Consider the following 72,089-nt stretch of genomic DNA (forward strand, 5'->3'; position numbering starts at 1 on the left):
AAAGAAGAAGCAGAAAGCTGCCAAAAAGAAGCAAGTCGTGGCCGTTCATGCTGCGATAGCACCTGCCGCTGCTGCTTCGGTAAAGCAGTACGCTGGAAGTTTGCCCAAGTGCAACAAATGCAACTTCCACCACACAGGAGCCTGCCGGGAAATGCAGTGTGCTAACTGCAACAGGAAGAGGCACACTGCCCGTTTCTGCAAAGCTCCGGCGAGGCCAATCAACCAATTCCCCGATGCTGGTTTGGGCCAAGCTTGCTACGGTTGTGGCGAGGTGGGCAACTACAAAAGGAACTGCCCGAAGGCAGGGAATGCCAGTGGCGTAGGAAGAGTTTTGGCTATTGGCCACGAGGATGCAGTTGCCGACCCCATAGTGGTCACTGGTACGTTTCTCCTCGATAACTCTTATGCATGCATTCTATTTGATAGTGGAGCGGAGAGGCGTTTCATGAACCAAAAATTTGCTCAATTAATTAAGCAAAAATCACGAACACTTAAAGAGTCGTTCACTGTAGAAAATGGCTAATGGAAAGACTGAGAGCACTAGCAGTATATACATAGGATGTACTCTAACTCTAGATAGCCAATCATTTACAATCGACCTCATGTCGGTCTCAATTAAAAGTTTCGATGTCATTATCGGCATGGATTGGTTAAGCCTGCATCGTGCCAACATCATGTGTTATGAAAAGGGTGTTCGCCTTAATCTGCCATCTGGCCAAACTCTAGTAGTCTATGGCGACAAACCCGACTTGAACCTCTGTATCATCTCGAGTATTCAAGCCCAAAAATACTTGAGAAAGGAATGTCACGCATTCCTTGCTCATGTTGTCTATGTGAGCGAAGAGATGAAGGATATTAAGAACATTCTGGTAGTACGCGATTTTCCCGATATCTTTCCAGAAAAACTCCTAGGATTACCTCCACAACGTCAAGTCGAGTTTAGAATCGACTTAATTCCAGGGGCTACCCCCATAGCCAAATCACCCTATCGTCTAGCACCTACAGAGATGCAAGAACTGTCCGGTCAACTTAACGAACTGCTCAGAAAGGGCTTTGTTAGACCAAGTTTCTCACCCCAGGGAGCACCGGTCTTGTTCGTCAAGAAGAAAGACGGATCGTTTCGTATGTGCATCGACTACAAGGAACTCAACAAGCTTACTATTAAAAATCGTTACCCTCTGCCTCGTATAGATGATTTGTTCGACCAACTTCAAGGGGAAAATTACATCTCAAAGATAGATCTGAGATCCGGGTATCACCAGTTACGAGTGCTAGAGAAAGATATCCCGAGGACAGCCTTCCGAACTCGTTACGGACACTAAGAGTTTGTAGTGATGCCATTCGGGTTGACAAATGCGCCCGCATTATTCATGGACTTAATGAATAGGGTATGCCGTCCTTACTTGGATCAGTTTGTCATTGTATTCATAGATGACGTACTTATCTACTCTCGTAGTAAGGAAGAGCATAGTAAGCATCTACGTCAGATCTTGGAAATGTTACGATCAGAGAAGTTCTACGCAAAGTTCTCTAAATGCGAGTCTTGGATTCGAAGAGTCGAATTCCTGGGTCACGTTGTTAGTAAAGAGGGAATTCATATGGACCCTTCCAAAATCAAAGCCATTGAGGACTGGTCAACACCGAAGACCCTTACAGAAATTCACCAATTTCCAGGTCTTGCTGGCTACTATTGTAGGTTCATTCGGAATTTCTATCGAATTGCGAAACCTCTCACGACTTTGACCCAGAAGGGCATTGCCGTTGACTGGGAAGAGAAGCAAGAGAAAGCGTTCCAAACACTGAAACGAGCCTTATGAACTGCACCGATACTATTCCTCCCAGAAGGAATAGTAGACTTCGTGGTCTACTGCGATGCATCGAATCAAGGGCTCGGTTGTGTTCTAATGCAACGAGGTAAGGTCATTGCCTATGCCTCGAGGCAGCTGAAGACACACGAGGTCAACTACACCATAGATGATCTTGAGTTAGGAGCAGTTGTGTTTGCTTTGAAGATCTGGAGACACTATCTATACGGTACGAAAAGCACTATCTTTACCGACCACAAAAACTTACAACATATATTCGACCAGAAGGAGCTCAACATGAGAAAACGAAGGTGGGTCGAGCTACTCAGTGTAGGGTCAAATCAATGACTATGACTATCCATTCAAACTTGTCCACACAAATTAAGGAGGCTCAGCTCGACGCTTTGAAACCTGAAAATGTGGTGGGTGAATCCCTGAGAGGGATGGATAAGAACTTGGAAGTCAATGGTGGCAGAGCTTTATTTTTCATGGATCGGATCTGGACACTAAAACACGGTGGCTTCAGAGACTTGATCATGACCGAGGCGCACAACACTCGATATTCCGTCCACCCAGGTTCAGATAAGATGTATCGGGATCATAAAAAGTTATATTGGTGGCCTAACACGAAAGCAGAGATTGCTACCTTCGTGAGTAAATGCCTTACTTGCGCCAAGGTTAAGGTCGAATACCACAAACCATCAGGTTTACTTCAGCAACCGGAGATACCTGAATGGAAGTGGGAGTGGATCACGATGGACTTCATAACTAAGTTGCCCAAGACAACGGGTGGACTTGATACCATTTGGGTCTTCGTCGATAGATTGACCAAATCCGTGCACTTCCTGCTTATGAAAGAGACTTACAAGATGGAGAAACTAACAAGAACATACATTAGGGATATAGTATGACTGCACGGCATTCCCATATCCATTATCTCGGATAGAGATAGTAGATTCACTTTGAGGTTCTGGCAGTCGCTACAAAGTTCCCTAGGAACTAGGCTGGACATGAGTACAACCTACCATCCGCAAACCGATGGGAAAAGTGAGAGAACGATACAAACCTTGGAAGATATGTTGCGAGCCTGCGTGATCGACTTTGGGAAGGCATGGGATACTCATTTACCCCTTGTCGAATTTTCCTACAACAATAGTTATCATACGAGCATAAAAGGCCGCTCCATTTGAAGCCCTCTATGGTAGAAAGTGCAGATCCCTTCTGTGTTGAGCTAAGGTGCGTGACACCCAGTTAGCTAAATGACGAGTACTTGACAACACTCTCACAGGTCCGGAGATCATTTGGGGAACGACAGAGAAGATCGTTCAGATTCGTGAACGACTGAAAGCCTCTAAAGACTGACAGAAAAGCTACGCAGACAAAAGAAGGAAACCTTTGGAATTCCAGGTGGGAGACCGTGTTCTTTTGAAAGTCTCACCCTAGAAGGGCTTGATACGCTTCGGAAAGCTAAATCCAAGATAAGTAGGGCCTTTCGAAATTCTCGCTAGAATCGGCTCTGTAGCTTACAAACTCAATCTACCCTGCAAACTCAGTAACGTACATTCTACTTTCCACGTCTCAAACTTGAAAAACTGCCTATCCGATGAGACTCTAGTTATCCCACTCGACGAGATCGAGATCAACGAGAGCCTCAACTTCGTGGAAGAACCTGTAGAGATCATGGACAGAGAGGTCAAGCAAACGAAACAAAGCTGTATCTAGATAGTGAAGGTTCGCTGGAACTCCAAGCGAGGACCTGAATTCACTTGGGAGCGCGAGGATCAAATGAAATTAAAATATCCTCATCATTTCGCTTAGTTATTTGTAACTGGATTGCTTAAACTCTAATTTCGGGGCAAAATTTTCTATAACGGGGGGATGATGTGACAACCCAAAATTTCTATCTTGTACAGTAAATCAATTCAATCGAAGTCAGACTAGTTTCTGCTAACTTTTAGCACTGTTTAGAGTCTGTTTGAGTGTTCTAAGCCTAGTATATTCAAGAAACGGGTGTTAGGAAGTATCTTCTAGGGTTAATGTGCAACAATCAAACCTAAAACCCCATTAAAAAGGTGTTTACAGCCAAACTTCATGAGTTTGGGCAGTAAACTTAACCTTGGTAGTGAACTCATGCTATATACATGAGTTTACATCATTTTTGATCATTTCCTTCATTTCAAGTCAAAGAAACCCCATTTCTCTCTCAAGTATCATAAGATCTTCATCCCGATCTTCTAAAAATGTAAGAATTTCTTCCTTTGATTTGTTGTTACATATCCTTATCTAGTGATTGTACATGATTTCATCCATGAAATCTATTTATTTTGATAGATCTTCAAGTGTTCTTCATTTCACCAAGAACACCAAGAACACACACTAGTGTTCCTGGACCTTAAGCACCCTATCAAGCTTCTATCTTGTAAGTACTCTTGCATTAGCTTGTTATATGCTTGAATCACTTAGTTTACACCTTGAAAACATCAAGAAATCAAGATCAAAAGAGAGTTTACGGCCAAGGCAATCTCCTTGGGCCGTAAACCCTAATATGTGGTGCAATGTTGCCACAACTCCTTGGGCCGTAAACTCATGGGGGACTTGCCATTGGGCCGCAAAATCAATAGTGAGGCCCTACAACCCTTAGATGCAACCCTATGATCTTCTAACACTTGAATCAAAGTGTTTTCCATGTTCTAGAATGTCTTTACTTGCTTAATTAGTGGTATGATCACTAATTAGATACATATATGTGTCTTTATATGTTAAATAGGATCAGTGTGTGTGTTCAAGTCTTCACTTGACACCTAGCACCTTATCCAGCACCTTCATCGAAACCACTCACTACACGTGAGTTCATACCCATTAATCTACCTTTTAAATGATTTTAAATACTTTTATGGGGGGATACAAGTTGAAACATTATAGTTATTATATCAATCATATGTGATTAATAACTACCAAACAAATGGATTTACTATAATTTTAGTTATTTTATCAATGAAACCACATCAAAATGTTTATGAAACTCTTTTACATGTTAAACTATTTATCAAACTTGTTCTTACATGACACACCTTTTCCTTTAACTCTTTTACACTTATATATTGTCCAAACCCTTTCTAATGCATATATAGTTATATAAGTAAGGTTTGAAGGACTTAGGACTGATGACACACTTTATTTCCTGTTCCTTTTTTGGTTGTGGACTTAGAGTACCCTGTTGTTTGTCCGAGTGTTGTTTGATCCTTAGTTATATATTATGTATACATGTATAGACATAAAAGCTTTTATCTTAGTTCAATACACTCAGTTATACAAACAACTTTACTAGTAAATTATAATAGGTGTAGTTTAGGAAAACACTACTCATTACTTCTAGTACAATGAAACATACAAAGAGTCAGTTCATATATGAGTCAATATATACTATTATGAGAAACTGAGAGAACATACTATTATGAGAAACTAAGAGAGCATACTATAATGAGAAACAATAAATACTATACACTATACACTATACAAGAGAACATACTATGATGAGAAACAAAGAAAACACACTACATACTAGACAAAGAGAACATACAATACTCTAGTACATACATTACATATACAAGTATACAATAACATAAATGTGAACCATTGTTTGGGGCATGGCATCACTGCCATGGCCTGATTTGTATCTAAAGTCTCCTGGAGGGAGATCGTGAATTTGTGTATAGATCTTTACTGGATTGGCTATCCTACACCTTGATGTTCGCTATAGTGGGACTTGTAACTCTACGGGTGCCAAATGTCATTTCTTCCGACGCCTTTCATCATCGTGTTATAAGTCGATAGTATGGTGCAATCATTTCACATTACACCTTAATTAACGACCGAATTAAGGTAGCTAGTACAACAGTAGTTACTATAATACAACACTACAATATTTTATTATTTCCCCATTGCATTCACATTGTGATCTTATTACATAAATGGTAATGTAAAAACTATATTTTTGGTTAATGATAGTCACACTTGGGAAAATACACACTCTTACAAGAAATAAACATATATAACATTTGTTGCCTTGGTATAAGGCTACGTTTAGTAGAAAATATAGGATTTTCTAGGAGATACAAACATTTATAAACTTATATATCAAACACTTCCAAACCTTTTCATACAAACAATGACACTAAAATGCTTATGAACTCACCAGCTTTAAAGCTGATCAACTCTTTAAAATTAAATTCTATTCTCAGGTCATCAGTAGACAGGTACCAATGCCATGTTTTTTTTGAGAAGATGGAGCTCCTTCAAGACTCTTCTTTTATTTTGATTTACATTTTTGGTGTCTTATAAACTTCACCGAACACACTTGTATTAAATTATATTATTAATGCAATGAATGATGTTGTTGCTTGTTTACTACTATGCTTTGTTGTGATACTGAACATGACGTCCTCCACCCCTAAACGTTTCATCCGTTCCGGTTTTAAGGTGTGACACACGATTTTGGTTTAACGTCTACTACGACTTTTGTTTAGATCATAAAGGCTAAAAAGTAGTTTATCAAAAATTCACTTTTTACGATATGCGGAGCCGTGCCGGTTTTGTCGCAAAACTACGACAGGTCATAACTTCTTCGTTATAAGTCGGATTTTAGCGTTATTTCTATGCACCGAATCCTTGTGACATATACTATAACTTGGTTAAGATTATTTACTCTAAATAATCTTAAAACAAAAAGTTATTTTTTGATGCTTACTGTCTTTAAATTGACATGTCCGAATCTGCGGGCGTTACACCACAATACTGGAAAGAGGTTAGTAAGGACACTAGGGAATGAGTGAAGCTGAGTCATACCTTGGAGATGGTTAGGTTTGAGTTGCACAGTCGATTCTTCATTTGAAACCCTAGTTAAACTCTCACCCTTCTCTCTCGGCATAAGAAAAACAAAAACGACAATAACGGTTTCTTATAATCGGGATTAAGGATATAAAAGGTTGGAGATCGAAATCCTTTCAAAAAAAATTAATTTTGCAGGTTCTAAATTAGAAAAAATGGATGCTCACAACGTGTGTGGGGTTGGAGGCGGACGAAGACATAAAAATCTCATATAGCAATTTTAGCCCCTCGGGTTTGGCAAGATTCCAATAATACTACATGCACAAATTATCAAATGTTTGGAATATGTATTGATTAAATATCAAATGTTTGGCATGTGAGTGCGAGTAATTTATATTCATTGTTTAGTTTGTTACGTGTGACTAAAAATAAATAGTAATCATGAGATACAAAACCAACATCTGCCCCACTAACCGACCATACCATTGTCATATTCGTCCCCTCTACAACCACCACCTTCTCCAACAACCGCTATAATCATATATGATTAATTATTTTGTGAATAGACATATATATATATATATATATATATATATATATATATATATATATATATATATATATATATATATATATAATCATTTATCATTAGACATATATGTACAAACATGTATATACATTTCCTCTATATAATCATTTATGATTATGTATTATCCAATCATGTCGATACGCTTGAGCATTAAAACGACAAATGATAAATATGTGGCTGATGTTAAATCTCAAGATCTATAATTTTTCAGAATCTTAAAGTAATTGTCCTCTCTCTCTCTCTCTCTATATATATATATATATATATATATATATATATATATATATATATATATATATATAATCAAAAATCTGGTTTCATAAGTTTAAATATTGATAATACACAGAAAAAAAAAGCATAGATCAATCTAAATACATTAAAGCAAACAAACATATAAAAATAAGTTAATCCAAATATATTATAAAGAAAAAATAAAATATAATAAAAACAAAATATAGTTTTAGATGAATATAAATGTATAAAGATCAAACTAAGTTGAGGATTTTGAGATATTGGAGTGTTAAATGTATCAATATTAGGATCACTTAGTAAATAACATTGAGTATCAACTTGGTACTTAAAAAAATATTATCATTTTATCATCTAAATCAGTTACGGTTTTTAAAAGTCCAATATAATATGTTTAACCGGATTTTTGTAAAAGCAACATGAATTGGAGTCCATAAATGGGTGTAAAGTGACTCCTAGTTGAACCTTTCTTTTCTCCAAGTGTAGGCCCTTAGACCCGTTTTTTAAAACAATTGAGATACATATATATTATTTATTTAAAACAATTGAGATACATATATTATTTATTTATTTTTGTATGAGTTCCTTTCTACTAACAAACAAAGTTTTGGTTTATGAAGATATCCGAGAATATTCCTTTGATCCCCAAACGTAGCGACAGGTTCCATTACACTTGTGTGATATCCAATGGCAAGTACTTTACCGAATCTTACTTACATTTTGCTCCAACAAAGTCATACATTGACTATTAATTGTTTAACGTGTTCAATTAGTTTAAAACGTATTTCATTAATTATGATAATTATAGAAGTAAACAGAAGTTAGGAAAGAGAACGTGCCAACACGTTTTGTACTTTGAATATCCTTTCGAATTTAGGATATTCCTTGGAATGTAATGTGCTTTCTAGAATTTTTGGGCAATTTTATGAGGATATAACATGAATAGGACTTGTAGGTGAGGTAACCTATTTTGTACGTAGGGGTTGTTTATTAAATAACTCTAAATATCACATTCAATACTTAATTGAATGGTTCTAACATATTAATGAATAACAGATGATAATGTCTTAACCGTTAGCAGCAGTTCAAAGGTAAATAAATCAGTATTTGAAACTTGAGAGTATCAAAAAGTTGATGCATCGCTTGATTCTCTATATTTGGCATGTCAATTTGCAGTCAATGTCGTTTCTAGGAATGTATATTGGCATTACGTTGGTCTTTAGTTGGATAAAATATAGGGGCCTGGGGGTGACTTTGGAGATGAACCGGTGCTGTTTGTAACCTTGTGAACGAGTCTTGTTGCCATCTTAATGTATTTGCAGTCTTGTTTTTGCCTTTTTTTTTTTTTTTTTTTTTTTTTTTTTTTTTTTTTTTTTTTTTGAAATAGCAAATATATTGATTTCAAAAACTAAAGCATAGCAAGTTGCTAGCTTAGGGAAAAGACAAAGTACAAGAGATACAAAATAATGCTTACGTATTAGGAATAAAGACATAAGTAAAAGGAGAACAACTTCTTTCTACCAAACCGCCACCCACCTTTTCTCCAAATTTCCACCGTTCCTAGGTTTGAATGATTATGATGTCTGTAGTTCTAGTCGGATTAGGACCAATCTTTTGGAATGTTTTTTTTTCGTTTCGGCACCCCAAATATTTCATAATGTGGCGTAAAATATCATGACTCTAATTTCACTTTTCGTTGGGCAGTTCCCTACTTGGCAGCATAATCTATATATTCTCGAATCGATCCAAATTGGAGTTGTTGTAAATCACACCAACGAAGTATCCAAAACCATACTGCTTTTGAAAAGTTGTATTCTATTAAGAGATGATTTGTTATTTTGGTGTTAATGTTACATAGATGTCAATTTTTTGATTGGACCAAGATACCCCTCCGACAGAGGGCATAGCAACTGTAATCTTCCTTAATACAGCTCGCTAAATGAAACATTTCACCTTGAGGGGAATGAGTTCAGACCAAACTATATGATATCCACGTGTAAGCTTCAGTTTTGTGTCCACCAATCTTCACATAGTCGTTACAATATAAACTCCATGAATGATGAGGTTGAACTTAAAACCAATTGAGGAAGGATTATTGAGATCATTAGAAGCAAATAACAGATAGAATTCGTTCAGTTCTGATACACATCCATCATTCGTTGGGTTGTTTTTCCACTGCCACAAGAACCCAGTGCTACATAATCGATCCATGAGAGTACACCTTTTGATCAATTCTAATTGATACAAATGTGGAAATCGTAATTGAAAGCAAGTAATTCCACACCAAATGTCTTCCAAAAAATTATTTTGCAAGTGGAGTTGGGGATGAGGGAAATGAGGTTCTTGGGGCTTATGTTTAATTGATTAAGATTTTGGTTGCCTTCAATATATTACTCCATACTATAGATGTGTTTCTTTTGGATAGATAATTTGAAGGTTGCCTCCTTAGATTTCGGATGCCTTCAACAACTTCTGCCCATATAGTGTCTGACTCGTTTTTAATCTCCACCACCATTTTAGTAGCAGAGCCATATTTTGAGCACTTAGAGTTCTAACTCCCAGACCCCTTTCTTTCATGTGTGCAACCACAGTGGGCCAATCTACCCAGTGGGTTTTATTTTTGTTGCCAAAGCCACCCTATATGAATCTTAGTCTCTTTTTCTTTAAACATTCTAGTATTCCATGTGGTGCCTTAAACAGTGATAGGTAATAAGTGGGTAGGCTACTAAGAATAGATTTTGTGAGTGTCATCCTTCCTCCAAAAGATACTATGTGTGCATTCTAATTTGAGAGCTTGCTTAAAATTTCTCTATTTGCGGTTTCCAAATTATTTTTGAGAAGCATATTGGCATCGAAGGGGACTCCAAGATACTTAAAAGGGAAGGAGCTATTTGAACAACCAAGTATATGAGCATTGTTTTGTATTTCCGCTTCTGAGGTACGTATGCCAAACAATCCAGATTTTTGAAACTTTACTTTCAGCCCTGAAGCTGTTTTAAAACACTTTAGGATGTGTGACATATTTTTTGATGCTTCTACGAACCTATGTTCTCACAAAAATGGCATCATTAGCGTATAATAAGTGAGAGACTGTATGAAGCATTTGAGCAATCACACTTGGGGTGCTAGGCTCACAAGGTTTCAAGGATCATAATCAACAACAAGGTAAGTTATTGTATCTTTCATTCAAGTTAAAAATGTTCCTCATGTATGCTAGATAGGAATATAACCTTGGAGTTCAACTTTGCATGATAATTATACAAAATAGATCCAAGGTTATTAGGGTTGCATGTACACTTAGGAAGTGTTAGAATGATCAAAACCCATCAGTGGTATCAGAGCCTAGGCTTGTTTGTTGATTTTTTGTGCAAACTGCTTGAAAAAATCGATTTTCTGTTTTCTACTCGTATGAACCCGTCGAGTCCATGGGGGGACTAGACGAGTCCATGAACAAATGCAAGCTACTCGTCGAGTTTGTTCTTGCACTCGACGAGTAGAGGCTGCAGTTTTCAGAATTTCGACATTTGTTGCCGGAAATGGACTAGAAACATTACCCTAAACTTTTTTGGTGTTTTAAAACTTGTTTTAGATGGTGTAATGTTTATGCTAATCCATTTGCAATGGAAATTATCAAAATTACAAGTTTTTAATTGTAATTTTTTATTCTTGAAATGTCCATATTCATGTTCTTGAACTTATGAAGATTAGATGATCATAGGAATTGCTTGTAACTTTCATGGTAGTTTAATTCATGATCATAATGTGTTTTAATGGAGTCCATAACTTGTCCTCAAGTTATGGAAAACCAAAAGTCACACATTTATTAAAGCCATTAAAAGAACACAAGAGTTATAAAACTGAAGAGTCTTCATTTTTATTACTCAATTAATTCATAAGTATTTAAGTGTCATTGTCTTGCTTTGAAAAGCTGTTTTAAAATTCATGTAAACCTTTAAATGAAAATGTTGTTGTAAGTATGAAAAGCCTTAGAAAGTCCCTTATTTTCTATTAGTTTGAGATGTAGTCTTCTACCAAGACCCGAATGTTTTGTTATGACAATGTAGTCTTCTACCAAGAACCGTATGTTTTGTTATGACAATGTAGTCTTCTACCAAGAACCGAATGGTTTGTAAATAAAATGATAGTTTTTCCTTCTTTTTGACTACTACAAACAGTAATTAGTCTAACTCATCGTTTATGTGAATATATCACAAAATAAAGTAAACAGGAAAATGTTCTCGTGTAAGTGTTGTCACTGGGTACTAGGACTAACGCAACATCGCAATAAGCGAAAAGTATAACCTAATGAACATTCCGAAGATTGTCCACTTGTCCTCTGTAGCAGCAGCAGGTGGGTGGAGGGGTTAGCCCCTGCTATCGATCTACCTAATATAAATAGTAACCATAGACCTCCGTAGATGGTCATCGACCACTGGTGCTAATCAGCGGGGTTCGGAATGGTTAGTCCCGCCGAGATATCCCATTGAACCGGGATAGGAAAGATAATTTACACAGAAAGTACTAATAAATCATCCTCGTAGTTCTAAGTACAAATATCTAGGTAAGTGAATACAGGATAATGCACCTATGGAACCGTGTTCATGTATGGTATTTATGTAAGTGTGTTCATGTAACAGATAAGTATATGTAAACATATTCATGTATCAGGTAAGCATATGTATATGTACTCATGTATCAGGTAATGTACTGGTACAGACTCATGAATGAACTGACTCTTGTGTGATTCCTTGTAATAGGAATAATGTTTGATATCTTCAAATTATCCCTATGATAATTTACTGAAATGTAATTGGTTGATCAAGTAGGTTTATACACTCTTACTACTCAAGGGTGTGGGAAACTAAATGAAAGATGTAAACTATAACATCAATACACATATAATAATATAAGTGTATATGCATAGTTTAGTTGAAGAATGTAAAATGGTTTTGTAAGATATCTAAGGGTTTTGAAAAAATATAAAAGTGACTTGATGTCATTTTGATAAACATTTCAAAAGTAATACATTTGATAACAAAGTATTTTAAAGATAGAAAACCATTTCATGCATCACATTTTGTAGTATGTGAAATCTGTTGAATGAAAACACAGTTATAAAATACATATAGATGATTTAATAACATGTTGTTTTCTACTTGTATCCCCCCATTAAAGCATTTAAAATTATTTAAAACATTGATTAGGGGTATGAACTCACCTGTAGATGTGGTTTGGATGAACTGGGTGGTGTAGGATTGTTAGGTGTCAAGTGAGGACTTGTACACACACTACGATCCTAATGAACATATAATCACACATATATGCACTCAATTAGTCTTAAATTACTAATTGATAATGTTAAGACATCCTAGACACAATAAACACTTTATATAAGTGTTTTAAGCCCTAAGGATTGCATCTAAGCTATTGTGGGACAAGGTACTTGGGTTTAGGGTTCCAAAGGACCTCATATATGAGTTTACTCTCCATATAACATCACACATGGAGTTTACGGTTGTAAAATCTTGAGTTTACGGCCGTAAACTCCCAAGATTGGTGGTATTTTGTGTTTTGAAGTTCTAAATTATCCCTAGAATTATTCCAACTTGGTGGTTCAATTCTTGGAAGGGTTTAAGGCATAGAAACACCCCTTTGAGGAGTTTATGGCCTTAAGGCCATTTCCTTTAGAGTTTGCAGCCGTAAACTCTTAAGGATGGGTGTTTTTGATGCTTTCAAGTCTCTTGCACAAGTGGTATAGGTGTTAGATTTTTATCCTAAGCATATGAAGGCCTTAGGCACACTTTGGTGCCTTTGTTTGACGTTCACGGCCCAAGAACCTTATTACGGCCGTGAACTCACTTTGAGGGGTGTTTTTGATGTGTTTTGGTCCTTCATTTAAGTGGAAACAATTCCTAGCAATTGTCTAAGGCTTTAGGTGCCTTAAAAGCACCCTTTTGTGCATGATTTTGGAGTTCACGGTCCAAGATCATCTTGGGCTGTGAACTCCCAAACTTAGGTGATTCTTTGATGTTTTCTTGTCCCTAATACACTCCTATACAAGTCCAAGGTAGTATCATATCACAAGGGAAGGTCTAGGCTTTGTTTCGGGAGTTTACTGCCCAAGAACACCTTGGGGAGTAAACTCCTAAATCTAGTGATTTAGCTAAGTAAATCATGTTATAAACACATATTAAGCTTTCTAACACTACTAGAAAGAGGTACTCATGATTTGGGATAAAAACCCGAAGATCCGTGAGAGAGAAAATGGCTTTTCTCTAGTTGGAAATGCGAATAATGATTGAATTTGGTTCAGAATTTTATTTATAGTCCTGAGATATTTTTGGCAGAAAATATTTTTATTCCCGAAATGATCTCTAATATAATAGAGTGTTGGAATAAAAGTGTTGCACAAAACCCTAGTGCACCCACTCTCCTGATATTTCCTGAAGTGTAAATCCTGAATTACTCAGACTTACACGAAAAAGTCTGAAAATTAACTGTGACTGCTATAACTTCTATTGAAGTGATATAGTTTGTATAGAATTGAAATTTCGGGTTGTCACACTAGTATGCCTTATTCACGAAGCCAGTCTATAAGGGGGGTATAAGGTTGTTGCCTATAAAATGGCAACTTAATGGGTGTCCACTCTCACCCACCGCTTCCTTGATTGGTGGAGGGTCGTTAGCCGAACGGGTAGGACAAAGACTTATAAATTCTCATTAAAAGTATGATGAGTATTATAAAGTAACTAAAATGTTTTATTAAATTCCCAATCTTAGTTACAGTAGGAAAAATGTGAATAAGGTGCTAATCCATGAAATTACACTTTACACTTTGTTTAAGTCGTTAGTCGAGCGTGTGTGGTTAACTGGCACACTAACTTGGACTTAACAAGGTAGGTAAACGGTGACTTAAGGTTTCACATAGTATCGGTGGAGCGTGTGTGGTTTACCGGCACATCGATTGAGTGATAAACTTTAAGGGTTCCAAGTGATTTGCATGGTTACTTCACACCTCGTTTTGTGATCCTCGATATCCCAGTCACAAAACTTGGAGGGCACACTCGAGATTGAAACATGCCTTTGAAAAGTTCATTGAATCTCAAAATAATCTAGGAATTTCTAAGAACCAATTAAAAACCTAATGTTTATATTTCGTTTTTCATGGTGGAAATTGGTGAATCTTCATTCACCTACCTTTCAAATATGTTATAGCTTGGATTACGGCATACCTCTTCTAAGTTATAATATATTGTGATTGGATCCTAGCCTTAATATTACATTTGGGTGTTTTATTAAGGACTCTCTTAATATCTAAACTAATATTGTCCTTTTCTTTCAAATGTCTTCCAACAATGCTGCTTCTGGCTCTAACCCTAATGGCTCCTTTACCCTTATGAACTTATGTGGGAAAGTCACTTTTTATGGATCCAACTTCAATGAATGGATCAGAAACATCAGGATGATTACCGGCTACGAGGACAAAGAATATTTCCTCGATAAGGAGCTTAAGGATATAGATGAGACCACTGCAACTCCCTAGGAGATCGCTGACTTCCAGGCACATGAAAGGGATGCTACCAAAGTGGCATGCATCATGTTGGCCACGATGACAGCAGAACTCCAAAAGTCCTATGAAGACTACTACCCTTTTGAAATTCACCAAGATCTGATGGAAAGATACCATCAAAGTGCATGACAAGAAAGGTATGAAATCATCTGCTCCATGATAACAACCATGATGAAGGATGGAGAGTCTGTCACGAGCCACATGCAGAAAATGCAAAGGTATGTGGATCGTTTCTTGAAGCTTAATGTGAACTTCCCTGAGGAGCTTGCAATAGATATCATTTTGCACTCCTAACCATCGTGCTATGATCAATTCCGCATGACATATCACATGAATAAGGAAGAGGTCACACTCAACAAACTTCAGGGACTCCTCAAGACCGCATAAATAGGTCTTAAGGGTAAGTCGGTTGTTAACACTCCTACTCCAAACTCTGCCCCTATCTTGGCAATCGGGAAAGGTAGAGGGAAGAAAAGGAAGAGCTCTTCGAAGGGTACCAAGGCTAGGACCCTTGATGGCTCTTCTTCAAGTGGAACCAAGAAAGGTTTCGTTACTCGTTCTTCTGACCAAAAAGAGGCTGAATGCTTCTATAGTAATGAAAAGTCACATTGGAAGCGGAACTGCCCAAAGTACCAGCAAGATGTGAAGGATGGGAAAGTGAAACCCAACCATGCAGGTATTTACACTGTCTTATCTAATAACTCACCCCATTCTAACTCTTGGGTCCTTGATACCGGTTATGATATTCATATCTGTTCTGATTTGTAGGGACTAAGAAGAAGTGAGAATGTGGAGCATGGAAGAATAAACTTAATCATGGGGAATAGGAAAGCTTTACCTGTCACCAAGATTGGAGTTTATACTTTATCGCTAAGTAGTGGGTTTAGTTTAGATTTGAATAAATGTTGTTATTCGCCAGAAATGGTAAGAAATATTATTTCCTTTCATGCATTGTATAAACAAGGTTTTACCTTTTCATTTGATAATGAAGTTGGTTTGATTAATGCTTTCTTTAATAATGTTATTTATTTTAAAGCATTACCTTGTGATGGTGTGTATGAAACTGTATCTGTGGTTGGTAACTTAGGAAATAATGTTTTGTGTATTGATTCTGTTAATGATAATAACTTGGATAAAGCATCATTATGGCATTGTTGTCTTGGACATATAAGCAAGAAACGCATAGGCCAACTCCAAAAGGATGGAGTCTTGGAGTCATTTGACCTAAGGTCAGATGATAGTTGCGAATCATGCTTACTTGGAAAAATGATAGAGTGACCCTTCACAGGTTCTTGTGAGAGGGGTGAAGGTTTGTTGGATCTTGTACACACGGATGTGTGTGGACCCTTCTAACATGCCACAAGGGTTGCTAATCGTTATTATTTGACTTTTACTGATGATTACAGTAGATATGGATATGTCTACTTAATCAAGCATAAGTCAGAGACTTTCGAAAGGTTTAAAGAGTTTAAACAGGAAGTCGAGAATCAATTGGGCAGGAACATTAAGATGCTTCGATCCGATCGAGGTGGTGAGTATCTTAGTTCAGAGTTTCTCGACTATCTTAGGGAATGTGGGATTGCCTCACAATTGACACCTCCCAGGACACCGCAATTGAATGGTGTGGCTAAGAGGCGTAATCGAACCTTGTTGGACATGGTTCATTCCATGAAGAGTTGAGCTTCGCTACCAATCTCATTTCTGGGGTATGCGTTAGAGACTGCCTCCCATATCCTTAATCTGGTCCCTACAAAGAAAGTTGCCAAAACTCCTCATGAGATGTGGATTGGTAAAGTACCCAAACTAGACCACATCAAGATTTGGGGTTGCTAGGCTTTCGTGAGACGCGAGACTCATGATAAGCTCGAACCTCGAAGCGAGAGGTGTATTTTCATTGGCTACCCACAGCAATCCTTTGGGTACCTCTTCTACAGACCTAGTGAAAATGTGGTCTTTGTAGCAAGGAGGGCTGTCTTTTGAGAAAGAGAGTTTATAAGCCAAGGAGACAGTGGGAGGCAAGTTGACCTTGAAGAAATTCAAGAGTCAAGTGGTGAAGGAACTTCAAACCCTAACACTCAACTTGAGGAGGAAACTCTTGTTGAGCCAATTGACAAGTCTGTACCTCTGAGGCGTTCCACAAGGGTTAGGAATGCACCTGAGCATTACTATGGATTCCATATTACTGCGGAAGGTGATACACTTATCAGTGATGAGACAATGATAGGTATGGGTGAACCTAACAGTTACGTGGAAGCCATGGCAGACCCTGAGTCGGCCAAGTGGAAAGAGGCAATGGACAGCGAGATACAGTCCATTTATGAAAATCAAGTTTGGAACTTGGTTGAGAATGTACCAGGTCGTAAGATTATATGGTGCAAATGGATCTTCAAGAAGAAGACCGACATGGATGGTAATGTACACACTTATAAGGCACGACTGGTTGCAAAGGGTTTCTCACAAACTCCGGGACTTGATTATGATGAGACTTTTTCTCCATTGACCAAGATTAAGTCTATTAGGGTTTTGTTAGCCATACTGCATTTCATGACTATGAAATTTGTCAAATGGATGTCAAAACTGCTTTCCTTAATGGAAAGTTGGCTGAGGATGTTTACATGAGTTAGCCAGAGGGTTTTGTCAATACAGAGTACCCTAATAGAGTGTGTAAGCTTGAGAAATCCATTTATGGATTAAAGCAAGCACCTCGCAAATGGAATCTTTGCTTTGATGGGAAAGTCAAAGAATTTGGCTTTTCTAGGAGTGAAGATGAATCTTGTGTATATGTCAAGGCTAGTGGGAGTATAGTTAGCTTTTTGGTGTTGTATGTGGATGACATACTACTCATTGGAAATGACATCCCAACTCTATAGGAAGTTAAGTCCTAGATTGGGAAGTGTTTCTCTATTAAGGACCTAGGAGAAGCTGCCTATATTCTAGGGATAAGGATCTTGAGAGACCGGAGTAAAAGACGAATTGGACTTAGTCAGAGTACCTACTTGGATAAAGTGCTGAAGAGATTCGACATGCAAGACTCCAAGAAAAGAGAGTTACCCATCCAGAGTAACACCAGATTGAGTAAGACACAAAGCCCTAGTACTGAGGCTGAGATAGCAGAAATGAGTCGAATACCTTATGCTTCGGCTGTAGGATCGATCATGTATGCTATGATGTGTACTCGACCTGATGTAGCCTTTGCCTTGAGTATGGTTAGCAGGTATCAGGGGAACCCTGGCAAGGCACCAACGGAGGACTACGGACTAGGTTCTTACCCTCGGTGGGAGTGATGACTGTAGAGTTGTAGGGTATAGTGATGCTAGCTTTCAGACTGATAGGGATAATTTCCGCTCTCAGTCAGGCTGGGTCTTTACCTTAAACGGAGGAGCAATTTCTTGGAAGAGTTCCAAGCAAGAGACAGTGGCTGATTCAACTTGCGATTTAGAGTATATAGCAGCGAACGAGGCAACAAACGAGGCGATATGGCTGAAGAACTTCATTGGAGACCTTGGAGTTGTACCATCTATTAAGGAGCCAATGGAAATTTTCTATGATAGTGAAAGTGCTGTTGCCTTAGCTAAGGAACCAAGGGATCACGGGAGATCCAGACACATCGACAGAAAATACCATTTCATCAGACATCGAATAGAAGAAGGACTCCTCGTGGCAAAGAGAGTATCATCGGATGAGAATCCAGCAGTTCCCCTCATGAAGGGACTGACTCGGGTTAAGCATCTCCAGCATGCTCAGAGAATAGGGCTGAAGGATGATATTAGATTTAGTAGTTAGATAACCTTGAAATTTGTAAAGTGTAATTGACATTAGATGATGAATAAAAGTTCTTTTATTTATGATTAAAGTGTTGCTATCTCTTGTCGATCGTTTACTATATTTCTTTTGCATGTTTTAACTTCCAGAATAATTATGTTTGGTATATCATATTATTCGAACCTCCACAGTTGGTAATATGTTGGAAGTAGGTATGAATCAAGACTGTCATGATTGGTTGCAGAGGTCTAAGGTGTTGGACATGGCTACAAAATCATGAGTAGTCATAAGTTCTGAGCATTGGACTCAAACCACGCTCACTGGAATCACTTCATGGAATTTATCTCGAGTGATCGTGAGATGGTAATATCATATAAGTCTTCAAACCTAAAGATATGATTTGTTACTTATGAGTTGGTTATGCATTCACTGTACGAAAACGCATAGGTAACTCGATGTTATAAAATGTGCTTTTGTGTATAATTCAATGAGTAGTAGAACAAACATATGAGTCGAAGTTTATCTATTCCTTCTTGGATTAGAAGCTGATATCTAGGCCCCTCGATGATTTTGTTTTGACCTATGTATCAGGAAACAAACTGCTGGACAATAAGTAAGACATTGTTCCATGTATTTGTCCGGCTGATATCCAGAACAGAGGATTATATGATCACTTATCTTAAATTGCATATCATCATCTTCCCAGTTCCGAGAAACCTTGAAAGAGCTACGATTGCTGATCGGTTCCTGAAGTCATACTTGCAGTTATGGTTATTAGACTTATCCAAGTGGGAGACTGTTAGGTAAGGTGTCCAAGTGCATAACTATTTCTGGTATGTACTTGACCCGAACCGGCATGGTCCATTTGGGTTGCATGGCACCATGCAATTGGATAGACTAAATGACAGAATTAACACTTGTGGTTTATTAACATATTATAAGTTCTAATATATTAATAGTATTATTTAATTAGTTTGATCAAGAATTAATTTAGAATAAATTAAGTGATCAAAAGATAACTAATTAAATATATGGGTTGATTATGTAAATCATCCATAACTTGTATAGTGGATTAAGAGGCTCCATGGATTATCAAGTTGGGTTAAACCCACAGGATGCTCCATGGATGCTCCATGGGAGTTACAAACCCATGGGTCATGGAAATAAAAAGTCATGACACATTATGGTTTACATGGTGTAACCCTAGATGTGTTAGCACTATATAAGGAACCCATTCTCCACCAAAATCAGCTACACAAGAACAAGTGAGGGCTTAGCCGATTTTTCAAGTGTGCGTATTCTCTCAAAAGTTTACTCCTTTGCATTTGGTGTTTTGTGAAGAATTTGAGGCATCACACTCGGGGTGCTAGGCTCACAAGGTTTCAAGGATCATAATCAACAACAAGGTAAGTTATTCTATCTTTCATTCAAGTTAAAAATGTTCCCCATGTATGCTAGATAGGAATATAACCTTGGAATTCAACTTTGCATGATAATTAGACAAACATAGATCCAAGGTTATTAGGGTTGCATGTACACTTAGGAAGTGTTAGAATACTCAAAACCCATCACTATATGCCCGTCATGAGGAAGCTAAATAACATGAAATAAAAGATTTAAACAAGCACCTTCGATCACCACGTGGAGGCCCTCCATGGCTAAGAATAAATTTTAAAGCTTATATATGTGTTTTCACGACAACTTGACAAGTTGGAAGGCTCCAACTCGTTGTGTAGAGTTTCAATGGCCCTCGCATTTTCAAGCTCTACTTGACGAGTTAGAAGGCCCCAACTTAACGAGTTGACGACTGTTTATGAAACCCTAATTTCCAGGGTATTGCACCCTATTTAAAGAACTTATGACTTATTTGTGGTCTCCCTCATCGTTCCCTTAGTCCAGAGAAAACCCTAATCGTGCCTCTTTCCCTATTTTGAGTGTTTGTGAGCTTACAGAGTGTTATTTGGTGCATTTCTTGAAGAAGCTTGAAGTGATTAGTGCATAGTTGAAGGAAGAGGATGTAGATCCGACATTTACACTGTGGTAGCAACCATTTGGAGGTAAAAAGTCCTTACATCGACTTTTTGTTTCTTAGTTCTTCTCCAATGGAAGTTAAGTGACTTTTTAGCCCATTTTCGAACCATTTTTGGAGTTGAACATGATTTTATGTTGTGACTTAAGATCTGGACACCTCTAGGCCTCCTTAGGCCTAAAGAATCAAGCTTTATCAAGCTTTGGCCATCCTCCATACCCTAAACCTGTTATTAAGCTTCATATGAGTGTTTTAACCCCTTTGATGCCATGCATGGATGTAAAGTCAGCAACTTTACATGGTATCTTAACCCTAGCAGACTAGATCTGTAGTTGGGGCTTTGGATTTGACTAGAAAGTACTGAATATGAAAAAGTTGAAGGAACTCGAAGAGTGGCTTAGCCAAGTCAGCGAGTTGAGTCGACTTTTCCCGCTTTCTGGATTCTGAATAAACTCGGTGAGTTGATGAGATAACTCGAAGAGTTAGTAATGGTTTTTCCCGGTTTTACGGAGTTCTGAAGGAACTCGACGAGTTGCTAGTTGCACTCGATGAGTTAGGTCAGCATGCATTGTTGACCTTCACTGTTTGACTTCTGAGGGTATTTTGGTTATTTGTATAAGACCCCGTTTATTTATTAGATAAATAGACAATCTAATAAATGAATAGTAGCCCTAAAATAGATAACTACATATAAAAGGATGGTCTCGAAGAGCTAATTGTCACAATTTTAGAAGTCTGGGGTTAAGGTGTAAGTTTTAGATTAGTTTCGTAAACATTTATGAAGGCAGAGACTAATTTGTGATTTATTGGAACTTAATTTGAAGAGATTTTAGTGGCTTAGGGGCTGAATCGTAACATATCGACTTTACTTAAAAATAATTGCCGAGGGAGGGGCCACTTAGTAAAATATGGGACTTATTTTGTAAGGGAGTTACATGGATGGAGTTGAAAGGGTAAATGTTGGATTGCATTTGAAAGAAAAAGGTAGGGGAGGGAATGTTGTTTCCATTATGGCAAACTTTTGGAATCGGGTAGGGTATTTAAAGGTTGTGTAACCCTAACCCTAGAGGCCTTCCATTAGCCGTCGCTCTCTTTCTATACATCTTCGACCTCCGTCGGCATCTCCTTGCTGATGCTCGACCCACCGGTGTCTATGTTGCCAGAAGAGATGTGGACGATTTAGCGGCTATCGGGAGGGAACGCCAAGATCATGGAGGGTGCTACCAAACCCTCGTCGCCTTGCTGCTATCGCTGCTGCCATTTCCGATGAGAAGAAAGGCTGAGGATCGGAGCCGAATGTCGGGAATCGCTTTCATTCAACCAAAGTCGTCGAGAAACCATTGATTCTCATCTAACCGCCTCCACCCCAGCTGTATTCACTTCTTCTTCTTCTGTTCATCATCGATGCGTCTCAGCTTCGTTGACGCCGCCATGACTGCCACCATTATGCCGCTCATGGTGTTGTTGCTGTCGTTATGCACTACCGGTGGTGGTTGTGTCCAGAATCTCGAGGAAGGGTTTGTTGTGTGTGTTGATTGACTGGGAACCAACAAAAAACCACCGCACGGTGGTGGCTGCCATCGTAAAATCATCACTGTCATTGGCCACCACTAGGTCATTATCTATATGTGTTTGTATTAGTGTGTGTGTGGATGATTATTAGAATTAGCATTGTAAAATGTAACTATAAAAAAGCATAATGAAAAGAAATTGAAAACCACCACCAGCCGCCGTGTAGGGTGGCGGTATGCTTGCCTCGTTGAGTTTGATTCGTTTAGGTTGCTTGAAACCCTGATAGGCCTTGTATGCCCTAATGGACCCTAATTGACCCAATAAAATCCTAATGGGCATAATGATATTCTAGTGTGCCTAGTAGGCCCAATAAAGCCTTAATTGACCTAAAAGCCCAACAAATTGATAAATGGGTTAGTATTTGGGTTGTAAACCCTAATTAGGGTTTGGAAAACCCTAATGCTAGTAAAACCCTAATTTTGAGAATTTATTGGGACACACACGTGAATTATTTAATAACTTGAAATATTAAATAATAATAATTGGCAGAAATTAATCTAAGCAATATTGGACTTAGTGGATTAAGTCCTTAGTGGGTTAAGTCCTTAATGGTTTAAGTGAGAAACACTTAAACCCAATCGTCATCTTATATGAAACCCTAATTTCACTTGGGTTTATTGTTGGGCCTTTTATTGGGCATTGATGATTGGATTAATTAATGGCCCATCCAAGATCAAGCAAATGGATTCGAATAAATAATGGGTTTTGAGGCAAGCCCATATGTGGAGTTGGGCCCAATTTGGGAAATTAGGCCATGTATGGGCCATAGTTGGGCCTTAATGACTACATGATATTGGACCATTAGACTGTCAAAGGTTGGACTGGAATAAATGGTTGGGCCTTATGGTAAGACCTTGTAAAGGTTTGGGCCCAATTTGGAAAATTGGGACATGTGTTAGGCTTTGACCCATAGTTTGACTTTTGGGCCTTTAGATTGGGCCTTGTGCTTGAATCAAGCCTAGAGGGGGTAATGTAGCATGTTACTCCAAGAACTTATTGTTCTGTGTTGGGACCCAATTATTAATTGGGTGTTATTTTGGTGTTGACAGTTCAGGAATCTTTCATCCAGCAGTTGGGGTTGAGTCTGCGGGAGTTCAGTAGTGTGGGGGTTATGTGTACGGGACTTCAGTAGGGTGAGGTGAGTTACCTTCCATTAGGGGTGGGTTTAAGGCACCAATGTTGGCCCACCAGTAGGTGATTATATTTGAGATGATTGTCTTTGTGATAATTATCTGGTTGCCATTATTTGATATGCTTATTGTGCTGGGATGCTATGAGATATGTGTTAGTAGTAGTAAGGGTGCAATGGTCCCCAGTTACCGGTTGAAACATACCGAAGACGGTTACCGGTTGAAAGATACCGAAGGGGTGGACAGAACCCATGCATGCCTAGCAGTATGTTTATGGTATGTTATTATGTGACCTGTATGGTTATGATATGCCATTATGTGTGCAATATGTTTATAATATGTCATTATGTGACCAGTATGGTTATGATATGCCATTATGTGATTCAGTATGTTTATGTTATCTTATCATGGAACCAATATGTTTATGACATGTTATTATGTGATAGTAATAGGGGGTGAAATAGTCCCCGGATACCGGTTGAAAGATACCTAATGGGAGGTTAGCTGGCGGTTACCGGTTGAAAGATAACGAAGGGGAGTTTAGTTCCCGAGTACCGGTTGAAATATACCAAAGGGGAGTCCAGCTCTTAGTTATTTCAGACAGATACCGGTTGAAAGATACCGAAGGATAGGCATTATGTGGTCTGATGGGGGAACTCACTAAGCTTCGTGCTTACGGTTTTCAGTTTTGGTTTCAGGTACTTTGTTTTCAATAGAAGGGAGCCGGATCGATCGCAATGCATCAAACCATGTTTTCCTCACACGAGATCCTTGGGATTACACTCTGATATGGTTTTCTGATACTATGTTTTAATTAATGAAACTTTGGTTTTGACATGAGATATTATTATGAATGTGTCTGGACTCAACCTAAGGACTTGGTATGAAAAATTTTAAAAAAATAAAAATCATTTATTGAAAAGGAGTCTGAAAAGAGAAAAGAACTTTGAAAAGAACAAGGTGTGTAATGTGTGCAATCAGCCGAGCTCAAGTAAGTTTTCCCCAAGATACACATACATGTTATGATATGATATGACTATGAGAACTAAATGCTAGATTAGGGCTAAGGATATACGAAGGTGCCTCATATGCCTAGTGTATATGCTTAACGAGCTGCATGATAGTACTTAAAGGTCAGTGATAGGATAGCCTGTTTAGGTTATGCCTGATTGTATGAGCCTTTGGTTTGCATGTATAGATTCCTGAGTAGAGGATAGAATGGTTTGACTGGAGTATGATGGTTAGATTTTCCATTGTCTGAATGCTGATTGCTTTGTGCTTTGTGGGACTCTTAGTAATGTGAGCTAGCTATATTCATGAGGTAGCTAGTTGACATTAATGGGAATCTTTCAGCAAGGGAGGACTGGGTGAGTTCGGGAGCCTAGGAAAGCCTAGGATATGTTTCAGTGGGTTAGTAGTGAGGCTCAGTGAGACTTGGCTGTACCAGTTTGAGGACGTGACTTGGAGGATGCGGGAGGATTGCTGAGGAAGGTATGGATAGGTTTGGAAGGTAATATTGGGTCCGTACTACTGAAAGCAGATGATCCATACTCGAATCGGTGAGAGTCTTGGAGAATCTGAGAAGCTTCTGGGAGGAGTTTTTTACCCGGTTTGGGGACAGAGGATGTCACAGTTGTTGCAGCATAGCCATTGGAAAGTCAGCTAGTGAGCATGACAGGGTGTCAGACCCTGAAGGATATGATATCCAAGAGTTGCAAATGCAAGATCGATTTTGACGTCCTTGGGAAGAGAGGGTCGTGACAGGTGCATATAGTAGAGGGTCCCGGGAAGAGATCCATGACTTTAGATCCTCATGTGAAAGGCCAGTAGGGCCAGAGTCAGTACTACATGTACGGGAAAATGCACAAGGGAGTTCATCGCTTCAAGGGTTTAGGATGCTATAGGTGAGGCAGGGTTGATCATGTCAGCTGAAGGTGATCTATATTCCTCTAGATGTTGTGAGTATGTTGTCTTCTACTGCTACTAGATAGACGTTGGGAATACCTATCGCTTTAGAATTGTAAGTGAGTTTGGATAAGTCAGACCTCGGGTCGGTTTTTTTCTAGTGTCTATGTTATCAAGGATCACATATGCCGTCATGCATGCCGAAAATTCCTTGATGAACCTACGAAGGGATGTATCTTGTAGGTTGGATTCCGCGTGTACCATTCTCATTCCAGATCTTTTTCAGGATCTGTGCTAGAGTATTATTGAGAGAATATTGGGTCAGGATTAGAGTGATAGTTCTCCAGTGAAGTCAGAGTTTAGTGATTCTATCATTTGTTTGTTTATGGTCGAATTTGTCTATTGATGAACTTCAGAGTTCAAGGGACTAATATTGCTAAGATAGGATTAATATCACGAAGATGGTGATGATAATTGCGGGTGTTAGATGTATAAGTGGTTGGTCATCGGATGTTCAAGAGAATTGTATTTTCGCATGGGTTGTGTACGAATAGAGTTCAGTGGTGCTGCGAGATTGGAAATGGGAATGAGGACTCATCAGCCATAGTGAAGATTAGAGCCTCTAGTTGTCAGCATGGGAGGTGGATTGAGGTGTCAGGCTGGACCAGATTTCAAGAGTACTCATCAAGATTTCCAAGTATGGCTGATCTTAAAGTTTAACCGATGATTAATCGCTAGCATTAGTAGGAAAAGGTTATCATCAGTGGGATATTAGAAAGCGAGAAGGATTGGGAATCCTTCAATTCTCGCGTGTCGTGAAGACTTAGTCGAATCTAAGTGGGCGAGAGACTTTTTATAAAGTTCTCAAAATGTGAGTTCTAGTTGCCTGAGGTGCGATCTCTTGGGCACCTTCCCAACCAGAAAGGTATTCCGGTCGATCCAGCCAAGATAGAGGCCGTGATGCAGTGGAAGATTCCGAGGTCTCCAACTGAGATTCAGAGTTTTCTGGGTGTAGCGAGTTATTACCGGAGATTTATACGGGACTTCTCCGAGATTGTGGTTCCTTTGACCCGACTGACCAAGAAATCGGTGGCCTTTCGATGGGGGTCTGAGCAGTAGGCAGCCTTCGAGACTCTTAGACAGCGGTTGTGCGAGGCACCGATTCTCACCGTTCCAGAGGGTGTATATGATTCCATGGTTTACTGTGACGTTTTGATCATGGGCATGAGTGCAGTAGTAATATAGTGGGGTCACATGATAACAGGTTTCGGGAACCAGGTTAGAGTTCCGATTAGGACTAAAGTTCAATGATGTGTTAGGTCGAGTGCATGTTCGACCCAGTTTGGAAAGTGTTGTAAGACTACGGGGGTAGCCGTAGCATTGACTAGTGGTCAGTTAGCATGGAAAGTGTTGTAAGACTGCGGGGGTAGCCATAGCATTCACTAGTGGTAAGTTAGCATGGAAAGTGTTGTAAAACTGCAGGGGTAGTCGTAGCATTCACTAGCGGTTAGATAGTGATATAGTGTCGTGAGACTGCGGGTAGCCGTAGCATTCACTTGGTTGGTCGATAGTTTGAGCGCGTTATTAGGACGCAGAAGGAACAGTAGTACCCACCAGTTCGGGTGTGGTAATGAAGATATGGAAATCCACAGATTGGATTTCGGAATTTCCTAGATGGATTAGATCTGGTTGAGCCAGTGATAAGAATGTAGGAACGTTACTACAGTTATGGGATTAGGAAAGCAATGGACCGTATAAGACTGCTTGTCATGTAAGGCTACCATTGGTTAGGTGGCAATCGCTTTTAGCCTTAGGTGTGATGATGACAGGATTCGACGCATGGACCCAATTGGTTAGATTGTGAGGTTGTCAGAGACACAGTAGCATGATAACTAGTAACAACTGGTTCTAGAGAAGGAATTCGTTCTGAAGTCGTGTAAAGCGACTGTGTATGAGTCTTTTGGCTCCATAGTCGGGTTGGAACTAGATATTTAAGATGATTATCGAATGAATTGAGACAAGGAAGGCCTCGGTAGATTTTGGAAAGTTTTCATGTAGCAACATACTACATCAGCCAAATCAGTGTTCAGGCATTTTCAACGTTTGGGCAGTATTAGTATTTGTGTTTGGGGTTGCAAGTACGGATGGAATAACAGATTGCTTGGGTTATGCTAAATGACCTGTAAGGATAATTGGGACTGTGATTTAAGTTGTCTAGTAGGAGCCTCAATTTATCAGAAGTTAAGCAGTCAGTTGAAGGATAGACGGACTGGAATCAACGATAATGATTCAGTATGAGTGGTCTGTCAGAGAATCAGATAATCTCAAGAGAGTAGATTTCAAACGAAATAGATGTGAACTTGTTGCAAGGAATTCATTCACCTGCGGATGTTAGGGCTTTGCGAAGATTGGTCACAGCTACCTTGGGAAGGCTAGGGTGTACCCAAGACGGTGACCAGGTTACTAGAGTGGTTTGGCGTTTAAGAAATACTAAGGTATGATTTCGAGGACGAAATCTAATTTAAGTGGGAGAGAGTTGGAACACCCCGTTTATTTATTAGATAAATAAACAAATTAATGAAAGAATAGTAGCCCTAAAATAGATAACTATATATAAAAGGATGGTCTCAAAGAGCTAATTGTCACAATTTTAGAATTCAGGGGTTAAGGTGTATGTTTTGGGTTAGTTTCATAAACATTTATGAAGGCTGGCACTTATTTGTGAATTATTGGAACTTAATTTGAAGAGATTTTGGAGGCTTAGGGGCTGAATGGTAACATATGGACTTTACTTGAAAATAATTTCCAAGGGAGGGGCCACTTAGTAAAATATGGGACTTATTTTGTAAGGGAGTTACATGGATGGGGTTAAAAGGGTAAATGTTGGATTACATTTGAAAGAAAAAGGGAGGGGAGGGACTGTTGTTACCATTATGACAAACTTTTGGAATGGGGTCGGGTATTTAAAGGTTGCGTAGTCCTAACCCTAGAGGCCTTCCAACAGCTGCCGCTCTCTCTCTATACATCTTCAACCTCTACTGCTATCTCCTTGCTGATGCTCGACCCACCGGTGTCTCCGTCACCGGCGGAGACGTAGACGATGTAGCGGCTGTCGGGAGGGACCGTCGAGATCATGGAGGGTGCTGCCCAACCCTTGCCGCCTTGTTGCTGTTGTTGCTGCTATTTCTGACGAGAATAAAGGCTAAGGATCGAAGTCGGACGTCGCGAATTGCTTTCATTCAACCTAAGTCGCCAAGAAACTACTGATTCTCATCTAACCGCCTCCCCCCAGTTGTATTCACTTCTTCTTCTGTTTATCATCAACGCGTCTCAACTTCGTTGGCACCGCCATGACTGTCGCCGTTATGCCACTCCTACTGTTATTGTTGTCGTTATGCACTACCGGTGGTGGTTGTGTCTAGAATCTCAAGGAAGGGTTTGTTGTGTGTGTTGATTGACTGGGAACCAACAAAAAACCACCACCACAACTGGTGGTGGCTGCCATCATAAAATCATCAATGCCACCGGCCTCCGCTAGGTCATTGTCTATATGTGTTTGTATTAGTGTGTGTGGGTGGATGATTATTGGAGTTAGCATTGTAAAATGTAACTAGAAAGAAGCATAATGAAAATAAATTGAAAACGACCACCTTAGGGTGGTGGCTGCCACCACCAGCCGCTGTGTCGGGTGGCGGTGTGCTTGCCTTGTTGAGTTCGATTCGTTTAGAGTGCTTGAACCCTAATGGGCCTTGTAAATAGTCAAATTGTGTCTTGTCAATTTCATATGTAATATATTTGCTTAGTCACTTTCATGCGAAGCTTAATAGTTTTAGACTTAGTTTTTTTTTATACTCTCTAGTTTCCTATAAATAGGGACTGAGCTTAGATTTAGAGATACGAGTTTTCTAATTTCGTTATCTGTTTTTTAATCAAGCTTATTGAGAGTAATACAAACTTCAAAGTCTTATTTACTTTATGAGTTCATTACATTGATTGTTCTTGTTCTTAATCAATTTCTCAATTACAATTCTTCTACAATTAGTATCAGAGCAGGAATCAAATTGCGTTGATCTGATTTTCATTCTGATTCATCTGATTTGAAGACAATTTTTTTTTTCTCAAAAGTTTCCGCGCTTTTGGTTCTAAAAATCACCATTGATCTACATATTTGATTAGATTATGCATTCAAATTGTATAATCGAGTGATTGATTATAAGTTTTTGATTAATTCGTTTGATCAAATTTCAAATTCATCAAGTTTTCTGTGATTTCTGAATTTTTCTCGTGTGTTCATCAATGGCGAACTTCAATATGAACACAATGACTTCATATTCCCATGTGCTCGAATCATCAACCCAAATTCCAATGTTGATTCAAAATAGTACGATAAGTGGGCTGATCGTATGGAAGACTACTTGAATGGCCTGGATCAAGAGTTGTGGAATTGCATCAATGGAACAGTTCAACCTCCATTGAATGTTCAAAACATCGGTTCATCTGGAACTACTTCTGCTATTGGAGAACAACAAAAAAGACTGAAGAACAACGAAAAGCAATACATGAGAGAGTAAGGAGGTTCTTTTCCACCTATTGTTTACAACTACATTCGTGGTTGTAAAACTGCTAATGAGATTTGGAATACTCTCAACAAAAAGTATTAAGGAAGTGAGAAGACTAAGATCAATTCTGTTAAGCAGTGTTTGGTTGAACTGAAGGAGTTCAGATAAAAGGAAACTGAAACAATTGAAGTCCACTACGATCGTCTGAATGAGTTGATCTACAGGTGCAATCACTATGGAATTACAAGGTCCTTAATGGAGTATAATCTTATTTTTGTTATGGGACTAAGGAAGGAATGGAGGAGTGTTAGTACGATGATCAAAAATCAACAGAGCTTCGACAGGTCATCTTTGAATAATGTATACAATGAGCTAAAGACACACGAAAGTGAAGTTTCTAAAATAGTGGAAGAAGCGCAACAGAGTTTAGGCGGACCACTGCTCTGGTTTCGAAAGTGTCTGAGGTGGAATCTGCTAAAAATGAGAATTCAAATGAAGAAGGTTTTCTCTTGAATTCGGATGATGAAGTTGTAGCTTTTTACTCGAATAATTGAGTTAAAAAGTTTTTCAAAAAACCTTTTAATCCTAAGGGAAAGCAGAGTGAGGTGAAAGGAAATTTTATGATGTCTGGTGTAGAAGAGAATTTTTTTTTTGAAAAGTCTGAGAAGAATGATGACAAGGTGAAAGAGTTTAAGGCAGAAAAGAATTTGAAAGGGGATTCTGGTGTAGATTGTCATTATTGTAATTGTGCGAATCACTTTGTAATTGATTGTATGCTTCGAAAGAAAGAGGAAAAGAAGAATAGAGTAAAGGACAAAACATATTATGTTGAAAAACTGGAGGAAGTTCGTGAGAAGGCCAAGGGATTTTCTTTTGTGGCAAGAAGAGAGGATGAGGATGAAGAAAGTGGCACTTATCAGATTTGGTCATCCGGGTCTGATGATGAGGAGATGAGGCATCCTACTTATGGTGCCATGTTTGCAAGATTTGAGGATGGAGAAGAATAGGAGATGTTTGGACATTGCTTCGTTTCGAAGACAAGTGACAAATCTCCTATGACAACTAAGGTACGTTCTATACTCGAATCTTTTAATATTCCTTTACATGCATATGATTATGAAATAATTCTTTTTTATAATACTGTTTCTTACTTTGATGCTATTGTTGTGTCTGCTAGTAACTAGGCAAAGAAACTTAATAATCAATTGCTTGAGACTCAAAAGTTGCTAGACACGAAACGTTGCAGGTAGAGTATCTAGATTTACAATTATGAAATGTCAATAATGATAGAGAGAATCTGGATAAAGATGTAAGAATGTTGTTGGCACAACGTAACATTTATTGTAACTCTGCAAAACGTTTATATGCCAAGTTAACAACTTTACATCATTCTTCTAACATTAAGAAAGAACAACATCATAAATTCTTGCCTTTTCTTGCATTCGAAAGAGAAAAAGTTGATGTCATGTCATATGATTGTGCAAACACATTAGCTGATTTTAACAAAGTACCAAACGATAGGTTTGCATATGTCGTTGTTAAGATAGATGAGTTTTTAAATGCTGATGAATTGGTTAATATTGTTAATGAAAGTTTAACAGAAGATGAACAAGTGAAAATTTTGAAAAGAACTTAAAATTCGAAACTTGATTCACAACTCAATTTTGCTGATGTCGATGAGAATTCGGATATTCTTAGCGAAATCAGTGAAATTGAAGAAGAAGAAAGTATTGATTTTTCTCAGTTGTCTATCATTAACATCACATCTATGGTCAAAGGTAAAGAAATTGTTAACGATTCGATGGTTGAGGATGACATTGGAAAACACTCTACTTAAATTTTTTTGACTTTGATGATGTGGAAGTTCAAGACAGTCAGACAGATAATAGTGATGATAAGGAGGACGAGATTAAAGCTTCGAATGTTTGTAAGACAAAAAAGAAAGTTTCAACTAAAACTTTAATTCCAAGATTTGTTGTTGAAAAAGTATATGGTGGCACGAAAAAGTTCGACAAAGTGATTAGTGACAAAAGAGCACATTTTCTGGAAACCAACACAATTTTGTATCCAAATTTCACATGTACTGATAATGTTGTGTTTCCAAATCAAGTATTTGTCACTACTGGAAATGCAGAGAATATAAAGCCATAATTCAACAAATTGGTCGAAGAAGACAATAAGCGTTCAACAGATGAAGGATTTTTTGCAAATCAAAACACATTTGAAAACAACCTTACTAAAAATTTGTATGTTTTTCAAAAACAAAAACCAAAACACAAATGGGTTGTTATATCTGAAAACGAAAAAGAAGTTGTTACAAAAGAAGTTGTTGATTCAACTCCAATTGTGAAACTTAATTCAAACGAATTCAAAGTGTTTGTTGATAAGTTTTCAAAAGAACACAAAGTTTCAAAAAGAGAGGCACGAAAGGTAATTTTTTGGCAAGTAGGGTCTAATGAAAAATTTTTGTCTAACTAAATCCAAGGTTTCGTCTGAGAAAAATAGTGTTTCAAAATAAAAATTAACATATATTTCAAAAACAAAGAGTTTTCAAAAGACATTCATCACAGATAAACAAAGAAACACGTCTTTTCATCAACCAATGAATGTAATAGACACCTTTCCAATTAATCAAAAGGTTGCAGATGTTCGAAAATTTGATAACATTCGAAAGTATGAGACATCACAAAAGGGTGTGAATGATCGAAAACTTAACAATGTTCGAAAATCAATGAATAGTCAACCAATTACAAACGAAACCTTCAAATCACTAGTAACATTTACAACACAAAAGCCAAATTTTCCAAATCCTCCGATCACAAAACCAACAAAGGTTTCATGTTCAAACGGAAAATCAAAAGTTCATTCCATTAATAACTGGCTTGAGGGACAAGGACAAAGGTATCAGTCTGGAAGGTTTTCTCAAGTTCAGATCAAAACAACTGAGGAAAAGTATTTGAATGAGTCAACAACTGGAAGCTTATCTTCTCCAGATTCGAATACTCCAGTTCAGAGATGGAAACCAATCAACAAATTAACAAGAATTGAGAAGCATGAGGTGTAATCTAATGAAAATTCAAAACTCTCGAAAAGTTACATTTCAATATCTTTAGATAATGATGTTGATTTAATTGATAGTATCAAGGCAAAAGTTCGAACTTGGGCTTTCAGTTCTAAAATTCACTCTTTGTTTCAAGGTAATAACCAAGGACCCAAAAAGCCTTGGGTACCTAAATTCTTTAATTAAATGCAGGTACTATGTGATGAGCAATATAATACGAAATGGTACATTGATAGTGGGTGCTCACGTCACATGACTGGAAGGAAGGAGAACTTAAGAGATTTTTGAAGTCTTGAAAATGCTGGAGTGGTGAAGTTTGGTAATAATAAAAAATGTCAAGTCAAAGGATATGGCTAAGTAACAAATGGGCAATTCACAGTAAATCGAGTTGCATATGTGGAAGGTCTTAAAAATAATTTGATTAGTGTTTCGCAATTAGTTGTGGGCACTGGAAATCAAGTGGTGTTTAACAAAGAAGGGAGTATAATATCAAATTTCAAGACGAACGAAGTGTTGCTAAAGTCGAAATGATATGATGATATGTTCACACTAGATATTAAACCAATTGTGGACAAACCATCTGTTTGTCTACTTTCGAAAGCATCAAATGATGTCAGTTGGTTATGGCATAGACGTTTGTCACATTTAAACTTTCGAAATCTAAATAAGTTGGTTACAGAGGGCTTAGTTCATGGTCTTCCTGTATTAAAATTTGATAATAATACTCTTTGTGTAGCTTCCGAACAAGGAAAACAACATCTCAAAGGACATCCTATCATGATAGATTCAAAAATGTCACACCCCAAAACCGTGAATGGCGGAAACATTCTGGGGCGGAGGACGTCATGTATAGTATCACAACAACGAATAATAGTAAACAAGCAACAACATCATCCATTGCATTAATAATATAATTTAATACATGTGTGTTCTGTCAAAGTTATATAAAACAAAAATATACATACCAAAATAAAAGATGAGACTTGAACGAACTCCATCTTCTCAAAAGCCTGGCACCTATACCTGTCTAGCGGTGACATGAGAATACAAGTTATTTTGAAAGCGAGTATCAACTTTAAAGCTGGTGAGATCATAAGTATATTAGTGTCTTAGATTGTATGAAAGCGTTTGTAAGATGTTTATAAAATGTAATGTAGAAGTTTTGTAAAGTTTGTGTTTGTTTGAACTATCCTAGAAAACCCTATGTTTCCTACTAAGAGTAGCCTTCTACCAAGGCATCTAGTAACTGTGTGTGTGTCTTTTGTAAGAGTGTGTATTTTCCCCAAATCTGACTATCATTAACCAAAAATATAGTTTTTACATTACCGTGCATCGTGTGAATGTTCACGAGGTGAATGTAATGGGATAAATATTATAGTATTGTAGTGTTGTATTAAGTAACTACTGCTGTACTAACTACCTTAAACCAATTGTTATTTAAAGTATAATGTGATCGGCATGTACCCTGCTACCAACTCAATAGTAAAACGACGATGTAAGACGCCGTAAGAAATGACATTTGGCACCCGTAGACTTGCAAGTCCCACTGTAGCGAGCAGCAAGGTGTAGGATAGTCAATCCAGTATAGATCTATACGCAAACTCATACGCTCCCCAATTAAGGAGATTCTGGATACAAAAACGGTCATGGCAGGTAGTGCCATGACTCGTTTAATAGCTCACATAATTTAATGTAATGTATATGTAATGTATGTGCTAGCTGTATTGTGTGTTCTTCCTCTGTCTAGCCTGTATGTTTTGTTTCTCATCACTATGTATTTTGTTTGTTTCTCATTACTATGCATTATGGTTGTTTCTCATCACTAAGTATTATGTTTGTTTCTCATCAATATGTATTATGTTTGTTTCTCGTCACTATGTACTATGTTTGTTTCTCATCAATATGTATTATGTTTGTTTCTCATCACTATGTATTATGTTTGTTTCTCATCACTATGCATTATGTTTGTTTCTCATCACTATGTATTGTGTATTAGTAAAACCCTAAACTACGCCTATTGTAGTTTACTAGTAATATAACTGGTACGAATGAATATGGAAGTATACCCTTGTTACCCAAGGGTATTGAATTGACTGGAAGGACCTTTTATGACTATGTATGTACACATGATATATAACTAATATTTAAACGACCTTCGGATGGACACCCGATATCCCACCAGACCACATCTCAAGCGCGAAAAGGAAATAGGACGGGCAGGCCTTCCTAAGCCTTTTAAACATTTCTTATATAACTATACATACATGGAAATGAAATTGATAATAAGTATAACAGAGTTTAAGTAAAAGTATTTGATAAGTAAAAGAGTTGTAAAACAGTTTGATAAACAATTTGAACATTTAAAGAAATCACTGGTTTTGTAGTTATTAATCACATGTGATTGATGTAATAACTATAAATATTTGACTTGTATCCCCCCCCCCCATAAAAGCATTAAAAACATTTAAACCATTGATTAAGGGGTATGAATGCACTTGTAGTGAGTGGTACGAATGTTCTGAAGAGGTAGGATGGCTAGGTGTCAAGTGAAGTCTTAAACACACGTTATGATCCTAGTTAACATATAATCACACATATGTGTACCCAATTAGCTTTAAACTACTAACTGAAATTGTTTAGACTTCCTAGAGCATGTTAAACACTTTATGTAAGTGTTATAAGCCCTAAGGATTGCATCTAAGTTGTTGTAGGACCCGACTAGTGAGTTTAGGGTTCCAAAGGACCTCATACTTGAGTTTACTCTCCAATAAACCTCACACAAGGAGTTTTTGGTCGTAAACTCTTGAGTTTACGGCCGTAAGCTCCTAAGCTTTATGTCTTTTGGTGTTTTGAAGTTCTAAATGATTCCTAGAAGCATTCCTACTTGGTGTTTTAATCCTAGGAAGGGTTTAGGGCTTAAGTACACTCCATTGAGGAGTTCACGGCCCCAATGACCAAAACCATAAGACATTATGGACGTAATCTCTCCTTGGGGTGGTTTTTGATGATTTAAAGTCCTTAAATTATCTAGTAGTAAGTCAAGGTAATTGTCCTAGGCTTTAGGAGTGATTAAAGCACTCTTTGGCCCTTGAGTCTGGAGTTCACAGTCCAAGAACTTATTGGGCCGTGAACACCTTTCTCTTAGTGTTCTTGGGTGATTTCTAGTCTTATGAACACTAGCATACAAGCCTAAGGTGGTTACATATCACGGGGGAAGGACTAGGCATCATTTTAAGAGTTTACTGCCCAAGGTGTTCATGGGCGGTAAACTCCCGAATCTGGTTGTTTTGCTATGAAATTGATGTTATTAAGCACATTACTAGCTATATAAAGCAACTAGAGAGAGGTACTCACGATTTGGGATGAAAACCCGAAGATCCCTGAGAGAGAAAATGGCTTTTCTGTAGTCGGAAATGTAACTAATGAAATAATTTGGTTAGGAATCATATATATAGTCCTGGGATTTTTTGCAGAAAATATTATTATTCAAGAAATGAACTCTAATATCATAAAGTTTTGAAATACTCGAGTTGCACAAACCCATTTGCACCCACTCTGCTGATATCTCCTTAAATGTAAACCCTGAAATACTCAAACTTAATCGGAAAAGTTTGAAAATTTACTATAACTGATCTAACTTCTATTGACTTGATAATGTTCGTACGGAATGGAAATTTCGGGTTGTCACAAAAAATTGTTGAACCATTGGAACTTCTTCACATCGACCTTTGTGGACCTTCGACTGTTAAAACACTCAACAATAAACGTTACATTTTGGTTATTGTTGATGATTTTTCATGTTTCACTTGGGTATTTTTTTCTCAAGTTAAAATCTGAAGTTGCGTAAACAATGATTGAGTTTATCAAAAAGATAGAGATGAGTCTGAGGAAGAATGTTCGAAGAATAAAGAGTGATAATGGGTCAGAGTTTAAGAATAACATGTTGGATTCGTTCTTAACTGAAAAAGGAATTTCGCATAACTTCTCATCACCATATACACCACAACAAAATGGTGTTGTTGAAATAGGAACAGATCATTGTGCAAGGCAGCAAGAGCAATGTTGTCATATGCGAATCTTCCTCAAATCTATGGGCTGAAGCCGTCTCTACAACATGCTTTACTCAGAATCGTTCTTTTATTCATAGAAGATTTAACATCACTCCTTATGAAATCATAAATAATCGAAAACCTAATGTCAAATTTTTTCATGTTTTTGGTTGCAGATGTTTCATCATGAGTCTTAAAGACAATCTTTCCAAGTTTCAAGCTAAAGTTGATGAAGGAATATTTTTGGGATATTCGCATAATTCAGTTGCATATCGAGTGTTGAACAAACGAACTCGCAAAGTTGAAGAAACATTTAATCTTACCTTTGATGATTACTATGTTAAACAAGTGGAAAGAAAGTTTGAACAAAAACCATTCCTTGTTGAATCAAACAATCAAATTGAAAATGATAATTCTATTGATTTTGATTATGATCTAATTTTTGGTGTTCCGGATACGGCAATTGATGCAGAAGTTCATGATGCAGATAATCAAAGATCTGAATCTTCCAAAACATACGGATGATTTAACACTTACTTCGGATACTATTGAATATGGTGAAAGTATGCTAGATGCTCATGTGTAGGGGGAACATATAGATATACCTCTAAATGTTGAGGGGGAGAATCCTTTCGAGGGGGAGCAGAGTAGTATGGATCGTGAATTTGAGGGGGAGCATCAAAATGATAATCATGTTGAGGGGGAGAATGATGATTTAAATACAATTAATCTTGATCAAAATGATGAATTTCATGAATTTGATGATAATATTTCTGTGACATGTACTGAAAATGAAGAAATGTACGAAGATGCACCATTGGAATTTGATCCAACATATCCACCACTTGAGAAATAGATGAAGGATCATCCAAAAGAACAAATAATAGGTAATCCACAAGATAAAGTTTTAATGACAACTCAGATTCGTGTGAAAAATTAAATATTAAATTTAAAACAAGAATATTATATGTTAAATTTATTATTTTGAAAATAAAGCCAAAAAAAGTTAAGGTTGCTATGGAACACTCAGATTTGGTTGTTGCTATGCAATCTGAATTTGCTGAATTTGAACGAAACGAGGTTTGGAGACTTGTTTCAAAACCTAATGATGTTTCGATTGTCGGACTAAAATGAATTTTCAAAAATAAAACCGACAAAGATGGCAATATTATTCGAAATAAAGCTAGGCTTGTAGTAAAAGGTTATTCGCAGCAAGAAGGTATTGATTATGAAGAAACTTTTGCCACTGTCGCAAGACTCGAGGCTTTTCGAATATTTTTAGCTTATGCAGCACACAAAGACTTTGATGTTTATCAAATGGATGTCAAATGTGCATTCTTGAATGGAGAGCTTGAAGAGATAGTATATGTTGAACAACCACCAGGTTTCGTTAATGAAGAATATCCTAATCATGTTTACATTTTAGATAAGGTTGTGTATGGGTTAAAACAAACACCAAGAGCATGGTATGCAACTCTTAGCAATTTCTTAAAACAGTCAAAATTTAAACAAAAATCAGTTTACCCCATATTATTTTGTAAGAATGTTGGAGATCATCTGATGCTTGTTCAAATTTATGTTGATGATATTATTTTTGGCTCTACTGACCCTGATTTGTATAGCGAATTTGAAAATCTGATGAAAAGTAAATTCGAAATGAGCATGATGGGTAAAATCAACAATTTTCTTGGTTCGAATATTCGACAAAATAGAGAAGGAATTTTCATCAATCAAGAGAAATACACGAAAAATTTGCTTGAAAAGTTTGGAATGAATAATAGCACGAAGCTACTAGTGCCAATGGCAGTAGGAGCGAAGTTAACACCTTCGTTAGATTCACCGACTGTTGATCTTATTTTGTTTCGAAGCATGATAGGTTCTCTACTTTACTTAACTGCAAGTAGACCTGATATCTTGTTTTCTATTTGCAATTGTGCAAGGTATCAAGCAAATCCAAGAGAGCCACATTTAACTGCTGTAAAGAATATTTTTCGTTATCTCAAAGGAACAATTTTGTTTGAATTGTGGTATCCTTCGAAATCAGGATTTTATATTCAAGGCTTCTCGGACGCAGACCTTGGTGGATGTACTCCCAACAGGAAAAGTACAAGTGGAGGATGTTAGTTATTGGATGGGAAGTTGGTAAGTTGGCAGTCGAAGAAACAAACTTGTGTAACTATTTCTACTGCTGAAGCTGAATACATTTCTGCTGCTGCTTGAACTTCTCAAATCATTTGGATTCAAATCCAATTACGTGATTATGCAATTAACATGAAAAGGATTCCATTGTACTGTGATTCACAAAGTGCTATTCGCATTTTTCATAATCCAGTACAACATTCGAAAACAAAACACATTGCTCTTTGTTATCATTTTATAAAAGATCATGTGGAAGATGGTAACATTGAAGTTCATTTTGTAAAAACTACTAATCAACTTGCTGATATTTTCACTAAACTACTTGATGAAAAAGCTTTTATGAAAATCTTAGCAGGTTTGGGAATGTTAGATGCGAATCCTGTACCAGGATCAAATATACATGATTAACGAAATGATGTTGGTGAAAAAGGTGTTGATTTAGAGACATGTTGTATTAACCATTAAAAGGTTACTATGCATTAAGAGGCTTCGGCACGCTTCATTTTCGTGTATTGTAACTAAAACTTTTCGCATGTTTGGTAACATTTTTTTTATTTCATTAGCTTAGCATTTGTTCATTGAAAAACAAAAAAACTAAAAAACCAAAAATATAGTTTTTATTAATTTTTGAAAATTCAAAAACAACAAAAAGATTTTCTTTTGTTATTTGTTTTCTTTTCAAAAATATAAAATCACAAAAAGATTTTTGTTATCTTGTTAATTTTTGTTTGTTTTGTTATTTTTTTGGTGTCTTCAAGAACATTTTCACGACAATTTTTCAAAGGGTCATGCTTATGTTTCTACGGGAAGGTGATTTTCTTAAATCTTTGTACTAGTTAAGATGTCCCTAGAAGCATGCTGCAGCATGTCAACCCAAGCCTCAACTTACTCTATGTGTGTGACGAAAGCCCTAACGAATTTTCATACAAAAATTTCTTCCCTATTAGGCTTGCATTCGCATTAGTCCAATGAGATACCTTACTCTTCTCAAATGAGTTAAGAGTTATCTGTTTGGTCCATATATAAGACAGGTACATTCAAATCTTAGCCAATCTTTTTCATCACAAATTTCTTCACACATTTCACACACAAAGACGCATGTTCAAGAGGTCATTGATCAAACCAATCGTCACTTAAACATGTCAAAAATCTTTGTTAATGATCGTAAATCATGAGACCGTGATGCAAGTGAAACCCAAATAAACGAACTTATTCTGGAATTGACGGGGAACTTCGTTATAGATTCTTATGAAACACTTGTTTTTGTACCAACGTTTCGTATACTCCATATCACATTCTTTCGTATGAGTGGTTTTGATCGAGTGTTCGAAGCCCACGACATTTGTTTCCCAACTAAATCCAGTTTAAATTTTTTTCTTTGAATGTGATTTCCATGTGAGTATCAATTCTTTTCCTTAGTCACTTTAACAAATTTTCCACAACCACTTATCACTGACTACATTAGTCAAACAAGTAATTTCGATTACAATTACTCACCTTATGTTTAGGCTGATATGTAACGAAATTTGTATACCACCCATTAAGCCTCTAAAAAGAAGCCCTTCGATACTTCATTATAAGTATTCGATGGTAATTCACGGGACAATGCACAAGCTGTTACTTATCTCTATTGATGATTAATGAAGAACCCTTTACCCAGGGTTTAACTGCTTTCGTGTCAAATCATTTGACATCACAGATCCCAATATTTTTTTAAAAATTGCTTCTTATCTCTTTCCATTGAATCACTTCACTCGCGAAATACTTGAGGCTCTAAGTAATACCAACTTAGGCTGAAGATTTCACAAGACTGGCAAATGACTTCGTTTCAAATCCCAAAAACGAAAGAGCCCAACCTCCAATCCGAAGGGTTTGCTCTTATCCATAAATACTCACTAACAGTCTAAAAGTAACGGTTTGCCTACAAGAACGGCTATAGGTGCATAATTCAAGGCGAGACGTGACATGATCATAATGAGAAACGGTTCATCTTATATTAAAGTTACATATAAAAGGCTATTTCTTTTCAATTGCTCATTACGCATTCAAAATTCCTGAAAATTGAAAAATCCCTAATTCTCTCAAAGCTTTCAAACAACTCAACAATGGCTGATGTTCTAACCTCCAACACTGAAGAGGTTGCTTCTCAACCGATGATAAATATTCAAAGCTTAAACTATCAGGTTGAATCCAATGTATCATTGTATGCAGAAGAACTCAAAATGTTGATCGTTGTCTTGAAGAGATTTGTTTTGGCTACTGCGATCTTCAACTCCTTCACAGTCCCAATATCTTGGTTGTCCATGGCTTCTTCTACTGAAACATACAACAACGCCACATATATGATTTAATTTAACTTGGTGAATGAGAAATGTATTCGTCTCACCAAGAATATGTTTTCCTAGTTTTTGGAGATTCCCAATTGACCACCATTCTTCAAACCAACAAACCCTCAAATCATACATATGCTCAACGAGATGGGTCGCCAGCCATCACTCGAAAAGATAAGAGATTTCAAAAAGTCTGGGCTTCCTTGTATATGGAATTTCTTGTTTGGAATTTTCCTCCGATGTTTAACAGGCAAAAGTGTGGGTATTGACAAGGGAAGACTAGAGGTATATGCAATGGTAATGGGGTTATATTACGACTTGAGTGTGGACTATGCTACTCAGTTGTGGGAGAAGTTCACGAAAAGTTTGGTAAGAACAAGTGTAGCTAAGGGAATTTCTTGTGCCAGATACTGGAGTTTAATCTTGGAAAAAGTATATGAGAAAGAGGGAATTCAAGTCCTTAAAGGTGAGGATACTGCTGAATTCACGAAGTATCAGTTCCCAAAGACATTTGTAGATGATGAGAATATATTTACAAGTGTTGCACGCATTCCTGATGCAATGCTCAAGAAGGTGAACCCTACTCACAAGATTCTTGTGAAGTATCTGAAAAATGTAAACCCAGATGTGGCAACTGGGGTGTTACTTGAAGTTGAAGCAGGATCCTCAAAGCCATCGAAGAAGAAGAAGTCTGATGGTGATGAAGTAAAAGCTCCAAAGTCAAAATCTTCACCCAAGAAAGTCAAGTGTGATGATCAGAAGAAGGTAGAAGAGTTTAAAGATCAACCTTCGAAGGAAGTTGTTCCTTCAAAATCAGGTGTTCTTAAACGTTTTAGCAAAATATCCTCTAAACAAGCTTCGTCTGATGAATTTCAGACAGTTCGTAAGACTCAAGTTAACCGCAAAGGAGTTGTTATCCGTGAAATTATGGCTCCTTCTTCTCCATTGTCAAAAACGAGACGCGCTAAAGATGTTGCGAAGCATATCACAACGAAACGACACAAGAGACAGAGTGTAATAAGAGACGTTTCCTCGGAGAACGAAGTTGTTCCTGATAATCCTTTGGTTTCAACTTCTCCTATGGTAACTTCTACTCCCATAACTTCTTTAGTTTCAGATGCTTCTACCATTTCACCTACATCAACTATTCCACCCGAAATAGTGGTAACCAAGTCATTTCATGAGGAGGTTCCTATTTCTAACATCTCTGCTAACGTATCTGATACGGGAGAAAATGTTACAATGAGTGTTGATATTTCACAACCTATTATTCTTTCTTCTTAATTACCACGCATCAGTTCTACTACGTTCGTTTCATTACCACTAATCATTCCACCTATATCTACTTCTACTTCATCTCCATTGTTCAAAACTATCCTTCAACAACCTATCACTACTCTTTTTCCATCCTAATCCATAGAAACACCCAAACCTCATTTCGATGATGAAACAGAAGGCGGAGGTTTCGGAGGAACTTTCGATGAATGGCATTTTGATTCCGAAGAGGAGGAGATTCCTGATCATATGTTAATGTCACGAAAGCAGTTTAAAATCTTGAACTGGAAGTTAAACTGTATTCTTCAGTCCCAAGCTGATTCTGGAGCAAAACACTCGGTTTCGGGTATTGAAGTAGATGTTATGTTAAAAGCTGTTGAACGAAGACTTCTTGAAAAGATAGATGAATCTGATCATAATAATGAAAATCGAATAAAGACTCAAGGAGGGAACTTTGAAGGAGCTTTGAAGGAATTGAAATCTGTTGCGAAGGAACGTCATGTTCTTTTCGTAAAAGATGTTAAAAAGGTTCAAGAAGATGTCAACTTGAAACTGGAAGAGTTGAAGAAGGAAGTGTCTCAGGAGATTCATAATATGCATTCTTAGTGCAATTCAATTCAAGAGAAGGTCGATATAATTGATGCGGCAGTTACAAATTTTATCAAGACTTTTCAAGACATTGTATCGCAGTTCAAATCTAAAGCCACTGAAGACAAGGATCAGTTTGCGAAGTTGGTCGAGTTACTTGCTGACTTGAAAAATGTTGTATCAAAGCCTGCTCAACAGTCCTTTTTAACTCATGAGTTCCTTACTTAGAAGCTGAATGTGCTTGATCAAGTCATTCAAAAGGCTGTTGCTCTCATATCGAAGTTTGCTCAAATGTTGCCATAGAATGCCCCACCTGTTGTCACAGGGGTGCAAGGGGGAGAAAAGACAGTGAGCAAAGGAACGAATGTGAATAAAAAGGGAGAAGGTGATAAGAAGGCAACTGAAGATTCGAAAGTTGTTGGAAAGGTGATTTGTACACAAATCTATGTTTCAATCTTAATGAATTCTGACCCCATCTCAAAAACTGTCATAACCACAAAACCGATTACAAAACCGAAAGGGATTGTGGTTCGGCTACAGAAGGGGGTAGTTCAAGTTCTACAAAACCGAATCGTGATTTGAAAGACAGAGGGAAAGGTGTTTTAATTGAAAAATCAAAAGAAGAAAAGAAAGCAGAATTTGAAGCTGAAATTGAACTTCAGAGACATATCGAAAGTATTTTGAGGCTAAGGGAAAATGATCCACCTGGTATGGACAAAGGTGATCCCAAGAAGCTATATTCATCTGAATCAATCAAATCAAGAGTTGCATTCAGTTAGATGTATGCTTTCGAGAAGAAACCGAGAAAGAGTTATTCGATTGCTAACACATATTTTAGTTAGTTGGAATTTCCGATCAATGAAATGATGTTTATCACTGCACAGTACAACGTCAGTGAGAAGTTCAAGAACCCAAATGATTATACACACATGAAAATCCGTTTTGATGTTGTACATGGAAATGATCAAAATAAAGTATGGTCCCTGATCAAGATCAAGAAAGTTACTGTTATTAAGAAGGATGTTATGTTCGAAAACATGATACAAAACTTCAGGTATTTTATTGTTCATGCAAACAAAAAATCATTCATGTTCAGCATTGCAGACTTCCCTTTAATGAACTTGAATGATCTTATTCAAGTTGCATTGCTTTTAAAAGATATGGACAAAACTCAGCTCAAGGAAATAGATCCAAAACTTTTTCGAATTGGTCTAGCACATATCAAAATATTCATTGATAATTACTATGACTGTTTGGCATTGACTGACGAAGAGCTGGCTTCGGATCTTGGAAGGAAGGTAGATGTAGCTATGGAACCTTCAAAATCACAAGCTGAGTTAAAGAAGTATTCTTATGGAAAGATATGTATGAAACCATTTGGTTTAGTTTTTGCTAGGAAGGATACAAAGGGGAAGGATAATAGGTTTCTCTTTCAATATGTTGAGATCGAAAGGTATATGTCACACCCCCAAACCTGAACGGCGGAAACGTTCGGGGGCGGATGACTTCATGTGGTAACGTAACAAATGAATACATAGTAAAGAAAGCAATACAACCATCATATATATAATTGAAAGTTTACATTTGTCAAAAGTTACATGTTCAAAACCAATTACAATATGATGTCAAAATACGAGATTAAACTGGCGCCGCAGCATCCCTTCATCAAAAGCAAAATGAATACCTGAAATTTACTGATTTCCTGGGACATACAAGTAATTTTGAAAGAGTAGATCAGCATTTAAGCTGGTGAGTTTCATAAGTATTTAAATGACAATGTTTGAATGAAATGAAATGTTTTGTCCTTGTTTGTTTGTGTTTAGAAAATCCTATATTTTCTACTAGTATAAAAGTAGCCTTCACTCAAGACCAATGTTTGTTTCTAAAATGTATGTAAGTGTAAAATAACCAATGAGTTTGAAAACCTTGTAAATCAATGCATTTTTAATACCCCTTGTGAGTTTTATAACCCTACTATCGACTCGAAATGCCTATACACAACGTTCTTCAGGCGTTGGAATGTTATGACGTTTGTCACCCCAAACGGTGGACTGCAGCTAACAGTCAGGGCGCGGGTTGTCAAGCCCGTATAGATCTATACACAAACACCACGCTCCCCCTCCAAGGGATTCAGGTATATAATACAGGACTTGAAATGTGTACTCAAACGTACATGAAGTTAGTGTCTCACAAAACCGTGGCATAAAAACAGATCTACTTGTTAGAATGTTACGTTTGTTCTTGTATACGAAAGTAAACTTCTTGAAATTCAGGGTTCTAGTACATAAGAGTTAGAAATTTGTTCGTAAAACTATACCTATTATAGTTTTCTAAAAGTGTGTCTTGTTTGTTTAGAAATACCTAGAAAAGGAATCACTTATTTATGAAAGCATAGATTTTTGGTGTAGAGTCTAAGATAGACAAGAATAATCTAAGAAAAGTTTAGTTTATACATGCATTACAACAAATTTATATTTCAAAAGATAGAATGCTATTTTAACATATGTTATATATATGAAAGTTCCTTAAAGGTTTATAAATCGCATGTGATTTGGATATATAACAGCATATAAAAGAGTTTCTTTATGTAACAAACGATAATACTCATGTGTTTTACTTGTAATCCCCCCCTTGAAAGCATATAAAAGAATTTATAAAATATTTAAAAGGTAAATTAAGGGTATGAACTCACTTGAAAGTTTGAAGATAGCGAGATGGAAAACCGGGCAAAGTTTCGTCTCGGGAAACGGATTTTCCTCGGGATTCTCAGGAATCTCGGGAGTAAAATCGACTCTCGGGACTTGAGCAAAAAGACAAGAGCTTCGGGTTTGAACGGGCACGGAAAACGAGGCAAGATTGGGAGAGAGAGGAGATAAATGAGCCCTTTTCTCGGAAGCCCTCGCATCCTATTTATAGGAAGGCTGAACTGCCTCGGTACGCGGGGCGTAGGCTCGTACGCAGCGCGTACGCGTACGTCATGCATGACCGAAGCCTCGACTGCCTCGGCTTCGGATGGGACGGGTTGCTGGGGAGGCGGGTCGGACGGGTCGGACGGGTCGGACGGGTCGGACGCTTCGGATAGTGCGACGTGGACGATCAGAGGCCAAGTCTCTCGGGTACGCAGCGCGTACCTCGGATGAGGACGCTGACCCCTCTTCGGATAAGGTCCGATTTTTGAATTAAATAAATATATAATTTATTTAATAAACTTCAAAAATTCATATCTTCTTCATACGAACTCCGTTTTCGATGGTCTTTATATCCACGCGTAGGTGAGACTACGCTCTACAATTTTCGTTTAGACTACGTCGGCAAATTCCGAATTTATTTTTTATTATATATTTTAAACTCATCGTGTTTAAGGAATTTCTTTGAAAATTCATAACTTCTTTATCTGATGTCGGTTTTCGCCAGACTTTTTACCACTGGATTACCATTGTCGAGACCTTCGATTCTCGTTTAGTTCATTCCGGCCAAAAGTCGCTCGATCTCCGATTCGAGTTTTTAGATGTCTGATGCTAAGCCGAACTTGGAAAAATCATAACTTCGCTATATGAAGTCGGATTTGGGCGTTCTTTTCTCGTACGATCATGGTTCAAAGACATTTAAACATAGAAGGAATACAAATAGAACTATTTGTACATTTGATTATGAAAGTAAATTTTATTACTCAAAAGTGGTTACAATACTTGACCCTTTTTGGTCATTACAAAGAGTTGAAATATCGGGTTGTCACATCATCCCCCCGTTAGAGAGAATTTCGTCCCGAAATTTAAAGTAGTAAAGATACTAGTGAACATGAAAGAGATGAGGGTACTTTTGTTTCATCTGATCTTCGCGTTCCCATGTGAATTCAGGTCCTCGCTTGGCGTTCCAGCGAACCTTCATGATGGGTATGCGACTTTGTTTTGTTTGTTTGACCTCTCGGTCCATGATTTCTACTGGTTCTTCCACAAAGTTGAGGCTCTCGTTGATCTGGATCTCGTCGAGTGGAATAAAAAGAGTCTCGTCGGACAGACACTTTTTCAAGTTTGAGACGTGGAAGGTTGGATGGATGTTACTAAGTTCGCGCGGTAGGTTAAGCTTGTAAGCCACAGGGCCGATTCTGGCAAGGATCTCGAAAGGCCCTATGTATCTTGGATTTAGTTTCCCACGCTTTCCAAATCGTATTAAACCCTTCCATGGTGAGACCTTTAATAAGACGTGGTCTCCTACCTGGAATTCCAAAGGTTTCCTCCTTTGGTCAGCGTAGCTTTTCTGTCGGTCTCTAGAGGCTTTCAATCGTTCACGAATCTGAACGATCTTCTCTGTCGTTTCTCGTATGATTTCCAGACCGGTGAGAGTGCTTTCAGGAACTCTTCCTCTAGCTAACTGGGTATCGCCAACTTCAGTCCAGCACAGAGGGGATCTGCACTTTCAACCATAGAGGGCTTCAAACGGAGCAGCCTTTATGCTTGTATGATAACTATTGTTGTATGAAAATTCGACAAGGGGTAAATGAATATCCCATGCCTTTCCAAAGTCAATCACACAGGCTCTCAGCATATCTTCTAAAGTTTGTATTGTTCTCTCACTTTGTCCGTCTGTTTGTGGGTGGTAGGCTGTACTCATGTCTAGCCTAGTTCCCAGGGAACTTTGTAGTGACTGCCAGAATCTTGAAGTGAATCTACTATCTCGATCGGAGATAATGGATATCGGAACACCATGCAGTCGCACTACTTCTCTTAAGTAAGTTCTTGTAAGCTTCTCCATTTTGTCGGTCTCCTTGATGGGTAGGAAATGCGCGGATTTGGTCAATCTGTCGACAATGACCCATATGGTATCGAGTCCACTTGTCGTCTTGGGTAACTTGGTTATGAAGTCCATAGTAATCCGCTCCCATTTCCATTCTGGTATCTCTGGTTGTTGTAGTAATCCTGACGGTTTCTGATACTCGACCTTAACCTTAGTGCAAGTAAGACATTTACTCACGAAGGTAGCAATTTCTGCTTTCATGTTAGGCCACCAGTACAGCTTCTTAAGATCCAGATACATTTTATCTGAACCCGGGTGAACGGAATATCTTGAGTTGTGAGCCTCGGTCATGACTACGTTTCTGAAACCACCATGTTTCGGGGTCCAGATTCGGTCCATGAGATAGTAGGCTCCGCCACCCTTGACTTCTAGATTCTTCTCCATTCCTCGCAGGGATTCACCTGCCACATTTTCAGGTTGCAAAGCTTCCATTTGTGCCTCCTTAATTTGTGTGGATAAGTGGGAATGGATAGTCATGGTCAGAGATTTGACCCTCCGACCAGTGTATTCCTTTCGACTGAGGGCGTCAACTACTACGTTGGCCTTGCCAGGATGATAACGAATTTCGCATTCGTAGTCATTCAGTAACTCCACCCATCGTCGTTGTTGCATGTTGAGTTCCTTTTGATCGAAAATGTGTTGAAGGCTCTTGTGATCGGTGAAAATAGTACTCTTTGTCCCGTATAAGTAGTGCCTCCAGATCTTTAGAGCAAATACCACTGCTCCTAACTCGAGATCGTGTGTCGTATAGTTCACTTCGTGTGTCTTAAGCTGGCGGGAGGCATAAGCGATAACCTTCCCTCTCTGCATAAGAACACAACCAAGTCCTTGATTTGACGCATCGCAATACACTACGAAGTCTTCTATCCCTTCGGGGAGGGATAGTATCGGTGCGGTGCACAAGGCCTGCTTTAGTGTCTGGAATGCCTTCTCTTGTTTCGCTTCCCAGTCAAAGGCCACACCTTTCTGGGTTAATGTAGTAAGAGGTTTCGCAATGCTCGAAAAGTTCTTTATGAATCTGCGATAGTAGCCAGCTAGACCTAGAAATTGACGAATTTCTGTAGGTGTCTTTGGTGCCGACCAGTTCTCAATAGCCTTAATTTTGGAGGGGTGCACGTGTATACCTTTCTCGCTAACAACGTGGCCTAAAAATTCGACTCTTCGAATCCAAAATTCGCATTTAGAGAACTTCACATAGAGTTTCTCTGTTCGCAGTGTTTCTAGGACTTTTCGTAGGTGCTGACTATGCTCTTCCTCACTTCGAGAGTAGATAAGTATATCATCGATAAAGACGATGAAAAACTGATCCAAGTAAGGGCGGCATACCCTATTCATTAGGTCCATAAATACTGCTGGTGCATTGGTTAATCCGAACGGCATCACTACAAATTCGTAGTGTCCATAACGAGTTCGGAAAGCTGTCTTTGGAATGTCCCCCTCTAGAACTCGTAATTGGTGATATCCGGATCGTAGGTCTATCTTTGAGAAGTAGTTCGCTCCTTGAAGTTGATCGAATAGGTCGTCAATGCGGGGTAGAGGATAGCGGCTCTTGACAGTAAGTTTGTTCAGCTCTCTGTAGTCGATGCACATGCGGAACGATCTGTCTTTCTTCTTTACAAACAAGACCGGTGCTCCCCAAGGTGAGAAACTTGGTCTTATGAATCGTTTTTGAAGGAGTTCATTAAGTTGACTGGAAAGTTCCTGCATCTCTGCTGGTGCGAGACGGTAAGGTGACTTCGCTACTGGGGTAGCTCCTGGAACTAAGTCGATTCTGAACTCGACTTGGCGTTGCGGTGGTAATCCTGGTAGTTCTTCTGGAAAGATATCGGGAAAGTCGCGTACTACCGAGATGCTCTTGATGTCCTTCAGTTCTTGACTTGTATCAACGATGTGCGCTAGGAATGCTCGACAATCCTTCCGCAAGCACTTTCGAGCTTGGATGCACGAAATGATGCGAAGGTTTGTACTAGATTTGTCGCCATAGATAACTAAGGTTTCGTTGTTAAGGAGATTAAGACGGACTGCTTTCTCAAAGCACATGATGTCGGCGCGAAGAAGACTCAACCAATCCATGCCGACTATGACGTCGAAACTTTTAATTTGGACCGGCATGAGATTGATTGGGAAAGAATGGTCGTCTAAAGTTAACGTACAACCCATGTATATGCAATTTGTGTTTTCGGTTTTTCCATTGGCCATCTCTACAGTGAATGATTTTTCTAACTTGCTAGGTTTAGGTTTAAGTAAATGAATAAAGTTTTGACTACAAAGCCTCTCTCCGCTCCACTATTGAATAATATGCATGCGTATGAATTATCGAGAAGGAACGTACCAGCAACTATAGTTGGGTCAGCTACAGCTTCGTCGTGGCCTATTGTCAAAACTCGTCCCACACCTCCGGTGCCTGCTGCCTTAGGACAGTTCCTCTTGTAGTGGCCCACCTCGCCACAACCGTAGCAAGTCTTCCCTACACCCGCACCGGGAACTTGAGTGATAGGTTTTGCAGGGTCCTTGCAGAAACGGGCTGTGTGTCCCTTCCTGTTGCAGTTGGCGCATTGCATTTCCCGACAAGGTCCATGGTGGTGGTAATTGCATTTGGTACACTTTGGGAGGTTACCTACATAAGGCTTTGTTGGGTAGGTATTTGTAGGAGCTGTAGTAGGTACAGTGGCAACATTCACGGAAACCAGTTGTTTCTTTGCGGATTCTTGGGAAGACCCACCCTTCCCTTTATTCCACACTCTCTTTCTGCCATTGTTGTTGTTGTTGTTGTTGTTGTTGTTGTTGTTGTTGTTGTTGTTTCCTTTCTGTGGTGCTGGTGCAGAAGTGGTTGAGTTCTGATGACCTCCGTAGTCAATCAGAGATTGTGCCAGTTCCTTAGCACTTTCAAAGGTGTCAGGTTTAGAAGCTAACACGCTTGATCGCATTTGGGGCGTCAGTCCCCAGATGTACCTTTCTATTTTCTTGCTCTCGGGAGCAATCATATCTGGACAAAGGATTGCCAGCTCGCAGAATCTGTTGGTATAAGTAGCGATGTCGGTACCAACCATTCCGAGAGTCCATAGCTCGTGTTCAAGCTTTTGAATCTCTCCCGGTGGGCAGTATTCTCTCATCATCATGGCTTTCAGGCTCTCCCAGCTTATGGAGTTTGCCACGATTAGGGTAAGTACTTTAACGTGGCCATTCCACCAAGTTAAAGCTTTATCAAGAAGGGTGAAAGTTTCAAATTTGACTTTGCTGTGCTCGGGACAGGAGCAGATTTCAAAGACTGCCTCCGTCCTTTCAATCCACTGCCTCAGGGCCATTACACCACCAGTTCCATAAAACATCCGGGGCTTGGCATTAGTGAAGTCCTTATAGGTGCATTTTCGAGGTGATCCATGACTCTCGCCATGGTTGGATAGGTGTGTGCCAGATCCCGAGCCATTAGTACTCGAGTTATTTATCTGTGACATGGCAGCTGCCACCGCTGCGGTGACTGCTGCTTGAAACATAACATCATCAAATTGAGGTGGTGGAGGTGGTGGTATAGGTGCTTCCTCACCGTTGTTTCGCCTTGGATTCCTACGTGGAGGCATCCTTCAACTATAGGTTGAAAAGACGAGGATAAGAATTTCATAGAATAGAAAATGTATGTGTCTCATGAACTAAATCGCTATAGTTCAACAACAGATGATAGTATGAGTCTTAAAATAGAAGAATGAAAGTTATTTGTAAGGCTGAAGGTATGAAACAAGTATTTGGCTTCCCAAAGACCATTCAAGGTTTGAACGAAATACTTAACATAGTAGTAATAGTGTCACTTATATTAATATAAAAGTTGTTACAACGATCATGAAAATTTGACCCCTATAAGGGTCTCCGGTTACAAAGTTCGAGAAATTTAAAGACTTTTAGCCGAGGTCCTAAACTATAACAAAATTTGAGTCCTTGACAAGCACTACTTGCGTCGTAGGTTGCGCTTGGAGCTTGACTCCGCATCTGATTGCTTCGACTTCATTAGACGCCTATCAAAAGTGGCTTGTTGTTCCCTCAGTTTAGCAAGGGCTGCAATCATTTGCGCTGGAAATGCTTCGGTTTGGAGTTGAGCATTGTCTTGTATCTTGTCCAGCCTACGGATGTCAGAAGTGTGAATCTGCACTTCCACGTTGACATCCCAGAGTCGACTAGCTTGAACTCCAGACTGATAGGACTGATTGGCTAACTTACCCACCATTACCGGGAGTGCTCGATCAGCTGAACCTCCGCCTCGGACATCGTAGAAGTCCCGGCACATGCCGTAGGGAGGGCGTAGGTTTTGCTGCTGGCTCCAATGGTGGAGGTGACTTCCCCAGACGGGAGTCGGTCCTTGAAAGTTCCTTACGAAGACGGGAGGTTGAATGGGTGGTGGATCGATAACTTCCGGCTCTGAGTCGGTACCGGAGTCATCACCCACTTCTATGGGTTCCTCGTCCTCTTCGGGATCATCTTCGATCCATCCTCCGTTGCCTTGGTTGGGAAAGTAGGGGTCGCCAGGGTGGTGAAATCCAGCCATTTGACTGTACGGGAAATGGGGTTATAAGAATGGAATAAAGGTTAAACGTGCAAAACATGTAAGTTAAACTAGTTTAGATAGCAAATACTCCTATAGTATTTAAATTCTTGTGTTTGATTCTAGTAATGGTTTGGTAAGGTTGGACTTGTTGCTTACTACGATCATTCCTCGATATACGTTGGTCCAATCTCGGGCAAATATAGTTGATCATGCTATATTTGTCCAAAATCTAATTACATATATCGAGTCTCAATCGTAGTGTCAACTTGTCTATATACTTGTATAGTTGTATAACATGAAAATAATTTGTGGTATGCATGTACTTGTACTTAAATGAACTATCAATTTAAGTTGAACGCAAAGCTGCTTGAGCGTAAAAAGAAAAATTGTTTTGTCAGAGAGTATTAGTCCCTTAAGCATTTATAGTTTGTATATCTTATGTGGTTCGATATACTTAGTTCACTATAAACATTGCTCTGATACCAATCTGTCACACCCCCAAACCTGAACTGCGGAAACGTTCGGGGGCGGATGACTTCATGTGGTAACGTAACAAATGAATACATAGTAAAGAAAGCAATACAACCATCATATATATAATTGAAAGTTTACATTTGTCAAAAGTTACATGTTCAAAACCAATTACAAAATGATGTCAAAATACGAGATTAAACTGGCGCCGCAACATCCCTTCATCAAAAGCAAAATGAATACCTAAAATTTACTAATTTCCTGGGACATACAAGTAATTTTGAAAGAGTAGATCAGCATTTAAGCTGGTGAGTTTCATAAGTATTTAAATGACAATGTTTGAATGAAATGAAATGTTTTGTCCTTGTTTGTTTGTGTTTAGAAAATCCTATATTTTCTACTAGTATAAAAGTAGCGTTCACTCAAGACCAATGTTTGTTTCTAAAATGTATGTAAGTGTAAAATAACCAATGAGTTTGAAAACCTTGTAAATCAATGCATTTTTAATACCCCTTGTGAGTTTTATAACCCTACTATCGACTCGAAATGCCTATACACAACGTTCTTCAGGCGTTGGAATGTGATGACGTTTGTCACCCCAAACGGTGGACTGCAACTAATAGTCAGGGCGCGGGTTGTCAAGCCTATATAGATCTATACACAAACACCACGCTCCCCCTCCAAGGGATTCAGGTATATAATACAGGACTTGAAATGTGTACTCGAACGTACATGAAGTTAGTGTCTCACAAAACCGTGGCATAAAAACAGATCTACTTGTTAAAATGTTACGTTTGTTCTTGTATACGAAAGTAAACTTCTTGAAATTCAGGGTTCTAGTACATAAGAGTTAGAAATTTGTTCGTAAAACTATACCTATTATAGTTTTCTAAAAGTGTGTCTTGTTTGTTTAGAAATACCTAGAAAAGGAATCACTTGTTTATGAAAGCATAGATTTTTGGTGTAGAGTCTAAGATAGACAAGAATAATCTAAGAAAAGTTTAGTTTATACATGCATTACAACAAATTTATATTTCAAAAGATAGAATGCTATTTTAACATATGTTATATATATGAAAGTTCCTTAAAGGTTTATAAATCGCATGTGATTTGGATATATAACAGCATATAAAAGAGTTTCTTTATGTAACACACGATAATACTTGTGTGTTTTACTTGTAATCCCCCCCTTGAAAGCATATAAAAGAATTTATAAAATATTTAAAAGGTAAATTAAGGGGTATGAACTCACTTGAAAGTTTGAAGATAGCGAGATGGAAAACCGACCTTCGGGAAACGGATTTTCCTCGGGATTCTCGGGAATCTCGGGAGTAAAATCGACCTTCGGGACTTGAGCAAAAAGACCAGAGCTTCGGGTTTGAACGGGCACGGAAAACGAGGCAAGATTGGGAGAGAGAGGAGAGAAATGAGCCCTTTTCTCGGAAGCCCTCGCATCCTATTTATAGGAAGGCTGAACTGCCTCGGTACGCGGGACGTACGCTCGTACGCAGCGCGTACGCGTACGTCATGCATGACCGAAGCATCAACTGCCTCGGCTTCGGATGGGACGGGTTGCTGGGGAGGCGGGTCAGATGGGACGGCGGGTCGGACGGGTCGGCGGGTCGGACGGGTCGGACGCTTCGGATAGTGCGATGTGGACGATCAGAGGCCAAGTCTCTCGGGTACGCAGGGCGTACAGGGGTACGCAGCGCGTACCTCGGATGAGGACGCTGACCCCTCTTCAGATAAGGTCCGATTTTTGAATTAAATAAATATATAATTTATTTAATAAACTTCAAAAATTCATATCTTCTTCATACGAACTCCGTTTTCGATGGTCTTTATATCCACGCGTAGGTGAGACTACGCTCTACAATTTTCGTTTAGACTCCGTCGGCAAATTCCGAATTTATTTTTTATTATATATTTTAAACTCATCATGTTTAAGGAATTTCTTTGAAAATTCATAACTTCTTTATCTGATGTCGGTTTTCGCCAGACTTTTTACCACTGGAATACCATTGTCGAGACCTTCGATTCTCGTTTAGGTCATTCCGGCCAAAAGTCGCTCGATCTCCGATTCGAGTTTTTAGATGTCTGATGCTAAGCCGAACTTGGAAAAATCATAACTTCGCTATATGAAGTCGGATTTGGGCGTTCTTTTCACGTACGATCATGGTTCAAAGACATTTAAACATAGAAGGAATACAAATAGAACTATTTGTACATTTTATTATGAAAGTAAATTTTATTACTCAAAAGTGGTTACAATACTTGACCCTTTTTGGTCATTACAAAGAGTTGAAATATCGGGTTGTCACAGTATAAAACGTCACAATATACGAACTTTATAGTTCGTATGAACAATTGCACGAAAAACAATGAAGGTGACAAGAAGGAGTTAAGGAAGGTTTTAACTTGGTACTGAGAGATACGAAGGATGATGCACTTCGCTGCTCAGATTCTTACAAACCGAGAAGCTTGACTCGTTTACAAAGCAGGAGATTTTAAGGTTTGAAATCTTGTAAAGAGTCGAATTGTGTCTCGTCAATTTCGTATGTAATATATTTGCTAAGTCACTTTATTGCGAAGCTTAATAGTTTTAGATTTACTACTTTTTGTACTCTCTGTTTCCCTATGAATAGGGACTGAGCTTAGATTTAGAGATACAAGTTTTCCAATTTCGTTATCTGTTTTTTAATCAAGCTTATTGAGAGTAATACAAACTTCAAAGTATTATTTACTTTCTAAGTTCATTACATTGATTGTTCTTGTTCTTAATCAATTTCTTAAATACAATTCAACTACACCTAATGGACCCTAATTGACCCATTAAAACCCTAATGGGCTTAATGATATTCTAGTGGGCCTAATAGGCCCAATAAAACCCTATTGGGCTAGTAATTGGGTTGTAAACCCTAATTAGGGTTTGGAAAACCCTAATGCCAATAAAACCCTAATCTTGAGAATTTATCGGGACACACACGATAATTATTTAATAACTTGAAATATTAAATAATAATCACTGGTAGAAATTAATCTAAGCAATATTGGACTTAGTGGATCAAGTCCTTAGTGGATTAAGTCCTTAGAAGGTTAAGTCCATAATGGGTTTAGTGAGAAACACTTAACTTCAATCGTGATTTTATGTGAAACACTAATTTCACATGGGTTTACTGTTGGGCCATTTATTGGGTCTTGATGATTGGATTAATTAATGGGCCATCCAAGATCAAGCAAATGGATTAGAATAAATAATGGGCTTTGAGGTAAGGCCCATATGAGGAGGTGGGCCCAATTTAGAAAATTGGGCCATAGATGGGCCATAGATGGGCCTTAATGACTACATGATATTGGACCATTAGACTGTCAAAGGTTGGACTGGAATAAATGGTTGGGCCTTATGTTAAGACCTTGTAAAGTTTGGGCCTAATTTGGAAAATTGGGCCATATGTTGGGCTTTGACCCATAGTTTGACTTTTGGGCCTTTAGATTGGGCCTTGTACTTGAATCAAGCCTAGAGGGGGTAAATTTAGCATGTTACTCCAAGAACTTATGGTTATGTGTTGGGACCGAATTATTAATTGGGTGTCATTTTAGTGTTGATAGTTCGGGAATCTTTCATCTAGCAGCTGGGGTTGAATCTGCAGGACTTCAACAGTGTGAGGTGACTTACCTTCCATTAGGGGTGGGTCTAAGGCACCAATGTCGGCCCACCAGTAGGTTATTATGTTTGAGATGATTATCTTTGTGACAATTATCTGCTTGCCATTTTTTGATATGCTTATTGTGCTGGGATGCTATGAGATATGTGTTAGTAGTAGTAGGGGTGCAATAGTCACCAGTTATCGGTTGAAAGATACCGAAGGGGTGAACAGAACCCAGGCATTCCTAGCAGTATGTTTATGATATGTTATTATGTGACCTGTATGGTTATGATATGCCATTATGTGAGCAGTATGTATATGATATGTTATTATGTGACCAGTATAGTTATGATATGTCATTATATGATTCAGTATTTTTATGTTATGTTATCATGGAACTAATATGTTTATGACATGTTATTATGTGATAGTGATAGGGGTGAAATAGTCCCCGGATACCGGTTGAAAGATACCGAATGGGAGGTTAGCTCCCGAATACCTGTTGAAAGATACTAAAGGGGAGGTTAGTTCCCGATTATCAGTTGAAAGATACCGAAGGGGAGTCCAGCTCCCATTTATGCTACATAGATACATGTTGAAAGATACCGAGGGATAGGCATTATGTGGTATGATTGGGGAACTCACTAAGCTTTGTGCTTACGGTTTTCAGTTTTGGTTTCAGGTACTTTGTTTTCAAAGGAAGGGAGCCAAATCGATCGCAACACATCCCACCATGTTTTCCGCACACGAGATCCTTGGAATTACACTCTGATATGGTTTTATGATACTATGTTTTGATTATTAACACTTTGGTTTTGACAAGAGATATTATTATGAATTTTTTGATAGTAATGGTTTTATGTAATAACTTAATTAAAACGAAATTTTTGGCCTTCATTTTTGGGATGTTACAATTTTGGTTTTGATGAGGTTAGTCACATGGTGGTTTTTGGCAATTGAGTTCAGAGTTGAGGTTCGAGAGTTTGATCATGTCAGTCAGTGCTGCTTGTGAGGTGACCTTTACTCATTGTACTAACAGGGTTGAAGGCACAAATACCGACCCTTTTTGGATTGTTATCCTGGTTATCACATGATGATATTCTTACTGATTTGTTAGATCTATATCCTGGTAGATAGGATGATGCTATGCTTAGTGATCGGTTAGATCTGCCTGTTATATGTTTTGGCTCTATGTCCTCCACTAGTTGTGTTTATGTAGTATGGTTAGGTTGAGATTGTACTACTTTGTGCTTCCAGTCAACAAACCTAGTAATGATTATATCGGTACAATAGATGTATGCTAGTCTATTATATGTTGACATGGCTTGTGTGTGTGGTTCGGTTGAGGCGGGCCTACATCTTGCTGAAGGTTAACATACCTAGGGCTGTTTATGAAAGTCTAATTTCCAGAGTTTTGCACCCTATTTAAAGGACTTATGACTCATTTGTGGCCTCCCTCATCGTCCCCTCAGTCGATAGAAAATCCTAATCATGCCTCTTTCCCCATGTTTAGTGTTTGTGAGCTTACAGAGTGTTATTTGGTGCATTTCTTGAAGAAGCTTGAAGTGTTTAGTGTAACCATTTGGAGGTAAAAAGTCCTTACATTGAACTCTTGTATCTTAGATCTTCTCCTATGGAAGTTAAGTTCCTTTTTAGCCCATTTTGGAACCATTTTTGGAGTTGAGCATGATTTGAAGTTGTGACTTCAGATCTGGACACCTCTAGGCCTCCTTAGGCCTAAAGATTCATGCTTTATCAAGCTTTAGCCATCCTACATACCCTAAACCCCTTATCGAGCTTCATATTAGTGTTTTCACCCCTTTTGATAGGGCGGACCAAACATGCTGAAGGTTTTGATAGTGGGTCGGATAGACTGAAAGCATGGTGAGGGCGGTCCAGTCATACTAAAGACTCTATATACATGTTTTTATTGATATGTGTGCTATTGTTTATGTGTTGGTACTTTTGGGGAACTCACTAAGCTTTGTGCTTACGGTTTCATTTTATTATTTTAGGTGCTTCATATGTTTTTGGCAAAGCAAAAGGTTTGATCGTGCATCTCCTCTCATTTTATGATTTTGATTTCAAGTATTCTCTGATATGAAACTATTTTGAAAACATTTTGTAATAACTAATGGCTTTTGGATATTTGAAAAAGTTTGAATTTTTTTGAATTTTATGGATGTTACAAGTTGGTATCAGAACCTTGATTTGTGTGAATTGGAGGAACACACTTGTGAATCCAGTCTCAAACTAAGGAAATGTTTTCAAAACAATTTTTAAATGGTTTTCAAAATAATCAAAAGGATGTGATGTGTATGATCAGCCGGAGCCAATAAGTAGAACCAAAATTACGACACAATTATTTGAGCTCATGATATGTTATGATATGTAAGAACAACATGCTAGCAATAGGCTAGGGATCAAGAATTGCATGGTAGCATTGCCTAGTTATGTGATGCCTTAGTTCTTATAGAGTTTTCTTGTTTGGCTGATTTGTAACTCTTTTGCGTGTGAACTGGCTGTTGAGTGGATACACCAAGTCACATGCCGCATGGTTTAAAGGATCTTAGGCTGAGAGGTTTGGCCCTGCTGCACAACTCTCGTCTGAGTCCAACCATTGTGGGATTGACTATTTTAGACTAAGATTGTTTAAACGGTGGGGTATGTGATTGTATTCACGCAATAGTCATCTGGCACCAATGGAGGGTCGTGTGGTAGGTGTAGTATGGATGATTCAGATGGGATCAGCCGGCCAATCGCGTTATTGGATGAGGTAGTGGTGGTGTCCCTGGTTTTGGAACGGTCCATAGCGGGTCGGCAAGAGGAATGATTAGCCACTCTAGAGGGGAGTAAGGATAGGGTTAAGATGCGTGAAAGATGTTAGGAGTCTGAGATCGAGGATTTCATAGGAGGATATGTTTGATTTTATTACATCTTAGTGCTAGTCTGCTTCTCTGCTCGAATGTTGCTTGCTTTGTGCTTTGTGGGACCCATGTTGATGAGAGATAACCATTAAATGAATACATTAAATTACATACTATGAGGGTTAAATAATCTTAGGCTAAAGGACTTGGACCTATTGCTACTCTCGTCTAAGTCCAACCGTTACAGACCTGGTTACATGTAATTGTAATCGTGAAGTGGTTAGTTGGCGTTGATAGGGGCTCTTTAGAAGCTAATTGCATAGGGAGGTGTGGGTGATTCCTAGGATATCCTAGGGAGTATTTAGAGTGGTTGTTTCACCAAGGAGTAGTTTTCAGAAGTATTTTATGACTAGGACTTAGAGGACCCGGGATAATTCTTGAGGAAAGTATGGATAGGTGTGGAAGGTAGTATTGGGCCCACACTACTGGAAGCATAGGATCCATACTCAAATCAAGGAATATATCGGGGATTCCAATGGTTGGTCAGGGAAGGTAGCATGGTTGGATACCATGGTTTGCGGTAATGGTTCTATTCCTACCAATCTTTCGTTGTGACTGCTCAGTCATGGGGATGGCCTTGGTATGTAAGCCTAGTGACATCTTCGATTTTAGATTGTGTGGTGCATGTGACAACCCGAAATTTCCATTCTGTACAAACCATTTGAAGCCAATAGAAGTAGAACAGTTATAGTGAAAATTCAGACTTCGGGTATAAGTTTGGTAGTTTTCAGGATTTACACTTAAGGAGATATCCGGAGAGTGGATGCACTAGGGTTTTCTGCAACACTGTTATTCCAACACTCTGTTATATTAGAAATCATTTCAGGAATAAAAATATTTTCTGCCAAAAATATCTCAGGACTATAAATAGAATTTTGAACCAAATTGTATCATTAGTTACATTCCATTTAGAGAAAAGTCAAAATTCTCTCTCACGGATCTTCGGGTTTTTATCCCAAATTGTGAGTACTTCGATCTAGTTATATTATATAGCTTAGATTGTGTTTAGAAACATCGAAATCGGACCAAAACCCCAAGATTTGGGAGTTTACCGCCCAAGAACACTTGGGGAGTAAACTCCATTTTAAGGGCTAAAAGTGTCCCAATGACCCTCAAAGCCTTAGAACTCAAACTAGAAGCCTTCATTACAATGTTTAATCCACAAAACAATTAAGAATCAAGGGTGAAAGTGAGTTCACGGCCAAGGAAGTTCTTGGGCCGTGAACTCCATGTTTAAGTGCCAAAATGTCCTAAATGCCTTCATTTAACCAAGAGACTAGCATAACACATTACCTTCATGTGTCTAAGACCCAAAACAATCAAAATACCAACACCTAGGGGTGTTCACGGCCGCAAACACATGGCCAAAAGGTTCATGGGCCTAAAGCTCTAGTTAGGGTGTTTTGATGCCACAAACACTTCCTAAGGATTAGGCTTGAATATAGACGTATACCCTAAAGTGTTTATAGCCTAGAAAACATAAGGAAACACAAGTATTAAGGAGTTTACGTCCAAGACAAGTTCTTGGGCCGTAAACCCCTATAAAGGGGTCAAATGACACCCTAACTCCTTCCTTATGCCTAGAATCCAACGTAGATCATAAACTTGAAATGTTAGGAACCTCAAAACATCAAATGGTACTCCTTACCATGAGTTTATGGTCGTAAACTCATGGGGGAGTGGTCCCAAGGCCGTGAACTCCTAAATGGAGTTAAAAAGAGCCCCAAACACTTGTTTAAAACTAGAATCTCTTCACCACTTAAGTTGTATTAAAGTTAAGCTTCATTTTGTGACCAAAGTGAGAGTTTACGGCCAGGAGTTTACTCCCCTGGGCCGTAAACTCCAAAACATATGGTCATTTAACCATAAACTCCCATTAGAGGCATTGCACTCCATTGTTGCAACCCATTTGCCTCCTAGCACTTGACCAAAAGTGTTTTCCTCACATTAAAATGCTTATACTTGTATAATTAGTGTTTTAATCACTAATTATTTATATACATATGTCTTAATATGTAATTAGGATCATTGTGTGTGTCTAAAGTCTTCACTTGACACCAAGCACTTGTCCGATCCTTCCTTACGATAACAGTCCGTTCAATTCCAAACACTTACTTCAGGTGAGTTCATACCCCTTAATTAATGTTTTAAACTGCTTTTAAAGGTTTTTATGGGGGGGGGGATACAAGTAGAATCATGCTAGTTGTTATATCAATCACGTGTGATTAATAAGTAGAATTATGCTAGTTATTATATCAATCACATGTGATTAATATGTTGCATTCAAACGATTTACTACACATTAACCGTTTTACCAAACAGGTTCTTCAAATGATTTTCTTAAATGTTTTATATGTTTAAAAATCCTTATTAAACTGTTCATTACACACTGTATGATCCTTTTCAAAACATTTTACTTCGATCCGTTTTACTCCAAGCTATTACCAAATCGTTTTACTTCAAACTGTTTTATCGATTGACATAAAGTCGATCTTCTCTTAAGATAATAATTATGCTCAAAGGTTTTACAAAACTTATTTATGCTTTTATATTATAAATTGCATGCCTCTATATGTATAGTTATATAAGATATGTTTAAAAGACTTAGGAAGGCTATCCACCCTATTTCCTTTTCGTGCTTGAGATGTGGTCTGGTGGGATATCGGGTACTCGTCCGAAGGTCGTTTAAATATTAGTTATATAACATATGTACATATATAGTCATAAAGGCCCTTCCAGTTCATCCCATGCCCTTGGGTAGCAAGGGTATGCATCCATTCCCATACGTACCAGTTAGATTACTTGTAAACTACCATATGGGTAGTTTAGGAAGATACTAGAGCTATTACTAGAATGCGATATCATACAATGAATCATTTCATTCATGTGTCAACATTTTCTAGAACATTACAGTATATTACTATACTTGCTAGATAGAGAGAGAACACACATTACAGCTAGAACATTACAGTACATTACTATACATGCTAGATAGAGAGAGAACACACATTACAGCTAGCACACGTGGAACATTACAGTACATTACTATACTATTACATAGATATGCTTACATGATCACACTTACATGAGTACAACTACATGATCACACTTACATATACATAGGACATACGTCACTAGGTGCTATAGCATGGAACCAGTTTAGGATCTAACTATACCGATGAATCACAATGCAATTGTGATAGTTATATCGAGTATACATGATCATAGTAATGTAGATGCTCACGGCTTGCATACATGTAGGGATCGTGGGTAGGTCCCAAAATCCCTTTGACAGGGGAGCATATAGTCTGGGATCTAGACATCACATTATACCTTATCCCTCACATAAGGCAGTTGAGTACCGATGTAGTTATTTATATGAAATACTATAGTACTTAAAAGAATTACCCTAGACTTAAGGTAATTAGTACGGTTGTAGTTCGACACTACACCATAGTACTATTTCATTTTCCCATTACATTCACTTCGTGAACATTCACACGACGCACGGTAATGTAGAAACTATATTTTTGGTTAATGATAGTCAGACTTGGGAAAATACACACTCTTACAAGACACACACATAGACACTAGATGCCTTGGTAGAAGGCTACATATAGATCAGTTAAGTCTTGGTAGAAGACTCCCTGTTATAATAGTAGGAATCATAGGGATTTCTAGAGTTTTTCAAACGTTTACAGTTGTTTTACAAACATTTTCAATACCTATAGTTCATATACAATTTCTTACATACAAATACTTACATACTAATTAAGACACTAAAATACTTATGATCTCATCAGCTTCAAAGCTGATACTCGCTTTCAAAATTACTTGTATCCTCAGGTCATCATAGACAGGTACCGATGCAAGGATTAGGGAAGATGGAGCTCGTTGAAAACTCCACTTTCATTTTGATTTATGCTTTAGTGTTTATCAAAATTTGACAGAACACACTTGTATAATAATTATATTATTAATGCAATGGATGATGTTGTTGCTTGTTTACTACCTTACATTGTTGTGATACTGTACATGACGTCCTCCGCCGCAGAATGTTTCCGCCTTTCTTGGTTTTGGGGTGTGACAGATTGGTATCAGAGCATTGTTTATAGTGAATTAAGTATATCAACCCATAAAAGATATACTAACTATAAATACATAAGGGATTAAAAATACTCTGACCAAGAGTTTATACTTTAAATAATAAAATATTTATGTAAGTAAACGTCCCTGCATTCATACTAAAATCAATGTCACTAGGACAGTACAAAAGAATTACGATTGTTGGACAACGCAAGTGGGCTTAGAGACATATGGTCAAAACTGGGAAGATATAGCCTGATCACCTATATTATCCGAGGGTTGACTAGCATGTGCCTAAGTTTAATTGTGTGGTTGCAACAATGCTAAAATCTTACCAACCCTACCATAATGAGAACAGTAGAACATAACATTAAACTTAAAATACTATAAGAGAATTTGGTGTTACTATAAGTACGTTATACTTAAGAACTAAAACAGGATCTTCATTACTAAGTTGATAGTTGCTAAGTGGATGCATTAAGGCTATATGTAATTAGGATGTTATAGACTTAGAATCTGTCAAAATTTTACTTCACCCCTATTCTGTGTGAATATGGAGTTAAGGTCACTTATTCAAAGTTCTATCCTGTTTAGATTACACATAACTGGTATGCACTTCACAAATAGCGATGTAACTAATGAAGGTTTTCTAAATAATTATCTAGATAGTTCGTCTAATAATTATTTTCTTACCCCGATTCTCGCATAGATAACATGGCTGGACTCCATCCCCTCGGCAACCAGTACCTTCCGAACGAAGTCATTGCTGGTTGGTTTGGCGAAGAACCAGATAATGATCATCCTATCCTTTTGAATGATCACCATGATGAAGACCTCTCGGATGATGCTAACTCCGAACCAGAGGTTGCGAACCTACCCCGAGTAGCTCCCTTTCCAATTCCTAACCCTCTTCCGGCTTTTCAAGGCCCGACCCCTAAGTGGGTGGAACGTTTGGAAACAAGGAGCCAAGGACAAGATCAGCCCATGCCATTTAATGGTGACCGAAGCTTTTATGACCTAAGCAATGGGGGCTCAGCAGACAGAACCTTGCCAATAATGGTCCACAGAGTAGCCCGAAATGAGATTCAAGGCAGGACAGCCCTACATCAGATTACCGAAGTTGTCACCGATGCTAGAATGCATACCCTCCACACCATTCGTCTAGAAGATGCTCGCGAGAGATCAGAGAGAAACCATGAAACCCTACATCACGCACTGGCTAAATCACGAGTCGAAGTCATAGTCCTCCGAGTACGCTAGAGGGTGTACGAAAGACACCTACTTGACGTGGAACGTCAACTGGCTGAACTGAGAGTTCACCAGAGGGGTGACCGTCGCCAGTAATAGATGTTTTCCTTTATTGTCCTTGTTAGAAGGAATCGTTTTTCTGTCTTTTCCCGATGTGGCATTTTCTATGAAATTACCTTGTACTGTAAGTACTTTAGGTTAGGTCCTTATGTTGTCAAGAATTATCCTCTCTGGATATGATGTAAGACCTTTACAAGGTCAATTTCCTGAAACTTTACGTCATGAATATCAAAGATATTGACAGTCGGCTAACTTCTGTGTCATTCTTCATTCAAGTACTTTTATCATACTTTCATTGGAGTCTATCTGAATCATGCTTTAGTCAAGTCATTGAACTATAGTAATTTAGCTCTGCAGACATTCCAAGTCTCTTTTAGTGGTTGGATCTTGTTATTCACCAACCCACGATACCTCGGCTTGAACGACAAACGTCTTGAGACCATTGTACAAACTCATTTTCCATTCCGTACTAAGACTGCATCATAGGGATGTAGGTCAAACCTTCGTGATCATACCTCCAATCCGTACTAGCACTGCATCGTAGGGATTTAGGTCAACCTTTCGAGATCATACTCTTACTCTTTGATTTAGCAATCGAAGTACATCTAGGGTCAAGCAGAATCGCTCACAAAATACTTATCTTTCGTGTTACAGAATCATGTCGTCATCCGGAAGCAGTCAGTCGAACGAGAAAACCTCCGCCTTTACTATGGACGCCGCTACCTTTCAAACCACAGTTACAACTGCCGTGATGGCTTCCGTGAAAACTGTCCTTGCACACCGTAGCACTATCAGCACAATCAATGCTGTTAATGGGAATGAAGTTTCCAATCGTGGTATCCATCAAGGAAGTCATCAAACGGTAACAGCCACAGGCCCGCAAAGCCGAAAAACAAAGAACAAGAAATGGAAGCGTCAAGCCCAGAAACAACACAAGAAACCCCGAAAACTTGCCATGCAACAAACAGCAAGTGGATACCTCTGTCATCCCCGTACCGAGCAGACCATACAAAGGAACACTCCCGAAGTGCGACCGGTGCAACTACCACCACGAGGGAATTTTCCGAGCCTTGCAATGCGATAATTGCAACAAGATGGGGCACATTGCTCGTTTCTGTAGAACTACCTCCACCACTGGGGCAAGCCTAGTTTGCTATAATTATGGTAAGTTTGGGCACTATAAAAGAGATTGCCCGCATAAGGAAATCAAGGAAAGAACCCGGGTCCCCATAACTCCTAATCGACACTTCTCTTCCACCACCAAAGTTGATGCTGTCCAGATTTGTCACCAATGCGGTGAAATTGGACACTTCAAGAAACATTGCTCGATAGCAAAGAACTTGGGTGCAGATGAGAAGATCCTCAGGATCACAGCCGCAGGAGAGCCTACTCCGGAACCCTCGTTAATGTAATTTAGGGGTTTCGTTGTAACAGACTTATAAACTATCCAAAACTAGTGCAACTAGTGTAATACCTTTTGGCGAAATCCGATCTGTATAGGGATTCTCGTGCTGCGTATACTTGTCTTTTATAGTATACCTTATTCGCAGCAATAGTTCTGTAGAAAATCTAAAGTACTGTAACTCTGTTCATGGTTGCACGGTTATGTTTTGTCTGTAAACGCCTTATGTTCAAATCTAATGTCTTTAAAAATTTTGTATGATTCCGACATTATCAAACGATTAGATTCAATTTGATCCTCACGAAAACAGCTTCATACGTACGTCTCCGTATCAGTAAATGTCTTTTTAGCGAAACCGTCATATCAGAAGACTGAAGTACTCATGCCAGGAGTACCTCTTAGTTATTTTCTTTCTGAAGAAATCCCCGAAGTACCACTCGTGCAGTACGTCAAGTTCAATCCAAGGATTTATACGATTGATCTATCACTGAGGAATGTATACATAAGAGGGATATATAATCAAGGTTCTATAGGTTTAGAATTGATGATTCCACTTTAACTTCTTTTTCCTCGAAAGGAAGTGAGCTTAAAGAAGAATCAGTTATTCGACTACCTTTTCAATCTTAATTATATACGACTCGTATACACGAGATTGTGATTATGAAAACATGTATGAATTCTAATATGAACTTCAGGACGGAGAACCGCGTAAGCCTACGAGTAATCTCATCGTCATGTGAACAAACTTAGAACCTAGTACGACTCTTATAAACAGATCGCCCTTTAGTCTAAACACCTACAGAGACATAAGAACAGCCCAGACAACTTAGCGAACTACACAGAAAGAGAACTAGAAGACTAGGCTTCTCACCCTGGAGAACCCCAATCTTATTCTCCCAGAGATTGACAGATTGCATCGTATGTGCCTCGGATATCGAGGACTCCGTCAAGATTTTTCATTAGACATCATTATCTCTGCCTTGCAAATTATAGAAATCTTTACGACTCAGACCCAGCAAGGGGTGGCCCTTGACTGGGAAGGTAAACAAGAAAAAGAAACCTTGGAGATTCCTAGTGAGTGACCAAGTTCTTTAGGAGAACTCACTCTGGGAATGGCTTAATACCCTTCGTATCTCGTAGAAAGCTAAATCCAATATAGTTAGGACCTCCGAGATTCTTATCAGAATCGGTCTTGTGCCTCGTACAAACTAGACCTACTCCGCGAACTCAGTAATGTACATTCTACTCTTCGCGTCTCGATCGTGAAAGCATACCTTTCCGTTAGGACTCTTGTAAGTCCACTCGTCGAGATCCTCATCTTCATATTAGAACCGTAGTGACCCTCGACCGAGAGGTCAAGCGGACAAATCAACGTCGTTGCCAGTTAGTGAAGGTTCGTTGGAATGCCAACCCAGAACCCGATTTCACTTAGGTGCGCTAGAACCAATCGATTAGGAAGTTTCCTCCTCACAACTCGATCATTCATACCTACTTCCTTATCTAAATTCTAATTTCAGGACGGAATTCCCTTTAACAGGGGGATGATGTGACAACCTGAAATTTCAATTCTGTACAAACCATTTGAAGCCAATAGAAGTAGAACAATTACAGTGAAAATTCAGACTTCGGGTATAAGTTTGGCAGTTTTTCAAGATTTACCCTTAAGGAGATATCAGGTGAGTGGATGCACTAGGGTTTTGTCCAACACTGTTATTCCAACACTCTGTTATATTAGAAATCATTTCAGGAATAAAAATATTTTCTGCCAAAAATATCTCAGGACTATAAATAGAATTTTGAACCAAATTGTATCATTAGTTACATTCCATTTAGAGAAAAGTCAAAATTCTCTCTCACGGATCTTCGGGTTTTTATCCCAAATTGTGAGTACTTCGATCTAGTTATATTATATAGCTTAGATTGTGTTTAGAAACATCGAAATCGGACCAAAACCCCAAGATTTGGGAGTTTACCGCCCAAAAACACTTGGGGAGTAAACTCCATTTTAAGGGCTAAAAGTGTCCCAATGACCCTCAAAGCCTTAGAACTCAAACTAGAAGCCTTCATTACAATGTTTAGTCCACAAAACAATTAAGAATTAAGGGTGAAAGTGAGTTCACGGCCAAGGAAGTTCTTGGGCCGTGAACTCCATGTTTAAGTGCCAAAATTCCCTAAATGCCTTCATTTAACCAAGAGACTAGCATAACACATTACCTTGATGTGTCTAAGACACAAAAAATCAAAATACCAACACCTAGGGGTGTTCACGGCCGCAAAAACATGGCCAAAAGGTTCATGGGCCAAAAACTCTAGTTAGGGTGTTTTGATGCCACAAACACTTCCTAAGGCTTAGGCTTGAATTTAGACATATACCCTAAAGTGTTTATAGCCTAGAAAACATAAGGAATCACAAGTATTAAGGAGTTTATGGCCAAGACAAGTACTTGGGCCGTAAACCCCTATAAAGGGATCAAATGACACCCTAACTCCTTCGTTATGCCTAGAACCCAACGTAGATCATAACCTTGAAATGTTAGGAACCTCAAAATATCAAATAGTACTCCTTACCATGATTTTATGGCCGTAAACTCATGGGGGAGTGGTCCCAAGGCCGTGAACTCCTAAATGGAGTTAAAAAGAGGCCCAAACACTTGTTTAAGACTAGAAGATCTTCACCACTTAAGTTGTATTAAAGTTAAGCTTCATTTTGTGACCTAAGTGAGAGTTTACGGCCAGGAGTTTACTCCCCTTGGCCGTAAACTCCAAAACATATGGTTATTTGACCATAAACTCCCATTAGAGGCATTGCACTCCTTTGTTGCAACCTATTTGCCTCCTAGCACTTGACCAAAAGTGTTTTCCTCACATTAAAATGCTTATACTTGTATAATTAGTGTTTTAATCACTAATTATTTATATACATATGTCTTCATATGTAATTAGGATCATTGTGTGTGTCTAAAGTCTTCACTTGACACCAAGCACTTGTCCGATCCTTCCTTACGATAACAGTCCGTTCAATTCCAAACACTTACTGCAGTTGAGTTCATACCCCTTAATTAATGTTTTAAACTGCTTTTAAAGGGTTTTGTGGGGGGGGGGATACAAGTAGAATCATGCTAGTTATTATATCAATCACATGTGACTAATAAGTAGAGTTATGCTAGTTATTATATCAATCACATGTGATTAATATGCTGCATTCAAATGATTTACTACACATTAACCGTTTTACCAAACAGGTTCTTCAAATGATTTTCTTAAATGTTTTATATGTTTAAAAATCCTTATTAAATTATTCATTACACACTGTATGATCCTTTTCAAACCATTTTACTCCGATCCGTTTTACTCCAAGCTATTACCAAATCGTTTTACTTCAAACTGTTTTATCGATTGACATCAAGTCGATCTTCTCTTAAGATAATAATTATGCTCAAAGGTTTTACAAAACTTATTTATGGTTTTATATTATAAATTGCATGCCTCTATATGTATAGTTATATAAGATATGTTTAAAAGACTTAGGAAGGCTATCCACCCTATTTCCTTTTCGTGCTTGAGATGTGGTCTGGTGGGATATCGGGTACTCGTCCGAAGGTCGTTTAAATATTAGTTATATAACATATGTACATATATAGTCATAAAGGCCCTTCCAGTTCATCCCATGCCCTTGGGTAGCAAGGGTATGCATCCATTCCCATACGTACCAGTTAGATTACTAGTAAACTACCATATGGGTAGTTTAGGAAGATACTAGAGCTATTACTAGAATGCGATATCATACAATGAATCATTTCATTCATGTGTCAACATTTTCTAGAACATTACAGTATATTACTATACTTGCTAGATAGAGAGAGAACACACATTACAGCTAGAACATTACAGTACATTACTATACATGCTAGATAGAGAGAGAACACACATTACAGCTAGCACACGTGGAACATTACAGTACATTACTATACTATTACATAGATATGCTTACATGATCACACTTACATGAGTACAACTACATGATCACACTTACATATACATAGGACATACGTCACTAGGTGCTATAGCATGGAACCAGTTTAGGATCTAACTATACCGATGAATCACAATGCAATTGTGATAGTTATATCGAGTATACATGATCATAGTAATGTAGATGTTCATGGCTTGCATACATGTAGGGATCGTGGGTAGGTCCCAAAATCCCTTTGACAGGGGAGCGTATAGTCTGGGATCTAGACATCACATTATACCTTATCCCTCAAATAAGGCAGTCGAGTACCGATGTAGTTATTTATATCAAATACTACAGTACTTAGAAGAATTACCCTAGACTTATGGTAATTCGTACGGTTGTAGTTCGACACTACACCATAGTACTATTTCATTTTCCCATTACATTCACTTCGTGAACATTCACACGACCCACGGTAATGTAGAAACTATATTTTTGGTTAATGATAGTCAGACTTGGGAAAATACACACTCTTACAAGAGACACACACAGACACTAGATGCCTTGGTAGAAGGCTACATATAGATCAATTAAGTCTTGGTAGAAGACTCCCTGTTATAATAGTAGGAATCATAGGGATTTCTAGTGTTTTTCAAACGTTTACAGTTGTTTTACAAACATTTTCAATACCTACAGTTCATATACAAATTCTTACATACAAATACTTACATACAAATTAAGACACTAAAATACTTATGATCTCACCAGCTTCAAAGCTGATACTCGCTTTCAAAATTACTTGTATCCTCAAGTCATCATAGACAGGTACCGACGCAAGCATTAGAGAAGATGGAGCTTGGTGAAGACTCCACTTTCATTTTGATTTATGTTTTAGTGTTTATCAAAATTTGACAGAACACACTTGTATAATAATTATATTATTAATGCAATGGATGATGTTGTTGCTTGTTTACTACTTTACATTGTTGTGATACTGTACATGACGTCCTCCGCCCCAGAACGTTTCCGCCTTTCTTGGTTTTGGGGTGTGACAGTGCAGACCTAGTGAGTTTTATTTGAGGCCTCAGGGTTTTGCTCGAGGCCGGGATCTGAGTCTCGGGACTCAGGCAGGGAGCGATGATTATGATCGGCGAAGTTTTGCCATTGAAAGTTGAATGATTGATTTAGGGATTCAAATGTCGTTATCATTGCAAAGGGTTGTGTCCTTTTAGTTTTTCGAGTCTGAAGGAGTGAGTGGTTTGGTGACCCCAGGGCCAGGTTGTAATTCCAGCTCAGGGGCAGTTGGTCACAGGGGTTGGCGATAGTATTTCAGTGCTGGTGAGCGTAGGGGGATCGATGTGTCATGAGTATCTTGTGAGGCAAGTTAAGTACAATATCCTTGGGTAGGCCGGGTGCTGGATTTGATGGGTTTTGGTCATAAGACATCCTATGTGCTCATACAAACCCTAATGCTTGGATCTAGGTTTCTCTATTGTACATGCAAGTTATCCAAGACTATAAGCCCT

Source organism: Lactuca serriola, chromosome 2, assembly GCF_051521515.1.
Source record: "Lactuca serriola cultivar US96UC23 chromosome 2, Lser_US96UC23_V15, whole genome shotgun sequence".
In the NCBI taxonomy this organism is placed as follows: domain Eukaryota; kingdom Viridiplantae; phylum Streptophyta; class Magnoliopsida; order Asterales; family Asteraceae; genus Lactuca; species Lactuca serriola.